Consider the following 72,089-nt stretch of genomic DNA (forward strand, 5'->3'; position numbering starts at 1 on the left):
TTGCCTTCTTTTGGGGACTCCAGCCTCCTTTTGGGAATCCTAATCTTCCATCAAATTGGGTGGACTTCGATCAGATGATATAGAGGAGGAATTCATTACATGCAGCAGATTCACCAGATGCAGGGTTATCACCCTGGGATCATCGCCTTTTTGCGCCCTACACTTACCTCATAGGATTGAGGGTGTGTCTTGTAAGTAGTTAATACAAGCATTTCCTTTGGATACATACCGACTTTCTTTATTTGTTTAAAAAAAAAATAAAAAAAATAGTAAATTGTAATACCTAAAGGATAAATTGTCTTGTCTTCCACTTTACTCCCTTGTATTTATTTTTTTATTTCCACACCCATGCAAAGTAATCAAAGTAATCATATATTTAATTTTACTCACCAGCTCTCTTTTGCCTAACAGATTCGTCTCTCCTACTTGAGCTACGGACACCAGTGACACCAGCCTCTTGAAGAACTTTGTCCCGCACCTCCTTCTCCCAACTGTTGAAATGCACACTCTTTGATGTGGAGTGCATCAATTACATTTTCTTTTTGATAATTGCCCTGCAATCATAATACCTATAAATCAAATAAAAACATATTTTTTGGTTAGAAAATAATAAAAAAAAAACATTGAAAAACTATACTGACTTTATTTGAAAATAAGGATTTCTTACATTTTGCATCTGATACATCCAAAGAATACCAGCGGAGCTATTGGAAATGACTGACAGTGCCTGACCTTTACCACAGATTTTTAGAGTTTTAAAAAGTTATATTATAGAGATGGATAGATTAATAGAAATATATATAGGTTATTGTTGTTTTATATGCATGTAAAATTTAGTTATGTAACAAATAAATATGTTTTTTTTTAAAGTTAGTACAGTGTTTGCTTATCTGGTATACATTGAAATGGACAATAAAGTCAAAATAAAGTTTTATGATTCTGAATCAGCTAGATCAGATAATTGGAAAGTTAAAGGGACATGAAAAGAAAACCAAATATTTTGCATGATTCAGATAGAGGATATCATTTTCAAAACAATTCGCATTTACTTCGATTTTCTAATTTATTTCATTCTCTTGGTATCATTTATTGAAGGAGCAGCAATGCACGAATAATTTCGAACAAAACACCTGGGTGAGCCAATCAAAATTGAAATATATCGGCTAGATTTAGAGTTTTGTCGGTAACGACCCGCGTATCTAACGCTGGCTTTTTTTCCCCCCGCACCTTTTAAATACCGCTGGTATTTAGAGTTCACAGAAGGGCTGCGTTAGGCTCCAAAAAGGGAGCGTATAGCATAATTTACCGCCACTGCAACTCTCAATACCAGCGGTGCTTACAGACGCGGCCAGCTTCAAAAACGTGCTCGTGCATGATTCCCCCATAGAAAACAATGGGGCCGTTTGAGCTGAAAAGAAAACTAACACTTGCAAAAAAGCAGCGTTCAGCTCCTAACGCAGCCCCATTGTTTCCTATGGGGAAACACTTCCTATGTCTGCACCTAACACCCTAACATGTACCTCAAGTCTAAACACCCCTAACCTTACACTTATTAACCCCTAATCTGCCGCCCCCGCTATCGCTGACACCTGCATATTTTTTTTAACCCCTAATCTGCCGCTCTGTACACCGCCGCAATCTACATTTTAGCTATGTACCCCTAATCTGCTGCCCCTAACATCGCCGACCCCTATATTATATTTATTAACCCCTAATCTGCCGCCCCCAACGTCGCCTCCACCTACCTACAATTATTAACCCCTAATCTGCCGACCGGACCTCGCCACTACTCTAATAAATGTATTAACCCCTAAAGCTAAGTCTAACCCTAACCCTAACACCCCCTAAGTTAAATATAATTTAAATCTAACGAAATAAATTAACTCTTATTAAATAAATTATTCCTATTTAAAGCTAAATACTTACCTGTAAAATAAATCCTAATATAGCTACAATATAAATTATAATTATATTGTAGCTATTTTAGGATTAATATTTATTTTACAGGCAACGTTGTATTTATTTTAACCAGGTACAATAGCTATTAAATATTTATTTACTATTTAATAGCTACCTAGTTAAAATAATTACAAAATTACCTGTAAAATAAATCCTAACCTAAGTTACAATTAAATCTAACACTACACTATCAATAAATTAATTAAATAAAATACCTACAATTATCTACAATTAAACCTAACACTACACTATCAATAAATTAATTAAATACGTACAAATAAATACAATTAAATAAACTAACTAAAGTACAAAAAATAAAAAAGAACTAAGTTACAAAAAATAAAAAAATATTTACAAACATTAGAAAAATATTACAACAATTTTAAACTAATTACACCTACTCTAAGCCCCCTAATAAAATAACAAAGCCCCCCAAAATAAAAAAATGCCATACCCTATTCTAAAATTAAAATAGAAAAGCTCTTTTACCTTACCAGCCCTTAAAAGGGCCTTTTGCGGGGCATGCCCCAAAGAATTCTGCTGTTTTGCCTGGAAAAAAAACATACAATACCCCCCACCAACATTACAACCCACCACCCACATACCCCTAATCTAACCCAAACCCCCCCTTATATAAACCTAACACTAAGCCCCTGAAGATCTCCCTACCTTATCTTCACTCACTGATCTGTCCAGGCTCCGATGTCTTGATCCAAGCCCAAGCGGGGGCTGAAGACGTCCATCCTCCTGCTGAAGTCTTGATCCAAGCCCAAGCGGGGGCTGAAGACGTCCCTCCTCCGGCTGAAGTCTTGATCCAAGCGGCGGCTGAAGAATTCCATCATCGGGCAGAAGTCTTCATCCTATCCGGGCAGAAGAGGAGATCCGGACTGGCAAACATCGTCATCCAAGCGGCATCTTCTATCTTCTTCCATCCGATGACGAGCGGCTCCATCTTCAAGACCTCCGGCGCGGATCCATCCTCTTCTTCCGATGTCCTAAAACAGAATCAAGGTTCCTTTAAGGGACGTCATCCAAGATGGCGTCCCTCGAATTCCGATTGGCTGATAGGATTCTATCAGCCAATCGGAATTAAGGTAGGAAAAATTCTGATTGGCTGATGGAATCAGCCAATCAGATTCAAGTTCAATCGGAACAGCCATTAGAATGCGAGCTCAATCTGATTGGCTGATTGGATCAGCCAATCGGATTGAACTTGAATCTGATTGGCTGATTCCATCAGCCAATCAGAATTTTCCTACCTTAATTCCGATTGGCTGATAAAATCCTATCAGTCAATCGGAATTTGAGGGACGCCATCTTGGATGACATCCCTTAAAGGAACCTTCATTCTGTTTTAGGACGTCGGAAGAAGAGGATGGATCCGCGCCGGAGGTCTTGAAGATGGAGCCGCTCGTCATCGGATGGAAGAAGATAGAAGATGCCGCTTGGATGACGATGTTTGCCAGTCCGGATCTCCTCTTCTGCCCGGATAGGATGAAGACTTCTGCCCGATGATGGAATTCTTCAGCTGCCGCTTGGATCAAGACTTCAGCCGGAGGATGGACGTCTTCAGCCCCCGCTTGGGCTTGGATCAAGACTTCAGCCGGAGGATGGACATCTTCAGCCCCCGCTTGGGCTTGGATCAAGACTTCAGCCGGAGGATGGATGTCTTCAGCCCCCGCTTGGGCTTGGATCAAGACATCGGAGCCTGGACGGATCGGTGATACCCGGTGTGGTGAAGATAAGGTAGGGAGATCTTCAGGGGCTTAGTGTTAGGTTTATTTAAGGGGGGTTTGGGTTAGATTAGGGGTATGTGGGTGGTGGGTTGTAATGTTGGTGGGGGGGTATTGTATGTTTTTTTTCCAGGCAAAAGAGCTGAATTCTTTGGTGCATGCCCCGCAAAAGGCCCTTTTAAGGGCTGGTAAGGTAAAAGAGCTTTTCTATTTTAATTTTAGAATAGGGTAGGGCATTTTTTTATTTAGGGGGGGCTTTGTTATTTTATTAGGGGGCTTAGAGTAGGTGTAATTAGTTTAAAATTGTTGTAATATTTTTCTAATGTTTGTAAATATTTTTTTATTTTTTGTAACTTAGTTCTTTTTTATTTTTTGTACTTTAGTTAGTTTATTTCATTGTATTTATTTGTAGGTATTGTATTTAATTAATTTATTCATAGTGTAGTGTTAGGTTTAATTGTAGATAATTGTAGGTATTTTAGTTAATTAATTTATTCATAGTGTAGTGTTAGGTTTAATTGCAACTTAGGTTAGGATTTATTTTACAGGTAATTTTGTAATTATTTTAAGTAGGTAACTATTAAATAGTTATGAACTATTTAATAGCTATTGTACCTGGTTAAAATAAATACAAAGTTGTCTGTAAAATAAATATTAATCCTTAAATAGCTACAATATAATTATAATTTATATTGTAGCTATATTAGGGTTTATTTTACAGGTAAGTATTTAGCTTTAAATAGGAATAATTTATTTAATAAGAGTTAATTTATTTCGTTAGATTTAAATTATATTTAACTTAGGGGGGTGTTAGTGTTAAGGTTAGACTTAGCTTTAGGGGTTAATAAATTTATTAGAGTAGCGGTGAGGTCCGGTCGGCAGATTAGGGGTTAATACTTGAAGTTAGGTGTCGGCGATGTTAGGGAGGGCAGATTAGGGGTAAATACTATTTATTATAGGGTTATTGAGGCGGGAGTGAGGCGGATTAGGGGTTAATACATTTATTATAGTAGCGGTGAGGTCCGGTCGGCAGATTAGGGGTTAATAATTGTAGGTAGGTGGAGGCGACGTTGGGTGCGGCAGATTAGGGGTTAATAAATATAATATAGGGGTCGGCGGTGTTAGGGGCAGCAGATTAGGGGTTCATAGGGATAACGTAGGTGGCGGCGGTGTGCGGTCGGCAGATTAGGGGTTAAATTTTTTTAATAGAGTGGCAGCGATATGGGGGGACCTCGGTTTAGGGGTGCATGGGTAGTTTATGGGTGTTAGTGTACTTTAGAGCACAGTAGTTAAGAGCTTTATGAACCGGCGTTAGCCCAGAAAGCTCTTAACTCCTGGCTTTTTTCTGCGGCTGGAGTTTTGTCGGTAGATTTCTAACGCTCACTTCAGCCAAGACTCTAAATACCGGCGTTAGAAAGATCCCATTGAAAAGATAAGATACACAATTGGTGTAGGGGGATCTGCGGTATGGAAAAGTCGCGGCTGCAAAGTGAGCGTTAGACCCTTTCCTGCCTGACTCTAAATACCAGCGGTAGCCCAAAACCAGCGTTAGGAGCCTCTAATGCTGGTTTTGACGGCTAACACCAAACTCTAAATCTAGCCGTATGTATATGCAGCCACCAATCAACAGCGAGAAAATAGCTTCTCTGCTGCTCCAAAGCTTCCCTAGAAAAACATTTCAACAAATGATAACAAGAGAAGGAAGATAATGAAATAATATGTTATTTTGAAAGTTATTTAATTAAAATTTAATTATCTATATGAATCGTGGAAGAAACATTGGTTCATGTCCTTTTAGGTATATACATTTAATAAGTCTTTTTATGTAATAACTTCCTGAGCATGTGCAGAAGCTCACAGGTTATACATATAGGGCATATTTATCAAGGTCTAGCGGACCTGATCCGACAGTGTGGATCAGGTCCGACAGACCTCACTGAATACGGCGAGCAATATGCTCGACCTATTCAGCATTGCACCAGCAGCTCACAAGAGCCGCTGGTGCAACACCGCCCCCTGCAGACTCGCGGACAATAGGACGCCAGCAGGGGGGTGTCAATCAACCCGATCGTACTCGATCGGGTTGTATTGTTGCGAGTTTCTTTGTGACCGCTGCTTCATAACTGCTGTTTCTAGCGAACCTGCAGGCTCGCCAGAAACACGGGGCATCAAGCTCCATTCGAAACTTGATACAACATATGCCCCATAGTCTGTGATTGGATGATATCTGTCACATATACAGGTGACCATAAACAAAAAATTGGTATAAAAATAATTATATACATTTTAATGAAGTGTTAGAATTGCATTGTATTTTTATTAGCTATAGATACTTCTTAATTATGTTATTTATTAAACAGCATTAGCGGTCCTCTAACAATAAGATATTTATATTATAAGGACAGGTATGTTTGGCTGATGCTGTCATGCACATACTAGAGAGAGTGAGACTGCAGCATGAGCGGTCCTCTAACAATAAGATATTTATATTATAAGGACAGGTATGTTTGGCTGATGCTGTCATGCACATACTAGAGAGAGTGAGACTGCAGCATGAGCGGTCCTCTAACAATAAGATATTTATATTATAAGGACAGGTATGTTTGGCTGATGCTGTCATGCACATACTAGAGAGTGAGACTGCAGCATGAGCGGTCCTTTAACAATAAGATATTTATATTATAAGGACAGGTATGTTTGTCTGATGCAGTCATGCACATACTAGAGAGAGTGAGACTGCAGCATGAGCGGTCCTCTAACAATAAGATATTTATATTATAAGGACAGGTATGTTTGGCTGATGCTGTCATGCACATACTAGAGAGAGTGAGACTGCAGCATGAGCGGTCCTCTAACAATAAGATATTTATATTATAAGGACAGGTATGTTTGTCTGATGCTGTCATGCACATACTAGAGAGTGAAACTGCAGCATGAGCGGTCCTCTAACAATAAGATATTTATATTATAAGGACAGGTATGTTTGGCTGATGCTGTCATGCACATACTAGAGAGTGAGACTGCAGCATGAGCGGTCCTTTAACAATAAGATATTTATATTATAAGGACAGGTATGTTTGGCTGATGCTGTCATGCACATACTAGAGAGAGTGAGACTGCAGCATGAGCGGTCCTTTAACAATAAGATATTTATATTATAAGGACAGGTATGTTTGTCTGATGCAGTCATGCACATACTAGAGAGAGTGAGACTGCAGCATGAGCGGTCCTTTAACAATAAGATATTTATATTATAAGGACAGGTATGTTTGTCTGATGCAGTCATGCACATACTAGAGAGAGTGAGACTGCAGCATGAGCGGTCCTTTAACAATAAGATATTTATATTATAAGGACAGGTATGTTTGTCTGATGCAGTCATGCACATACTAGAAAGTGAGACTGCAGCATGAGCGGTCCTTTAACAATAAGATATTTATATTATAAGGACAGGTATGTTTGGCTGATGCTGTCATGCACATACTAGAGAGAGTGAGACTGCAGCATGAGAAAAACATACCTGGACTTAAAAAAATATTACAACCAACGCTGAATGTGCAGTGGAGAGTAGATCAGGAAACTGCGCGAGAAAAGCATGAGGACGGCGCTGCTCAAAGTGAATTTGATAATAAATTGATAAGTATAATTTTTTTTTATAAATGAATATTTAAAGGCACACTGAAAACAATTTTTTTCTTTCACGATTCAGGTAGAGCATGGAATTTTAATAAAATTTAAAATTTAATACTATTATTTTTTTTTCTTTAGTCAGTCTCCTTGGAGCTTGATTTGAAAAAGAAGGAATGTAATTGTAAAGCTTAAAGGGACATGAAAGCCAATTTTTTTCTTTCTTGATTTAGAAAGAGCATGTCATTTTAAACAACTTTCTAATTTACTTCTATTATCTAATTTGCTTCATTCTCTTGATATCACTTGCTGAAAAGCATATCTAGATATGTTCAGTAGCTGCTGATTGGTTGCTGCACCTAGAGGCCTTGTGTGATTGGCTCACACATGTGCATTGCTATTTCTTCAACAAAGGATATCTAAAGAATTGAGCAAATTAGATAATAGAAGTAAATTGGAAAGTTGTTTAAAATTGCATGCCCTATCTGAATCATGAAAGTTTAATTTTAACTAGACTGTCCCTTTAAGAAATGGAACAATTTTTGGCTCAGCATCTTGGATAGCGATTGCTGATTGGTGGCAACATTTAGCCAACAATCATCAAGCACTACCCAGGTACTGACCCAAGGATGGGCTGGCTCATAGGCTTACATTCATTCTTTTTCCAATAAAGATAGTTACCAAGGGGTTAATTTATCAAGCTCGATACGGGGCTTCATGCCCCTGAGGCTCACCGGAAAAGTTATGAAGCAGCTGTCATTTATCGATGTGCAGCGGACATGATATGCTACATCGTATCATTTCCCCTCGCACATTAATACATTGACCCCCAAGAGAACACAGAAAATTTGATAATAGGAGTAAATTAGAAAGTTGATAAAAAAAACATTGATGCTCTATCGGAATCATGAAAGAAATAATTTGGGTTAATTGTCCCTTTACGTTTGAATCTGACTTTGTGCCCCATAAAGTTGATTAAAGTTTATCCCTTGCCTTTATTTATAAATCATGAGAAGACAAATATATACAATCCAAAAAATGTATATATTTGGTATTGGTTGGGCAAAGTTTCCATCTTAAATTCTGTAAATATTATAAATAAAGGCCTTAAATGGATAATAAATAGTAAACACAAACATTTTATTTCAAGATAGAGATTAAAATTTAAACAATTATATAATTTAATAGTAAGTCATTATTTCTTCATTCACATGGAATCTTTATTTGAAAGCAGGAATGAGCATTTTTTAGGTGCAGAACCTGGGTTGCACTTGCTTATTGGTTTGTTAAATGTTGCCACCAATCTCAAAAGCTCGCCAGGGTACTAAAACAAAAAATGGCCAGGCTCTGTCCTGTCCTTAACTTATCAAACTACAATTTCAAATAAAGATAACAAGAGAAAAAAGATAAATTAATAATAAAATAGGAGTAATTTAGAAAGTTGATTAAAAAATAAATGCTCTAGCAGAATCATGAAATAAATTTTCAGAGTTTACTATCCCTTTAAGCTTGACTTACATTCCTGCTTTTTCAAATAAAGATGCCATGACAAGGAAAAATAATATTAATTGAATGTATTTCTTTAGTTTACACATTTTGGCCTGTGTATTATGTACACACAGGCTAACACAAACTAGAGTTAGTTTTTTACTATAAAAGAAAATTGTTTTTGAAAACTTACCGGTGCTTGACACAGGCGGCTGTCCGCTCCACTGCTCCAACTGCGAAGATGGCATCACGAACAGTGTTCCATGCCGCTTGCTTGGCCGAGGAGGAAACACTGGATGAAAATAAAATGTGCCTGACTTTCAGCACAGCAGACACTAGACACAAATTTTCATCAGCTGTAAAAATTGGCCCTCTGTGCCTTGGTGATGTGGCAGCACGCTCTTCAACAGCACTAGAGTCAGACTCAGAGGAACTTGTAAGTGGCCTCCTCCTCTTACAATGTTTTTTGGCACTGGTTTGCTTACCATGCCTCTCCTTGTCCCTGCCTACCCTCTCCCTAGTACTACCAACTTGGTCCCTAAGCCTATGATGAATCCTCCTATGCCTATCCCTACCTCTATCACTATCCCTATTATTATTACTGGTACTCTCCCTAGCTCCACGGTCCCTATCCCTACGTCCACTATCACTACCTCTAGTACTACTCTCCCTAGCTACACTGTCCCTATCTCTACTGTCCCTATCCCCTCCATGAACAATACCAATTTCTGTACAAGACATTCTCTCTCCAACAACCTGCTCTCTTCAAATCACAAAAAAATATAAGAATCAGATATTAGTTACATGGGTGTGGCTATAGTGTGCAGGAGTGATGCAAGCATAATTGTCAACCAGGCTGCCTGATTGGCTGCACAGTGCACACACACTGCACACTGCACACTCTAAATAATTATAAAGATAGTGTTTAAATGACATATTACATTTATTTATTATTAATATATTACAGTAATTTAAAAGTGGAATACAATACATTTCATTTATGAATAATATTTGAAATGATTAAATAATATCTAATCGATTAGAAAAACAAATCGAATGTATCCGAAATAATCTAACCGAATCGTAAACGAAATTAAAAAAACGTCATAAATTACTATTCGGACCGAAATTAAATTCGGACCGAAATTATGTATCGGTCCGAAATTACGTATCGGTCCGAAATTATGAATCGGTCCGAAATTACGAATCGGTCCGAAATTCGAATGACGGTTTCGAATGAATCCGAAAGAACGAATTAACTAAATTACGAACGTTACCGAAACGAATAAGTACGCATACCAAATTAATTCGATCGAGGGCAGGAAGGAAGGGCAGAAATTTGAGGAATCTACTAGCCCCTAGTATATTAAAATCTGTTAAAAGAGAGAAAGTGACATCCCACAAGAGTAATTGGTTGAGCCTAAAAGAGGGCACATATAAGTGTGGTAAACACAATTGTGGAATGTGCAAACGTGAAGAAAGAACCAAGTTTCACCAATAGTGATCAATCCCGAAATTTTCAAATCCAGTGTCATTGCACCTGTGATTTTACATATGTGGTGTATTTATTAACATGTGGGTGTGACCTAATGTATGTGGGTCGCACCAAAAGGAAGATCAGGCGGAGAGTGTCTGAACACCTTAATAACATCAAAAATAAAATGGATAATCACAGTGTCCCCTTGCATTTCAGAGATGTACATGGTGGGGACTCTAGATCTCTGAAAGTACAGGTCATTGACTGGATACCCCCTACAACACAAAATAGATTATTAACTCTCCGTAAACATTAGACATACTGGATACAGAAATTAAATTGTCTGTGTCCAGGTGGTCTAAACGTGGATTTAGATTTAGCTGCCTTCATGTAGTAGATAGTGGAGATAGGGAGAGTAGGTGTATTAGTTCCATTATATATAAAATAATATAATATATTTGAAATAAATCATTTTTATTAAAATATATTTGTGTATGTTGTTATAATATAATTATTCTAAGAAATACATATTAAATAAACAGAGTAAAAAGGAATAAAATGGCTGTCCCCCCTAATATATCAGTTTAGTGAAAATGTTAGCCCAGAGTATAAGTGAAATAGTATAGAGTATAAGTGAAATATCACTATTATTACAATAATTTGTTCACCCTGAGTATAAGTGAAACATTATAGAATCTGGGCATGGTATCTGTCTGTTTTTTCATATAGTTTTTTCATATAATGTTTTTATATAATTATCTGTTGTAAATATATTAAATATTAATTTTATGTTTATTTTAAGAGTCATTTTTAGTAAAGGGTTTTTATTATATTCAATATGTATTTAATAAAGTTATTTTTTTAACAATATGTATTTTTAAGTAATGTTTTAAAGTTTTGCACGGATCAGAGTGTAACACGTTAACAGGCTAGGAGATTGACAGACATTACGGCACCAATGAAATGAGCCTGGTGGCTATATATTAGCCTGCATCGTAAGACAAGGCATACACTTCACCTCTTGAGAACGACTGCATGCTGGCGGTTGAAACACGTTGAGGCTTACTTTGTACTCCCTGAGGACCCGTAGTGCTCCATAGTGACGTCATCGGCATTTGAGTTCCAATATGACTACTGCAATTAGAGCCACGGGTACGGAAGCCTGCAAGGGTTTGAACCATTTTGTCCTGTGACGATAATCCTGAGGGACTCCTACAGTTTTGTTTTAAGGACTAATATCTACCTTATCTGTTTATGGACGATTCATCCGGGTCATTGAAGTTTTGTAACAAACGCCCTATTAAATATTTTACACTGTAAGTGCAATCTAATAGCGTGGTGTGTTTGTTTTATCAATCCACACTTGAGTGTGTTTGCGCTTTGTGTTTTTCTACAGATTTTGGGACAGTAGCTGTCATGTCACTGGATTTAGTACACAGGATGATGTGAGGGGCACAACCTGCACACACTGACTTTATGTCTAGGGGATCACAGCAGGGAGTAAATGCAAAAAAAGAAGCTTGTTCACAGGTGATCAGCCCTTATATCCCCAAACACAAAGTGTCACTGTCTTCTGAATCCTATTCTATAAGCTATTTTATCAATTCAGACAGAAAATAATAATTACAAAACAAATTACAAAACATCCTCCGGAGCCTGCGCATTCCCCTCACATAACCCTGTGTAGTGCACAGCTACAGAGGGGGGCTATAGTCTTATAGACTATTTATATAATAAGGGTTTATACCTTTAAGCAGTAAGTTGCTTCTCTGATCCCAGGGAAATGTCAATATAAAGCCAGAAAAATGCATACATTTGCCCTTTTGCCTGTATTGATCTGAGATAGAGAAAGGAGCCCTTGTCCTGCAAAATACATTTTACATTGGAAAGATAAAAGGGTTAAGGAGCACTTTGTGTGTTTTTTGTACACTCAGGTGACACCTGATTACTAAATACATTAGCAGCAAAATGTGATTTCTACTGTATAATAATTGGCACCTTTATATAACAGAATATAATGCAAAGCTCTCATTTGTATAAGAATACAATGCTTTGGGAGCCCGGGCTTTTTTTTATTGTTTTAAAAGATAGATAATCCCTTTATTACCCATTCCCCAGTTTTGCATAACCAACACAGTTATAATAATATACTTTTAATCTCTGTGATTATCTTGTATCTAAGCCTCTGCAAACTGCTCCTTTATTTCAGTTCTTTTGACAGACTTGCAGTTTAGCCAATCAGTGCCTGCTCCCAGATAACTTCACGTGCACGAGCACCGTGTTATCTATATGAAAAACATGAACTAACACCCTCTAGTGGTGAAAAACTGTTAAAATGTATTCTGAAAAGAGGTGGCCTTCAAGGTCTAAGAAAGTAGCATATGAACCTCCTAGGTTAAAGTGATGGTAAACTCTCCCCTTTTTAAAATCAGATCTGGAATGTAAGCGCTATTTTAGATGGAGTTTAATTCATTAGCTGTAATGAAGATGCAGTATAACATGCTTTTTAATATAGATATGAAATTCAAATTACTTCATGCTCCTCCGCCCACTTCAAAAGTAAAATTTTCTGTGAGCTAACAGATTGAATTGTTGTCCAATCAGCGCTCTCCCCATCTGGCACTTTTGTTGTAGCTAGTTATAACTAAGTTATAGCGCATCTTCATTGCACATGATGAATAAAACGCCATCTAAAATAGCGCTTACATTCCAGATCTGATTTTAAAAAGGGGAGAGTTTACCATCACTTTAAGCTTTCAACTAAGAATACCAAGAGAACAAAGCAAAATTGGTGATAAAAGTAAATTGGAAAATTATTGAAAATGGCATGCCCTATCTGAATCATGAAAGTTTATTTTGGCCTAGACTGTCGCTTTAAATTTGTTCCTAATGATCCACTTTATCTGCTGGAGTGTATTAAAGGAACAGTCAAGTCAAAAAAAAAATTCATGATTTAAATAGAAATGTAATTTTAAACAACTTTCCAATTTACTTTTATCACCAATTTTGCTTTGTTCTCTTCGTATTCTTAGTTGAAAGCTAATTCTAGGAGGTTCATATGCTAATTTCTTAGACATTGAATACTGCCTCTAATCTGAATGCATTTTAACCACTAGAGGGAATTAGTTTATGTGTTTCAGATAACATTGAGCTCATGTACGTGAAGTTATCCTGGAGCCAGCACTGATTGGCTAAAGTGCATGTTTGTCAAAAGAACTGAAATAAGGGGGCAGTCTGCAGAGGCTTAGATACAAGGTAATCACAGAGGTCAAAAGTGTATTTATATAACTGTATATAACTTTATAATTTTTTGCGCCTGATTATTTTTTTTCCTTAATGGTATAATGTGTGTTATTTTGCCCTGCGTGGCGCAATGTTATGTAATTTGGTTTGCCTGTACCTGCTGCTGGATATAAATAAAATTTATAAAAAAAAAAAAACGGTGTTGGTTATGCAAAACTGGGGAATGGGTAATAAAGGGATTATCTTTCTTTTCAAAGAATACAAATTCTAGTGTTGACTGTCCCTTTAAATTGTTTACAAATATTTCCATTACCCTTATATTGGCATTTGAAATTGTTTGTTTTTGGCCTCCAGGCCAAGTTGTGTTAACACAGCCAGTAGAAAAAAATTACACTCCCAGTGGATTATAGAAGAGATAAGGCAATAAAATTTTAATTTTCCTTTCCTCTCTCCAAGTATTGATGATTGTTTTATGGACAGATATAAGATAAAGAACCATTTATATGTACACAATGTGATAAAGTCATGAGCTCTGATTATACCTACAAGCTCAACCCATTTTATTAGGTTGTGGCTTCAAAACACAAAATCAGCTAATTCATATACACAAATAAGCCTTAAAAAAAGCAAATCTCATACATTTATACTCAGCAGTAAAGTAAGTAATTGGAAACACGTTAAGGGAAAAATCATTTTACAGCATACAGTCCCTTTGCTTCAAATGAGGGACATAATTGTGCAGCACTAATGTATGTTCCTCTCACTCCTTATAGCTGATACATTATTACTATAATAATATTATAAGGCTCCCAGCCTAATGCAGATAACTAGCAGGTGAGAAGTGCTCTGTGCTGGTTCACATCACTAATATCCATAACCTGCGACCACCTGTGTCCCACTTTTTGTGTGCAATAAATAAGACCCTATAATATACGTAGAGGTTGAAACGGCTACTGCATTAGGTGTAATAAGGAATAAACTGCACTTATGTAAATGTCATTCAACTGTATAACAATGACACAGACCATGTCTGGTCATAAATCAAATGAAGATTAATGTGGCAGAGCAGCTGAGTATATAGAGACAAACGCACATGCGGTAGGTTTATATGGAAGTCAGTATAGATAAGTTTTTGTAAATCTATTCTGCCAGTGCTCAAACATTATTTATTTATACAGCTATAATCATCGTCCAGTGAAAATTCCCCCATTGGGCTAATACCGGCATCTGAAGGAGTCTTAAAGGGACACTGTACCCAAATTTTTTCTTTTGTGATTCAGATAGAGCATGCAATTTTAAGCAACTTTCTAATTTACTTCTATTATTAATTTTTCTTCATTCTCTTGATATCTTTATTTGAAAAAGAAGGCATCTAAGCTGAGGAGCCAGCAAATTTGTGGTTCAGAACCATGGACAGCAATTGTTTATTGGTGCTGCCCAATCAGCAAGGACAACCCAGGTTGTTCACCAAAATAGGCTGGCATCTAAACTTAAATTCTTGCTTTTCAAATAAACATACCAAGAGAATGAAGAAAATGTGATAATAGGAGTACATTAGAAAGTTGCTTCAAATTGCATGCTCTATCTGAATCACAAAAGAAAAAATTTGTGTACAGTGTCCCTTTAACTAGAGAAACATAGAAACAGTTTGGACAACAGTGTTATCTGAGCAGAAGCTGTTCCCACTTTTAGCCTTTTTAAATCTTATTAAAGTCAGGATTATTGGTCTTCACTTTCTTTATTTGTGATCATGAAAATGAGGATTCAGAAGATGGTGAAATAGTTTTTTGTGTAGATAAGGGCTGAGCACCTGAGAACCAGCTGCTTCCTGCATTTACTTGTCCTCCTGCTGTGATTCCATAGACATAAAGTCAGTGTGTGCAGGTTGTGTCCATCTCTAGATTCTGTGTAATAAATACAGTGCTGGGAATATGAGAGCAGCTGTGTATACAGCGCAAACCTACAGATTAGCCCTGGTTGCTCTCATTATTCACCAAAAGAATCTACCATCCCATTTAAATGCTTCAGTTCTACACATTCGGTTTTCAGCAGAGGAAAAAAATGGTAGCCATACTTGCAGCTTTATGTTCTTTATAGTAGTGGGTAACCTTATTATTGTGTAATGTGACATGTGCCCAGTATGTGATTCCCTAATAAAATGCTGCCGGTTACTGCAGGACGGTGAGTAAAAAACAATTTACATAATTCACAGATTTATTAAATGCTATTTAGCAAGAGAATGTGATTTATTGTCCTGCAGCGCCACCTGGTGGGTATTGTGTATTTCCCTTATAGGACTTAGAAGCCCTGTGACTTAAAGGGACAGTCAACACCAGGATTGTTGTTGTTTAAAGAGATAGATAATCCCTTTATTACCCATTCCCCAGTTTTGCAAAACCAACACTGTTATATTAATACACTTTTTACTTCTGTGACTAACTTGTATCTAAGCATCTTCTGACCGCCCCTAATCACATGACTTTTAGTTATCTATTGACTTGCATTTTAGCCAATTAGTGCAGTGTCTGCCACTAGCCACGGGCGTGATCACAATGCTATCTATATGGCATACATGAGCTTGCTCTCCCCTGCTGTGAAAAGTAAATAAAATAGAGGCAGTCTTCAAGGGCTTAGAAATTATCATATGTGTCTTCCTAGGTTTGCTTTCAACTAGAATACCAAGAGAACAAAGCAAAATTGTTGATAAAAGTAAATTGGAAAGTTGTTTAAAATGACATGCCCTATTTGAAAAATGAAAGTTTTTTTTGGATTTGACTGTCCCTTTAAGGCAATGTAATGGATATTAAATTGCATTTTGTGTTGTTATTTATTAATTGATTAATTTCCAAGGTACTAGAAAATGTTTGTGAGCAAATTAAATTGATGTAACTGTGAAGATTATATAAAAAAAAGGTTTTCACTTACTGGGTCACAGTTCATTGAGATTATATACAGGCAGAATTGTAAAATAAGTTATATTGAAGATGAAATAATAAATACAGGAGCCCAGGTTTTTTTTTTTTTAAATTAAAAACACGAACTCCTCCTGTGTAACCAATAAGAAGAGGACACGTCACAAGCTCCGCCTCTCAGTTTCCTTTCATGTTTGATTTACCACAAAGGTTACTTTAAGAGTTACTCACACATTATTTATATGTTATCTCTCTATAATTGTTTTATGTACCATATATACAGAGAGCTACTTATAATATTTAGTATAAGGGCAGCATTTATTTAGTTGATGTTTAAATATAATACAGGTGACCTGTTAATGCTGCAAAAATGTAACATTACAATCTTCTGCAGAGAAATAAATGCAGATAACATAAAATAAAATGATATCTGCAATAGGTGTAATGGTCTCCTCTTGTTACACTTCAAGCAAATTGTATAAAACAAAGTGTTCTTGGTTCTAATTAATATTTATTTGTCAATTTCAATGAGTGAATGAGGAACAGATCTTTCCTAATTTCAGTATTGCTTATATTTATGTTTTTAGTAGATACTTCTTTTATATTTCATTATATACAATTCCAGCAAGCAGCGCATTGGTGTAATATTATTCTATTGTTTCTATTCCTGATTAGTTGCAGATCTACTTTATTTAGCTTGTACTAAAGCTAGAATGTTGAAATAAATCAATTCATTTTGAATCTACATATAATTTGCAAACACTGTATTCAATAACGTTGCTATATGAAATGAGGCAATCTCATACTTTATCCGTCACTTTGCCGCACAATGTTTAGAGAATATTATAATACAGCTTCTGAAATAAATATTTGAACAAAAACAATGTCCAGTAGGTGGCGCTGCAGGATAGGAAATAGAAGAACAGTACAAGATGTTCTTTATTTGTTTTAGGCTTTCAGTGATTTGATTGACAGCTCTGTTCATTTCTAAAACCTTTATAGTAAAGTACTGATCTATAGTTATACTTCATTTATAAACTCCAGATATTACAAAAGGATTTCTACAAATGTAGAGCAATGAATCCTTGGATTAAAAGTGGAGCTGTGGGCTAAGACTTAATTACTGGGGTATCTTCTTGAGTAGGTGCTAAGAGCTTGATGACTGTTGTTTAACCCCTTAATGACCGGCCATTTTTCAATTTTCTTACCCTTAATGACAATGGCTATTTTTACATTTCTGCAGTGTTTGTGTTTAGCTGTAATTTTCCTCTTACTCATTTACTGTACCCACACATATTATATACCGTTCTTCTCACCATTAAATGGACTTTCTAAAGATACCATTATTTTCATCATATCTTATAATTTACTATAAAAAAATATAAAATATGAGGAAAAAATTGAAAAAAAACACACTTTTTCTAACTTTTACCCCCAAAATCTGTTACACATCTACAACCACCAAAATACACCCATTCTAAATAGTTTCTAAATTTTGTCCCAAGTTTAGAAATACCCAATGTTTACATGTTCTTTGCTTTTTTTGCAAGTTATAGGGCCATAAATACAAGTAGCACTTTGCTATTTCCAAACCACTTTTTTTCAAAATTAGCGCTAGTTACATTGGAACACTAATATCTTTCAGGAATCCCTGAATATCCCTTGACATGTATATATTTTTTTTTAGTAGACATCCCAAAGTATTGATCTAGACCCATTTTGGTATATTTCATGCCACCATTTCACCGCCAAATGCGATCAAATAAAAAAAATTGTTCACTTTTTCACAATTTTTTTCACTAACTTTAGGTTTCTCGCTGAATTTATTTACAAACAACTTGTACAATTATGGCATAAATGGTTGTAAGTACTTCTCTGGGATCCCCTTTGTTCAGAAATAGCAGACCTATATGGATTTGGCGTTGCTTTTTGGTAATTAGAAGGCCGCTAAATGCCGCTGCACACCACACGTATATTATGCCCAGCCGTGAAGGGGTTAATTAGGGAACTTGTAGGGAGCTTTTAGGTTTAATTTTAGCTTTAGTGTAGTGTAGTAGACAACCCAAATTATTGATATAGGCCCATTTTGGTATATTTAATGCCACCATTTCACCGCCAAATACGATCAAATAAAAAAAAAAACTTAAATTTTTCACAATTTTAGGTTTCTCACTGAAATTATTTACAAACAGCTTGTGCAATTATGGCACAAATGGTTGTAAATGCTTCTCTGGGATCCCCTTTGTTCAGAAATAGCAGACATATATGGCTTTGGTGTTGCTTTTTGGTAATAATAAGGCCGTTAAATACTGCTGCGCACCACACTTGTAATATGCCCAGCAGTTAAGGGGTTAATTAGGTAGCTTGTGGGGTTAATTTTTAGCTTTAGTGTAGATATCAGCCTCCCACCTGACACATCCCACCCCCTGATCCCCCCCTGACCCCCCTCAAACAGCTCTCTTCCCTCCCCACCTCACAATTGTCACCGCCATCTTAAGTACTGGCAGAAAGTCTGCCAGTACTGAAATAAAAATATTTTTTTTATTTATTTTTTATTTTTTTGCATAAAGTCTGCAGTGATAGATCCCCCCTTACCCCACAACCTCCCTGATCCCCCCATACATCTTTCTAACCCTCCCCCTCTGTCTATTTGCCGCCATCTTGGGTACTGGCAGCTGTCTGCCAGTACCCAATTTGCCCCCCAAAATAGTTTTTTTTTTAACTTTTTAAATATAAAATATTTTCTGTAGTGTAGCTGGCCCCCCCTAAATAATCTTCAACCCTCCCCCTCCCAGATCCCTTATTAAACAACCGAGATGCCACTGCATCTAGATCGATCGGTTGTTTTTTTCAATGGGCTGTAAATTTGGCGTGCGCGCACACGCGCGCGCACCAGGCCCCCGCCCCCCCTCGCCGCAACCGCCAGACCGGGAGAATATTGTGAGAAGGAGAAATCGGTAAATTGATAACAACTAGATGTAATTGTATGAAACTGAAGCTCCGATCCACCAACACTGTTGATTAAATACATAGCCAATGCAGATGGGGCCACAGAGTGGCCCTTTCTGCATCAGTATGTAAAATGGGGGATTGTAGTGATGCCTCAATATTGAGGCATCACTACAATCCCTTGTAAGCAGCTGGAAGCGATCATGATCGCTTCCAGCACTTAAGACAACAGAGAACGTACCAGGTACGTCACCTGTCATTAAGGGAAGTTTTTTCACTGACGTACCTGGTACGTCCACTGTCATTAAGGGGTTAATAGGGATTCCTGTAGACTATTAGAGTGTAAGAGCTACAGAAACTGCGGTTGAGAAGTCAGTAGAAATGGTCATTTGGTATCAGACCCGGATAGTTTTTTCCCAGGGTGATATCTTTGTTGGGTTTCAAGATCCCTGACCCTCAAAAGGGCAATGCGGTATTTAACCTCCTCTTTGTTATACTTAGTACCCGAAGCTTTTATTATTGAGCTGGTTTGTTAGCAAAGAAAAAAACAAACACAAAATCAATTTGTCCTACGCACTTCTACAAATGTTTCACTCTGATGCTCTATAAAACTGTATATTTTGCTGGAAAGGTGCCGTTCCGTCACTGTTTATAAAAAAGTGTATTATAGGCCGGAACAGATATCATAATGTGGTTTCTGTGGGTGGTTTGTGGCTGATTACACTTATAACATTTAGTTATGTGTAACTGGTGAATTTGGTGTATCTGGTTTGCTGGTAAGGTGCCGTTCCGTCACTTTTCACGAAAAAGCGTTTAACAGGCCGGAACGGGTATTGGAACGTGGTTTCTGTGGATGGTTTGTGGCCGATTACACTTATAACATTTAGTTATGTGTAATTGGTGAATTTGGTGTATCTGGTTTGCTGGTAAGGTGCCGTTCCGTCACTTTTCACGAAAAAGCGTTTAACAGGCCGGAACGAGTATTGGAACGTGGTTTCTGTGGATGGTTTGTGGCTGATTACACTTATAACATTTAGTTATGTGTAATTGGGGAATTTGGTGTATCTGGTTTGCTGGTAAGGTGCCGTTCCATCACTTTTCACGAAAAAGCGTTTAACAGGCCGGAACTGGTATTGGAACGTGGTTTCTGTGGATGGTTTGTGGCTGATTACACTTATTACATTTAGTCACATGTGACTTGTGAATTTGGTGTATTTGGTTTTCTGGGAAGGTGCTGTTCCGGGCTGTTATGTTTGGTTCCGGACACTATTTTGGTAGTTAAAGGGTTAATTAATTATTATATCACAAATATTCTTGTTCCTAAAATTGTTCTCAAGAGTCTCTAATACATCCCATTATATTTTAAATCAATTTCCTTCATAAAAGGCCTGTTCCGTCCTGTTCCGTTCCGGCTTTTACACCGTTCCCTTATCTGATGTCTTTAGGGTGGCGATTTTACAGTAATAAACATTTTCAGGAACTGTCCAGAGCCTTCAAACCACTTGTAATTATTAGTACATTAATCTCAGGTCAGTTCTTTCTTTCATCAGTTTTTATTTACACACTTAGCTGATTTGTTTATTTACTGAAGGATTTATGTTTGTTAACCCTTTTAATGTATTGCATATATGGTATTTGTACCGTTACTATCTCAATATCTTAATTGAACCTCTACAGCCACATTATATATATTTATATTTATATTTATTTATATAATGGTTTTCACAATTTTCACAATTAATGCACAGACATGTTGCATATCTGGATACACTATAAATTTATTGAAAGACTTCCAGTTTTGTAAATAAAGGAACTAACAGTCAAAACAATATTGTTATATACATCTACTTATTTTTTTAACTATTTGAGACACAAATCTCTGTGTGTATATTACATCTGTATAATCATTATATTCTAGCACCCGGCAACTCTTGTGCTATTAGTCCCAGTAAAGTCACCTACAGACACTGATGTATTTGTCTTAAAGTCACTGTGTGTTACTGTGGCAAACCTAGCCACTTCTGGACTATAACGTGAGAAAGGTTGTCTATAGGCTGTATATTGTGCTAAGTAGATGTGACAGACCCTTCTGTCAGCACTGAAAGAGTTAACTGTGTTCAGCTTTAGCCTCAGCTATGGTGCACTGTCATTAATGTTATTGATACACAGTCCATTGTTTAATCAACCTCAGAGAGCAGACCCTAGATGATAAGGAAAGCCAAGTGTGTGTCTGTGTTTAAATTGTTATCAGCTTGAGCAAGGTATTCTATTGTATCATGTAAAAGGGCGTGTTCCCTCCATCTAATGTACAACATTCTTTCAACCCCCCTTCTGGGGGGGGTCAGACCTGCATAAATACTGGGCATATGAGCCTTAATAAAATTCATTCTGTTTAAAACCTGAAAACTGGCTGGGTTGTGAATTGCTGATTCCCTATGCAGGACATTGTTCCCTGGTGTTAACCCTTGGTATCCGGTTGGTACCGTTACAATTGGTGGCAAGCGACGGGATGAACCTTATCGCCCAGAAGAGCAACTACACAAGCCAGTAACCTCAGGAAGAGGGGGATTACTACAATACTGACTAAGATGGAAGGAGTACCAGGGACCGAAGTGAATGGAGATGGATTATTCTAAGCTAAAGAGACAAACGTAAAAGGAACTGCTAGAAGCCAGGGGAAAGATAGGCAGCAGCAAACCCAAGGCTATATTAATTGCTGAGCTGATGGAGGGAGACAGAGCTCGCAGCGCTACGCCTCCAGCAGCCATGGAGGAGACCCTATACCAGAGGGAAATGAGGACCAGGCTGGAATTTTTACCCCAACCTGTACCACGGGATATGCTATCCGTGGTAATGGCAGATGTGCAGGAGTACGTGATGGCACACAGTCCGCGGAATGCATCCTCCCGAGCAGAATCCATTTTGGACGCACTCAGCAAACCAGTAAGACCCAAAATCCCATACCATGCATTTAAAATGTTTTGTGAGGAGAAGGATGAGATTGATGGGTATTTACAGGATTTTGAGAGACTGTGCGAGTTACATGATTTGGAGCAGTCCGTATGGGTGCCGGTGCTAGCAGGCAAGCTAGCCGGTAGGGCAGCGGAAGCGTATCGCGCTGTACCCAGGGAGGACAGCAAGGATTACGCTAAAGTGAAGAGAGCGATCTTGGAAAGATATGCCATTACCTCAGAGGCATACCGGCGCAAGTTTAGAGGCCTGCGCAAGCCAGAAAGAGATTCCCATGCAGAGTGGGCCCACAAGCTGGATCAAGCATCTCAGGGGTGGATACAGGCCAGCCAAGCTACCACCATGGAAGAATTGCGACAACTGATGCTGTTGGAGCAATTCTTTAACGGCTTGTCCCCAGAAGCCCAAGAATGGGTGAGAGATCGAAAACCCCTCACCTTAACCGAAGCAGCCAGATTAGCAGACCAGCATTTTGATGCCAGGAGGCACCATGGACTACAGCCTAACAACGGACGGGCTAATATACAATGCCACACCTGCAAGCAGTGGGGACATATGGCACGTGAGTGCACCCAAAATCGGAGCAGACAAGCTTGGAACCAGGTCAGACAGAACCTGGCCCCAAGGGCGGCTGCTCACCATTACCAAACGGAGCCAGCCGCTCATGAGGTGTTGAGCACCCAAGCCGAGGAACCCCTGGGAATTCTGCATGAGGTGATGTCGGTCCAGGGACTTCGGGATTTGGGAGCTACTTTAACCCTGATAGCTCCCCATTTGGTGCCGGATACAGCACCCACTGGCGGATCCGTGGCAGTACGAGGGGCAGGGGGAGCAGTATACCGATTGCCCACTGCTAGAGTGGAGTACAGACCCCCAGTCACCCCAGCAGCTGCCAGTTACCAACCCCCGGCGCACCGCTATACCACACGGCCTCCGGCCACGAACTACCCTCAGAGAGCCCGGTTCAATTCGCGGGGCTACTCACAACCTATTCGGTGCTTTGGATGTAAGCAACTAGGGCACAAAAGACCAGAGTGTCCCCTAAACGCAGCAAATCAAGCACAGTCCTGGAGAAGACCCGCTGGCGGAATCCCACATAATCCTCAGCCTGTGGCCCGCTACGTAGAGGCGCCAGAATGCTGGGGCAGCCTACATGAAGCAGACCCCGTGCAAGCTGCCCACCGGAATAACCGGCAACGGGTTAAAGTGAATGGGAAGGAGGTCAGTTGTCTACGGGATACTGGTGCTACCATGACCTTGCTTCAAGAGAACTTGGTGCCTGAGAAACAGCACACTGGAGACACTGTGGCTGTGAGGGTAGCAGGGGGCACTGTGTTCCGCCTACCTGTTGCCAGGGTACATTTGGATTGGGGAGTGGGCGCTAGACTTGTGAATGTGGGGGTCAAGAAGGACTTACCTGCTGATGTTCTCCTTGGAAATGACTTGGCCCCCCTTGTTTCTGCCTATGCTCCCATGGATCCCGCTGATGTTAACCCTGTGACTACCCAAGCCCAGTCCCTCCGGGAAGAGACGCTTCCATGTTTGGGGTGGGGGCAGTACTGAGCCAAGTTGGAGCAGATGGCGGAGAACACCCCGTAGCTTACTTGAGCCGAAAGTTGTTGCCCCGGACATCCCCAAGCCGATCCGTTGGGATCAGACTGTGTATGCCGGCTTGGTTCTGGGGGAGCATTGTGGCAAACCTAGCCACTTCTGGACTATAACGTGAGAAAGGTTGTCTATAGGCTGTATATTGTGCTATGTAGATGTGACAGACCCTTCTGTCAGCACTGAAAGAGTTAACTGTGTTCAGCTTTAGCCTCAGCTATGGTGCACTGTCATTAATGTTATTGATACACAGTCCATTGTTTAATCAACCTCAGAGAGCAGACCCTAGATGATAAGGAAAGCCAAGTGTGTGTCTGTGTTTAAATTGTTATCAGCTTGAGCAAGGTATTCTATTGTATCATGTAAAAGGGCGTGTTCCCTCCATCTAATGTACAACATTCTTTCAACCCCCCTTCTGGGGGGGGGTCAGACCTGCATAAATACTGGGCATATGAGCCTTAATAAAATTCATTCTGTTTAAAACCTGAAAACTGGCTGGGTTGTGAATTGCTGATTCCCTATGCAGGACATTGTTCCCTGGTGTTAACCCTTGGTATCCGGTTGGTACCGTTACAATTTTACTATATGACAAATAAACATGTGCTTAGTTGTACATCGTACTTTTAGGTCTGATTTTCCAAATTATATAGAAAGTGAATTCACCTAAACAGCGAGATGCACTGAGCAGCCTTCACATTCCTGACACATTAACTCATCTTATGGCTGTTTATTTGACAAACTTCTGTGCTTTACAGACAGGGAACCTGCAGAGTGGGACATATAATACCTGTGTGTGTGAGGGAGACACCACCAGATCAATAAGTAACAAAATAATATAAATTTACTGCAGCTCAAGAAACACAAACACAGAAGTATTTGTCAGAGCTGAGAGGCAAAGGCAGCTGAGTTACAGTAACCAATAAGAATGTAGCTCTAGCAGGCGCTAGCCAATCATAGACAGTCCGGTCTCTATATAAACAGCTGAGCTTCCTTTACCAGATATTCACTATCAGCGTTGAACAGAGAATTGTGATGGCAGAGACCGCACCAGCTGCACCTCCTGCTGAAAGCGCCGCTCCTGCCAAGAAGCAGCCGAAGAAGAAGGCGGCTGTATCTGGGGGAGCCAAGAAAAGCCGCCCAGTAAAGTCCGGTCCCAGCGTGTCCGAGCTGATTTTCAATGCTGTATCCGCTTCTAAAGAGCGCAGCGGGGTCTCCCTGGCAGCTCTCAAGAAGGCTCTGGCTGCGGGAGGTTACGATGTGGAGAAGAACAACAGCCGCCTCAAGGTGGCGCTCAAAGCCTTGGTGAGTAAGGAGCGGCTCGTCCAGCTGAAAGGCAGCGGCGCCTCCGGCTCGTTCAAGCTGAACAAGAAGCAGCTGCAGAGCCAGGAGAAAGCGGCCAAGAAAAAGGCGCCAGCAGCAAAGGCCAAACCTAAGAAAGCAGCAAAGCCAAAGGGGACAGCGGCCAAGTCCCCCAAGAAGGCTCCATCTGTGCCAAAGAAAAGCCCCAAAAAGGTCAAGAAACCTGCGGGCAAAGCCAAGGCCGCTCCTGCAAAAAGCCAGAAGAAGCCTAAAGCCGCCAAGCCCAAGAAGGTAGCAAAAAGCCCCGCTAAGAAAGCTGCCAAGAGTCCGGCTAAAGGGCCGCTAAACCCAGAGTGACCAAAGCCAAGAAGGCGGCTGCTAAAAAGTGATCCATCTCACTGCTTATTCCTCACACCCAAAGGTTCTTTTAAGAGCCACCAATTCGTTCAAACAGAGCTGTGATCTTTCCATTCACTGTAATGTAATCAAAGTGAATTTACTAATTATTTTAAACAATCAGCAATGAAAATTAGCATCAGTTTAATAACTAATAGCATCCAAACACTTTTCTATTACACAACAGAAAATATTCTATTCAGTGACAAATACAGTGTATCTCTCTCAGACACATAGGTATTATATGTCCTATTCTGCTGGTCCCCGGTCTGTAAAGCACAGAACTTCTGTAATTGGTTAGTGAGAATTATGTAACAATATTGTATGTGATCTCTGACATCCTTAGGGTAAATACGTTCTGTAGTTAAAAGTGCATATGCTGTAAACATAAATCTATCTCCATGTATTTTATATCAAACAAATGCTCATATACGTAATGTTATGGTTTCATCTCTAGTAGTTTTAGTGTCTAATTGTTTTTCTTGGATAAGATCTGATAGAGTTTACGTTTATGAATATAAATTTACTTATAGACTGCAAACAATACAGTTTAGGTATCTATACAATAAGAACAGATAAAGGGGCTAGAGGAGACCACAGCAAGAAGACAATGTGAGTTTCTGTGCATTGTGTTATGGGATGGCGCCTTCTATAACATAATTCTGGGTCACATTCAGTAATGAGTTTCCTATCTGCTGTCATTGATACCAAATAAACCGTTTATGATATTCTATGGGTGTTTATATTGTTGTTCTTTTAAATGGTCACATTACGGCTTTTCCTTCCAAAGTTAAAAACTATAATAAGTAGCATATTTGTTTGGAGAAAAGACTAAAGTATATTGAAATTTATCTGGGGGGTTTTAAATTAAAAAAAAAAGCCAGATACAGTTGACTTATGATTATTAGAAAACAATGTATTTTTAAATAATTTAGCAACATGAAATAAAACAATTTGCACATAAAGAGATAGAATATACATATTATACATCTGACCCATCATTTCTCTGCACTTTGATTAGAAAAATAGCGATGTAAAAACAAAAGTGTACAGGGAAAATATTTGAACATAACAATATCCAGTAGGTGGCGCTGCAGGATAGGAAATGGAATTAAAGTAAAAACAAAAATATTTCTATTTTCCTGGAAAAATTTCTAATAACTAACTTTCAATGTTAGAATTTACAGAGGCTTTTTATTTAACAAAATGTAATTGTATGTAACCATGTAAGTTATAAACTACTGATCCATAGTAACTTTTTTCTGTTTAAATATAAATAATGCATGGATACAAATATAACTGCAAATAGAAGTGTCAGTATTAATAAGGAGACATTTTAATATGGTTAGGGATTATGATATAGTAATAAATAAAAATAAGGTTTGTTAATAAAACTAGTTAGTAGAGAGAACCTACAAAGTAAAATAAATAATGAAGACAATCACGAGCCCGGACTTTCCCCCCAAAACTTACAAAGGCTCCTGTTGCCAATCACAAAATAACAGGGTTTAATAAATGAATATGAACTTAACAAGCTCCAGACCCAAATCTTGTTCTCTTCCTTTCCATATAGTGACAGCTGTTTCCTTTTAGATTTATTAAAAACTAAACGATGCACTAAATAATTTTGAAACAAACATTGATACATTGTACTTTTGTTATATTATATAACTTGTCTTTATTAAGAACACATTTATGCTTTGTTCTGTAATCTATGTGCTCATCTTTAAAATGGGAATTTAACTTTTATGACTTCTGTAAATATTGTAATGTTCTTATAAATAAGGCTGCACATTCATTTTCTTTCTGTTGGTTCCTTACTTCATCAGTAACAATTCCCCTCACATTCTGCCATTCAGCAGATATTACTTAGACACTGTGTATTGTAATGTAAATTATAGCTGGTTAGCTCTGGGAAGGGAAGTGCTGAAATAGGCATTACATTATTTACTTGATACTTAATTTTCTTTAGGGACAGAGAATTTCTTTGCTTGAAAATAATAATAATAAAAATCTTAGCTTGTTTATTAGAAGCTGAGCTGTGTCGCATTTCTTTGTCTTAATTCCCAGCTCACTTTATTTCCCTAACATCATCATCATTATTATTCATGAATTACTCAATATTTAATTCTATTGTGAAGATGAATTCTAAAGAGAAGGTTAAAACTATTTGAAAGAATCTCTGGAGCCCGCGCTTTTTCCATCACACAATGGCGTCTGTTATTACAGAGGCTGCCTGGAGTCTTATACGATATTTATACATAAGGATTCATACATTTGAGTCGCCAATTGCTTTCATTTTTGTTTCCCCAGACATTTCAATTGATTTTTACTGTGATTTAATTATAGACACATTTATTTTTCAATAATTATTATAAATGTGATAATACATTAGATAGAACAATGGGAGCCCATTAAAAACCCACTAACGAGCCAATCAAAGGAGGATACAGTAAGTCAGCCAATCATTTTGAAGTGTTACAAACTCCGCCCACTAGTTCCCATTCAGGTTCTCACAAACACAATATAAAGAGCGTTGCCTCCTTGCTGAGGTTATTCATCTACTTTTAGGAAGAAACCTGAACATGTCCGGACGCGGTAAAGGCGGGAAGGGATTAGGTAAAGGAGGCGCCAAGAGGCACCGTAAAGTGCTCCGCGATAACATCCAGGGCATCACTAAGCCGGCTATCCGGCGCTTGGCACGGAGGGGAGGTGTTAAGCGAATCTCCGGCCTCATCTACGAGGAGACCCGCGGAGTGCTCAAGGTCTTCCTGGAAAATGTCATCCGAGACGCCGTCACCTACACCGAGCACGCCAAGAGGAAGACCGTGACCGCTATGGATGTGGTGTATGCTCTGAAACGCCAGGGCCGCACTCTCTACGGCTTCGGGGGTTAAACGCAATCTCTTCCCAATCACACAACAACCCAAAGGCTCTTTTAAGAGCCGCCCACGTATTCACTATCAGAGCTAAAGCTTTTATGTGTTCAGTATTAGCGCTGAATAAGCTAAAGGGAATTAGTGGCATTGTTACTCTTGAAGAAAATTGTAGGAACCAAAATGTTTTTGGTTTTAATTGGTCACAAGGTCTACTATGTTTATTATATATGTATGATATATATATATAAATATACTATTCCAGCAAGTAGCGTATTGGTGTAATATCGTATTTGTTCCTCTTTCGGATTAATTACTTTATATAGCTTGTGCTGAGGCTAGAATGTTGCAACATATACATAATAAACGTATAAATTGGAAACACTGTATTAGTTTTGCAATATGAAATGATACAATCTAATACTTTATCTGTCACTTTGTTACGTGATTTAGTAATGATGCAGCGTCTGAAATAAATCTTTGAACAAAAATCAATGTCCAGTAGGTGGCGCTGCAGGATAAGAAATATAACACAATGTTCTTGATATTTGTTTTAGGCTTTCAGTTAATTTAATTGACCGTACTTTTCATTGACAGATCTGTACATTTCTAAAACCTCTATAGTAAAGTACTGATCCATAGTTATACTTCATTTACAAACTCCAGATATTAACAAGGAGTTCTACAAATCTATAGAAATTTGATTAAAAGTGGAGCTGTGGGATGCGATGTAATTACTGGGGTATCTTCTTGAGTGGATGCTAAGAGCTTGATTACTCTATTGTTTAATAGGAATTCCTGTAGACTATAAGGTTGTAAGAGCTACAGAAACTGCAGTTGAGAAGACAATACAAATTGTAATTTGCTCTCAGACCCCCCCGGACATTCTTTTTGCAGGGTGATTTCTTTGTTGGGTTTCCAGATCCCTGACACCATGGGGTATTTCACCTACTCTCTTATATGTTGTGTAAAACTTGAAACAACATAATACAAATTATTGTCCAATCAATTTATCCTCATTTTCTCTATCTAAAATATATATTTGGTTTATCTAAATTACATCATATTATGGAATCACACATTGGACACAGGTTGCATTAAACAGTAAAAAAACAAATAAAGGACTCTGTTGCTGAAAAACCACCTGATGTGTAGAACTGAAGTACAACATGAGAAGAGAGAGGCTTATGGTGAGTGAGGTCATCAGTCAGGACTTATTTATCTCCAGGTTAGTGCTGTATACACAGTAGCTGTCATGATGTCACTGTATTTAGTACACAGGATGTTGTAAGGGGCACAATCTGACTTTATGTCTAGGGCATCACTGCAGGGAGTGAATGCAAGAAAAGGTAGGCTATCAATGAACAGAAAATAAAGCTTCAGTCAGCTTCCAGTCTAACTATATCGTGCTTCAAACAAAAAATACACTTTATTCCCATTACTTGAAATAGGAGCAAACGTTTAAACCCATCAACCTATTCATGTGACACCACTCGCTTATTAACTATTAATATACCATTAGATTTGAAATCTGGATATGTAGCGTTTGATCTTCTATGGTTTTATTACATTTATTCACATATCAAAAAAAGGAAAGTGCTACAGTGAAAATGTGAAGTAATATGAAATAAAATATTCCATTAAATACCAAATGTTCTTGTATACTAGCGTGAAAAACCAGATCCCTTACCTATTAGAATTTAGAACAGAAAACTAAAATAATAATGAGGGGGGACCACACAGATGCTAAATGTTAGAAGCTGCTAAATACATTTCTGTTTTATTTCTCACTATACTAATATCAGAAGGAAATGTTACAATGTCTGTACTTTAAATCATTATTACATTAGATAATTATGCATGGGATATGTTAGGATTTTAAATAAATAACAAATGGTGTAATTCAGGGATCGATGCTGCTAATTTGGAGTCCAATTGACGATTTTATTACAATGATTTATTGATAAATTGATGCCAATTGTTTTTATTGCTGCGTGTGTAGAGTATTTATAGCATCTCATTACTTCTCTATAAAACGACAAAAATAACGTTCGCTTTGCTAAATGCTTTTCAGTGGCAAATATCTGCTCAGTTATTTATTGTTTATAAGCTACACTTACACTGGGTTTATGTAAGAACATGAGTTGTAGAATATTAACCCAAATATCACTAAATGGTTATGCGGGATCTGATTACAGTTTACCGGTGCTACATTTAGCATTACAATTTATACCTTAATATTTATTTTACAGGCATCACATTGTTTCATCAGCTGAAGAATTTCAGACTCAGCTTCTACTGAGCTACACATTTGAACCTACAGACTCTCTCTGAATTGCTACAAATTTTGTTATTTCATGTTCCCTAAATTGTAGCTACAATGTGTATTTTTTAAACTACAGTTACTCGCTACATTGTGACTATTAAACGTTTAATGTACCGATATTTTCTTATGTTGCCTTATTTATCAGCAACATACTGTACTTTGACTAATAATATTGTAGGTATTCATATATCTTATATTTTGTGTAAAAATAAGGGAGGGGGGTTAATAGCGAGAGCCTTGCATAACCCACTGTACTTTTATAGTGCAATGTTTAAAACAAAGAGAGATCGGTTCTGCGAAACGCTAATGTGGGGGCTTTTAGAAGATCCTTTGGGTGGTTTATAAATATACAAATCTGTGACTTCTAGTTATTTTTTTCGCATGCTAAGAGAAAGATCTCATTGCGGGAATTAAACCAGATTAATGTCTGTAAGAAGAAAATAAAATAGTGAGTACAGCTCGTTATTGATAATTTGGTGGCTCTTAAAAGAGCCTTTGGGTCAGTAGTTATTCCGGGCGTGCAGTGGGTCTAAGCCCTCTCCCCGCGGGCCAGCTGGATGTCCTTGGGCATGATGGTGACTCTCTTGGCGTGGATAGCACACAGGTTGGTGTCCTCGAAGAGCCCCACTAGATAAGCCTCGCTGGCCTCCTGCAGCGCCATGACCGCAGAGCTCTGGAAGCGCAGATCGGTCTTGAAGTCCTGGGCGATCTCTCGGACCAGGCGCTGGAAGGGCAGTTTGCGGATGAGCAGCTCGGTGGATTTCTGATAGCGGCGGATCTCTCTGAGAGCCACAGTCCCGGGCCGGTAGCGGTGAGGCTTCTTGACTCCGCCGGTGGCCGGGGCACTCTTCCTGGCAGCCTTGGTGGCCAACTGCTTGCGGGGAGCCTTCCCTCCGGTGGATTTGCGGGCGGTCTGCTTGGTGCGGGCCATAGCGAGCTCTGTACTCGTCTGATGCTAGAAATGGTCTGTAAGTGCCAGAGAGCGGCTATTTATACACTGTACTGAGTGCTGATTGGCTGCAGTCCCTCCTCACTGATTGGCTGCAGTCCCTCCTTACTGATTGGCTGCAGTCCCTCCTCACTGATTGGCTGCAGTCCCTCCTTACTGATTGGCTGCAGTCCCTCCTCACTGATTGGCTGCAGTCCCTCCTCACTGATTGGCTAATGTGATCTTGAGCACATTTTAAAAAGCCCGCCTGTTTTATGTATTTTATTTCTATTATTTGTCTTAATAACTTTATGATAATAAAACTGAGCCTGATACACAAACAGCAGATGTTAAACGATTAAATATAAAGCCCCCCAGCAGCTGATGTGGTACCGCTATGTCTGTGTGTTATGTGATCGTGTAATAGGATCTAATAACAATCTGTACACAGACAGGTTACACGGAGCTGCACATAAACACATCACATATTACTCTAAAGCTTTAGCGATCGCTACATATTTTATAATGAGGGGAAATAAACTTAATAAAATGTTGCCGTTTCTCTGTAGATAAAAGATATAAAGAAAAGTGACAAATAAAATGCTACAGCTCCTCTATTGATGTCACATAAGTAAATCTTAGCTATAATTATCAGCTACACAAACGATGTAACAAATATTTCAGTCTATAGCAAATGTAACCTTTATATTTACTAGACACCTTGTTCCTTATTAGATTATAACTAATAAATGTAACCTTTATATTTACTAGACACCTTGTTCCTCATTATATTATAACTAATAAATGTAACCTTTATATTTACTAGACACCTTGTTCCTCATTAGATTATAACTAATAAATGTAACCTTTATATTTACTAGACACCTTGTTCCTTATTAGATTATAACTAATAAATGTAACCTTTATATTTACTAGACACCTTGTTCCTTATTAGATTATAACTAATAAATGTAACCTTTATATTTACTAGACACCTTGTTCCTTATTAGATTATAACTAATAAATGTAACCTTTATATTTACTAGACACCTTGTTCCTTATTAGATTATAACTAATAAATGTAACCATTATATTTACTAGACACCTTGTTCCTTATTAGATTATAACTAACAAATGTATCCTTTATATTTACTAGACACCTTGTTCCTCATTAGATTATAACTAACAAATGTATCCTTTATATTTACTAGACACCTTGTTCCTCATTAGATTATAACTAATAAATGTAACCTTTATATTTACTAGACACCTTGTTCCTTATTAGATTATAACTAATAAATGTAACCATTATATTTACTAGACACCTTGTTCCTCATTAGATTATAACTAATAAATGTAACCTTTATATTTACTAGACACCTTGTTCCTCATCAGATTATAACTAATAAATGTAACCTTTATATTTACTAGACACCTTGTTCCTCATTAGATTATAACTAATAAATGTAACCTTTATATTTACTAGACACCTTGTTCCTCATCAGATTATAACTAATAAATGTAACCTTTATATTTACTAGACACCTTGTTCCTCATTAGATTATAACTAACAAATGTATCCTTTATATTTACTAGACACCTTGTTCCTCATTAGATTATAACTAATAAATGTAACCATTATATTTACTAGACACCTTGTTCCTTATTAGATTATAACTAATAAATGTAACCATTATATTTACTAGACACCTTGTTCCTTATTAGATTATAACTAATAAATGTAACCTTTATATTTACTAGACACCTTGTTCCTCATTAGATTATAACTAATAAATGTAACCTTTATATTTACTAGACACCTTGTTCCTCATTAGATTATAACTAATAAATGTAACCTTTATATTTACTAGACACCTTGTTCCTCATCAGATTATAACTAATAAATGTAACCTTTATATTTACTAGACACCTTGTTCCTTATTAGATTATAACTAATAAATGTAACCTTTATATTTACTAGACACCTTGTTCCTCATTAGATTATAACTAATAAATGTAACCTTTATTTTTACTAGACACCTTGTTCCTTATTAGATTATAACTAATAAATGTAAGCGGGTTATATACAGCTGTGATCACCTGACTAATTGCTAAATATTCTGCCTTACTCAGTTGCTATAGAAATAGATTTACTTGATAAAGTGTCTCATGGGGTTAACCCATAAAGCTCAGATTGTAATTACAGTTTACTCAGTTACAAATATAAGGAGATAAAGAAAATGACAAAGTGTTTGGTTCTATGAACATCATAATCATTAGAGCTGAATGTTTCTGGATTGTGTAAAAAAAAAACTATTTATAATTTCCCAGATAAAAAATGTTTAAGTGGTGAAATTACATTTAGTTTAATTGACAAACTACAGGGAGTACAGAATTATTAGGCAAATGAGTATTTTGACCACACCATCCTCTTTATGCATGTTGTCTTACTCCAAGCTGTATAGGCTCGAAAGCCTACTACCAATTAAGCATATTAGGTGATGTGCATCTCTGTAATGAGAAGGGGTGTGGTCTAATGACATCAACACCCTATATCAGGTGTGCATAATTATTAGGCAACTTCCTTTCCTTTGGCAAAATGGGTCAAAAGAAGGACTTGACAGGCTCAGAAAAGTCAAAAATAGTGAGATATCTTGCAGAGGGATGCAGCACTCTTAAAATTGCAAAGCTTCTGAAGCGTGATCATCGAACAATCAAGCGTTTCATTCAAAATAGTCAACAGGGTCGCAAGAAGCGTGTGGAAAAACCAAGGTGCAAAATAACTGCCCATGAACTGAGAAAAGTCAAGCGTGCAGCTGCCAAGATGCCACTTGCCACCAGTTTGGCCATATTTCAGAGCTGCAACATCACTGGAGTGCCCAAAAGCACAAGGTGTGCAATACTCAGAGACATGGCCAAGGTAAGAAAGGCTGAAAGACGACCACCACTGAACAAGACACACAAGCTGAAACGTCAAGACTGGTCCAAGAAATATCTCAAGACTGATTTTTCTAAGGTTTTATGGACTGATGAAATGAGAGTGAGTCTTGATGGGCCAGATGGATGGGCCCGTGGCTGGATTGGTAAAGGGCAGAGAGCTCCAGTCTGACTCAGACACCAGCAAAGTGGAGGTGGAGTACTGGTTTGTGCTGGTATCATCAAAGATGAGCTTGTGGGGCCTTTTCGGGTTGAGGATGGAGTCAAGCTCAACTCCCAGTCCTACTGCCAGTTTCTGGAAGACACCTTCTTCAAGCAGTGGTACAGGAAGAAGTCTGCATCCTTCAAGAAAAACATGATTTTCATGCAGGACAATGCTCCATCACACGCGTCCAAGTACTCCACAGCGTGGCTGGCAAGAAAGGGTATAAAAGAAGAAAATCTAATGACATGGCCTCCTTGTTCACCTGATCTGAACCCCTTTGAGAACCTGTGGTCCATCATCAAATGTGAGATTTACAAGGAGGGAAAACAGTACACCTCTCTGAACAGTGTCTTGGAGGCTGTGGTTGCTGCTGCATGCAATGTTGATGGTGAACAGATCAAAACACTGACAGAATCCATGGATGGCAGGCTTTTGAGTGTCCTTGCAAAGAAAGGTGGCTATATTGGTCACTGATTTGTTTTTGTTTTGTTTTTGAATGTCAGAAATGTATATTTGTGAATGTTGAGATGTTATATTGGTTTCACTGGTAAAAATAAATAATTGAAATGGGTATATATTTGTTTTTTGTTAAGTTGCCTAATAATTATGCACAGTAATAGTCACCTGCACACACAGATATCCCCCTAAAATAGCTATAACTAAAAACAAACTAAAAACTACTTCCAAAACTATTCAGCTTTGATATTAATGAGTTTTTTGGGTTCATTGAGAACATGGTTGTTGTTCAATAATAAAATTAATCCTCAAAAATACAACTTGCCTAATAATTCTGCACTCCCTGTATTATTGTAAAGCAAGAAAACTCTGAGTCTATAAAGCGAATACTCAGTGAGCGCTGTGATTGGCTGCTACTCTCTGCATCCTTCTTACTGATTGGCTATTATGACCGTTTATATTTATTTTAAAAGCCCGCCTGTTTCACACCGTGTTATTCACAGTCTCTGCCTATAACATTTTTATAACATTTAATAACTGATTTAATAATTTATACAAATGTACTCAGTGCTGCACGGACCGGTGAGATCTGTTTCACTGTTTGTTAGGGGGGAAGCTCCAAATGAAACTATTTCTACCTAAGATGTCTGATGAATTATACTGATTGCATCTAGTGGTAACTTTGTGCAGCTGATCTGACTAAAATAAGCAACAATGTTTTAGATTAGTCTCTCCTGAAATGTACTTATTAGATGTTGTTAATTACATAAATATTCCCCCAGTGGTAAAAGGCAGTGAAATACATTGTATACATTTCTCATGTGTGTAAAAGAGTAAAGTTTAATTTAAGCACTGGTTGTTATTGCATTTTTATAATATAATTTAGTTTGTACAGAGCTATTTTCACATTAATTAAATATTTACACAGATATTGTATTTATCGTGTTGGTGTAAAACTTAGTAATTCAGCTCATTTTGAAGGTGTTGGGCGGCTCTGAAAAGAGCCTTTGGGTTGTGCTAAGAGATCTGGGTGTTCGGTTCTCACTTGGCCTTGGCCGGTTTGCTGCTCTCGGTTTTCTTGGGCAGCAGCACAGCCTGGATGTTGGGCAGAACACCGCCCTGAGCGATGGTGACCCCACCCAGCAGCTTGTTCAGCTCCTCGTCGTTCCTCACAGCGAGCTGCAGGTGCCTGGGGATGATGCGGGTCTTCTTGTTATCCCTGGCAGCGTTACCGGCCAACTCCAGGATCTCAGCGGTGAGGTACTCGAGCACTGCAGCCAGATAGACGGGAGCACCGGCTCCCACCCGCTCAGCGTAGTTCCCCTTCCGGAGCAGCCTGTGCACACGGCCGACTGGGAACTGCAGACCAGCCCTAGATGAGCGAGTCTTGGCCTTAGCACGGACTTTACCGCCTTGTTTGCCTCTTCCTGACATGATTAGAAAGTTTTATTTGTAGCAGAGAAACAGTAACTAAATCCCCTCACTACTCTGTCATTTATACCCATGGAGTACAAAGAGCTCACTGTGATTGGTCAGTTTTAGAGGCAACCAATGAAGTTCAAAATTTATTATACACCACTCATAAACTACTTTAGATATCACATGACATTATCAGCTAATCAGAGATCAGCACACAGACCCGCCCCTATTGATCCCTGACAATAAATAAAGCTGTTGGCGGCGCTGTCAGTTATTAGTTCTCTGTGTTGTGAAGAGCTAATTTCTTAGCAATGCCTGAACCCGTTAAGCCAGCGCCCAAGAAGGGCTCCAAGAAAGCGGTGACGAAGACTCAGAAGAAGGACGGCAAGAAGCGGAAGAGAAGCAGGAAGGAAAGCTACGCCATCTACGTGTACAAGGTGCTGAAGCAAGTGCACCCGGACACCGGCATCTCCTCCAAGGCCATGGGCATCATGAACTCCTTTGTCAATGACATTTTTGAGTGCATCGCAGGGGAAGCCTCCCGCCTGGCTCACTACAACAAGCGCTCCACCATCACTTCCCGGGAGATCCAAACTGCTGTCCGCCTGCTGCTGCCAGGAGAGCTGGCTAAGCACGCCGTGTCTGAGGGCACCAAGGCCGTCACCAAGTACACCAGCGCCAAGTAAACCCCTGTACTGTCCTATACACCCAAAGGCTCTTTTAAGAGCCACCCATTTATTCACTAACAGAGCTAAAACTTATACTGTAAGCAAAAATCACTCTTCATGTATTAGATATAAAGGTGGTTATCATTTTCAAACGGTTGTAATTATTGTGTTTATTTGATTTTTTTGGATAAGATCCATTTATGAATATAAGGCAATTTGTATTATAGTTAACTATAAATTAAAAACGGATGAAGGGGCTGTGTATGGCGCGTTATATAAAATAAGTCTGGCTAACGTATTTGGCTTCAAATAGGCTTTCATTGATTCCAAATTAAAGTGGTTTTTTTTATTCTTTCTGTGTGTATATATATATACTGTGTATATATATATATATATATATGTGTGTTATCGTCAGCCTTCTCAAAATTTAAAAACTAGTAAATACCATATTTGTTAGTTTGTAGAAAAGACTAAATTATACTAACATTTCAGAAGATTTTAAAAAAGGAAAAAAAATCCAGATACAGTTAATTTTTTATTGTTTGAAAACAATGTATTTTTAAATAATTTAACAACATGTGAAATAGTACAATTTGCACATCAAGTGAGAGAATCACTTATACTTTTGACCCATCACGTCTCTGTATTCTGATTTGAAAAATCTTGATATAAAAGTGAACATAAAAATTTCCAATAGGTGGCGCTGCAGGATAAGAAATGGAATTACAGTACAAAAAACACTTTTTAATTTCATGGGATAATTTCCAATAACTAACTTTCAATGTTAGAAATAGCAGGTGTTTTTTTTTTGTTTTTTTTATTTCAACAAATTTAATGTTATGTAAGTTATCCATAGTAACTAAAAATAATATATATATATATATCACGAGCCCCCGGACTTTTAACCCAAAACTTACAAAGGCTCCTGTTGCCAAACATCAAGTAACAGAGTTTAAAGGGACAGTACACTGTAAAATTGTTTTTCCATAAATGTATTTTAAATGACTTGTTATACCAACTGCAGAGTATAAAATATTTGAGAAATTGCATTTTCGGGTTTATTTGTGTATATGAAGTAGCTGGTTTTGTGCTTTGAAACCACAGCCTATTACAATGGGTTGAGCTTCAGGTAATATCAGATCTCATTATGTTATCACTTTCATGTACACAGACTTGCTTCCTTATCTTATATATGTCTGCAACACCAAAGCTCAATACATATAGAGAACAATGGAAAATTATCATTTTATTTCTTAACTATCATGCCCCCACTGAGGGTGTAATCTCTTCTGCTGGCTGTGTTTACTTAGGATTGTCAATAGCATATACGCCAGTATCAAAACTTTCAGTATAGGTTGGGAAACCACAAGCTAAATCAGCTATTTCAAATCCTGAAATATGAGTAAAGGAGCTACTTGTAACAAATTTAATACACTCTAGCAGGTGAAAAGGATCATTTGGAATAATTTAAAGGGGAGAAAGTTTTTGGGTGAACTGTCCCTTTAACAATGATCAGAAGCTAAAACAAGCTCCAGTCCCAAACCACGTTCTCTTCCTTTCAATATAGTGACAATTGTCTCCTATTGAGATCATTTAAAAACTAAAAGATGCACTAAATACGCAATTAATACACAATAGGCAAATCTTTATAGCCAATTTACTTAATATTTGATAACTATAATAATTATGCAGCTTTTGTTTTATAGGTCTTGTATATTTATACAATTACTTAACTGTTTTGCTTTTATTCTAGCAGGGGACATTAACACAGCTAAAACTTGTGTATGAAATATAATGTACAGTAATGTTATGATTTCATCTCTAGTAGTTTTAGTGTCTAATTGTTTTTCTTGGATAAGATCTGATAGAGTTTACGTTTATGAATATAAATTTACTTATAGACTGCAAACAATACAGTTTAGGTATCTATACAATAAGAACAGATAAAGGGGCTAGAGGAGACCACAGCAAGAAGACAATGTGAGTTTCTGTGCATTGTGTTATGGGATGGCGCCTTCTATAACATAATTCTGGGTCACATTCAGTAATGAGTTTCCTATCTGCTGTCATTGATACCAAATAAACCGTTTATGATATTCTATGGGTGTTTATATTGTTGTTCTTTTAAATGGTCACATTACGGTTTTCCTTACAAATTTAAAAACTATAATAAGTAGCATATTTGTTTGGAGAAAAAACTAAAGTATATTGAAATTTATCGGGGTTTTAGATGAAAAAAAAAGAAAACCAGATACAGTTGACTTATGATTATTAGAAAACATTTATTATTTTTAAATAATTTAGCATTGAAATAAAACAATTTGCACATAAAGTGAGAGAATCGCTTATACATCTGACCCATCACTTCTCTGCACTTTGATTAGAAAAATAGCGATGTAAAACCAAAAGTGTACAGGGAAAATATTTGAACATAACAATATCCAGTAGGTGGCGCTGCAGGATAAGAAATGGAATTACAGTACAAAGAAAAATATTTCTAGTTTCCTGGAATAATTTCTAATAACTAACTTTCAATGTTAGAATTGACAGAGATTTTTATTTAACAAATGTAATTGTATGTAACCATGTAAGTTATAAACTACTGATCCATAGTAACCTTTTTTCCTGTTTAAATATAAATAATGCATGGATACAAATAGAAATGTCAGTATTTATAAGGACACATTTTAATATAAAAAAAAAAATAAGGTTTGTTAATAAGACTTGTTAGTAGAGAGAACCTACAAAGTAAAGTGAAATAAATGATGAAGAAAATAACGAGCCCGGACTTTCCCCCAAAAACTTACAAAGGCTCCTGTTGCCAACCACAAAATAACAGGGTTTAATCAATGAATATGAACTTAACAAGCTCCAGACCCAAATCTTGTTCTCTTCCTTTCCATATAGTGACAGCTGTTTCCTTTTGATATTTATTAAACACTAAACTATGCACTAAATAATTTTGAAACAAACATTGATACATTGTACTTTTGTGGTATTATTTAACTTTTCTTTATTAAGAACACATTTATGCTTTGTTCTGTAATCTATGTGCTCATCTTTAAAATGGGAATTTAACTTTTATGACCTTCTGTAAATATTGTAATGTTCTTATAAATAAGGCTGCACATTCATTTTATTTCTGTCTGTTCCTTACTTCATCAGTAACAATTTCCCTCACATTCTGCCATTCAGCAGATATTACTTAGACACTGTGTATTGTAATGTAAATTATAGCTGGTTAGCTCTGGGAAGGGAAGTGCTGAAATAGGCTTTACATTATTTACTTGATATTTATTTTTCTTTAGGGACAGAGAATTGCTTTGCTTGAAAATAACAATAATAAAAATTTTAGCTTGTTTATCAGAAGCTGAGCTGTGTCGCATTTCTTTGTCTTCATTTTAAGCTCACTTTATTTCCCTAACATCATCATCATTATTATTCATGAATTACTCAATATTTAATTCTATTGTGAAGATGAATTCTAAAGAGAAGGTTAAAACTATTTGAAAGAATCTCTGGAGCCCGCGCTTTTTCCATCACACAATGGCGTCTGTTATTACAGAGGCTGCCTGGAGTCTTATACGATATTTATACATAAGGATTCATACATTTGAGTCGCCAATTGCTTTCATTTTTGTTTTCACAAGAAATTTCAATTGATTTTACTGTGATTTAATTATCGACACATTTATTTTTCAATAATGATTATAAATGTGATAATACATTGGATAGAACAATGGGAGCCCGGCCTTTTTTATTTTTTAAGAAATAGAAAAAACAACAACCCACTAACGGTTATTGTAGCCAATCAAAGGAGGATACACTAAGTCAGCCAATCATTTTGAAGTGTTACAAACTCCGCCCACTAGTTCCCATTCAGGTTCTCAGAAACACAATATAATGAGCATTGCCTCCTTGCTGAGGTTATTCATCTACTTCTAGAAGAAACGTGAACCAGTGGCGGCTGGTGAATTTTTAGGATGGGGGTGCACAAGACCCTGCCCCTATTAGAAAGCCACGCCCATTTAAAAACACACCCCTTTTAAAAAACAATGCCTCTTTTAACAAGCCACACCAATTTTTAAAAGCCACACCCCTTTGTGAAAGTCACGCCCCTCAAATGGCCCCACCCATTTGAACCAGCAGTGTTTTTGGTCATCGTCTTCTTGAAATATCCAGCCCCGGCCTGGGGGTAACATCAACTGAAGTTTGTGACTGATTCCTCAACATTATTCTCAAGTATCTGCTGATATTGAGTGGGATCCATGAGACCCTCAACAATATTCTCAGTAGTACAGGTCTTTGGAGGTGGTCTGTGGGCTGTTTTTGACCGTTCTCACCATCCTTTGCCTCTGGCCCTCTCCGATATTTTACTTGGCCTGCCACTTCTGGCCTTTACAAGAACTGTGCCTGTGGTCTTCCATATCCTCACCATGCATTGCTCACTATGTTCCTCACAGTGGACACAGACATCTTAAATCTATGCAATTGCAATAGCTTTTGTAGCCTTCCTCTGTCTAAACCATGATGTTGAACAATCTTTGTTTTTAGGTCATTTGAGAGTTGTTTTGAGGCCCCCATGCTGCCACTCTTCAGAGGAGAGTCATAGAGAACAACTTGCAATTGGCCACCTTAAAACCCTTTCTCATGATTGGATACACCTGTCTATGAAGTTTAAGGCTTAACAGGCTCACCAAACCAATTTTGTCTTCCAATTAATCAGTGCTAGGTAGTTACAGGTATTCAAATCAACAAAATAACAAGGGTGCCCAAATGTTTGCACCTGACAAATTTTGTATTGATGCATTTTGCACATTTTCTGTTAATCCAATAAACCTCATTGCACTACTGAATTTTTACTGTGTCCTTCATTTATTTGATAGATCAAAAGGAAATTACTGATCCAAACAACCATTTATTTATAACTGAAAATCATGGAAATTGTCAGGGGTGCCTGAACTTTTGCATACAACTGTATATGATTTCATGCAGTCAAACTGTATTAAAGTCATGTACTCAGATATGAAATATATTTTTATGAAATGTAACATCAATTATATATAAATACTATGCTCCAATACAGTTCCCAGGCAGGATATCTAAAAACATATACAAAGGGAACATTTGTTAAAGTTTAATCTTCAAAAGATTCTTTACTTCATCTCTTAATGAGATTAGATCTCTACAAACAAGATAACCATGTTACCTCTCTGGGGTGACAGAGAAACAATTCTGTACTTTAGTTCAGATATGCTCAGATTAGAATCTTCAGGAAAGTAAGTAATTATCACTTGTATGATATACAAATGATGGGACTAACAATACTTTTGAAGGTCTGAATCCACATATACGCCAGGAAAGGTTTTCTAGCTCAGAATCGATGCAAGCATATAGAAGACAAAATTTCATATGAAATGACTTGTAACTAATTTTCATATAGTTTTATATACTCCTATACTTTATTAAGGAATGACTTCAAATATGGAATATATTTATATTAACGTGGGATAATAAGGAAATATAAATATCGTTACAATAAATTAATCACTACTGAATTCTAATCAAATGCAATGTAATATCAGAATATGAAATGATTAATCAATTGAATTCAAATAGTTAATAGTATAGCTGACTTATTATTAGTATCATACTAAGTATTAAATTACAATTCCTTGAAGTCTCCCAATATTTAATGAATCATCGCATTCATCATGTCCTCGAAGTGAAAGCTCAAATGCGCCGGAAAATAGAATACAATTCATAATTTTGGAAAGAACATAACGATTTGTGGTTACTTGATCATTGTGTTTTTTAACATTCATATATATCTATATGTACGATCGTCTGGGGTTGCTGTGTTCCTTGTTCAGAGAGGAATTGCCTGGTATTTCGGCGCTGGACTGACCGTAATAGGCGGGATCAGACTGATATACTACAGGAAATTTCTTCTCTGTGAAAAGCATTACTGGGCTAAAAAGCTGCACCCAGGTGGTAAATCGCCATAGAACAGGCTAACAATGGTATTGAGCCAGTTGTTCGTTCCTGTGAGTGCACTTCTCTCTGTATATATATATATATATATATATATATATATATATATATATATATATATATATATATATATATTTATAATATTTAATATTATGACCAGGTCTAATATTTAAATTAATATACATGAATCGATACTCTTCAGTATACCCATGTTCACGTGCGACAGTGCACAAATGGAGGAGCCTACACTACCTGCCCATGTCTAGTCTTAAAATATACATGCTCAGTTAAATTATATAATAACATATATATTAACCAAATGATTAATTAAAGCTGTGAAATAATAAGTATATTGAATGTACATTTATGAAAACATATATATTCCTGGATTTAAAGAACCTTGCACTTTATAGAGAAATAAAACCACATTTCAATTACTGTTGCCCCAGCCCCCAGTGTTCGATATTAGGCAATACAGCCAAAGGCCGTGGCAACATGAAGATAAATACACCAACATTTTACTTTCTAGTACAAAAGAAGATTATTTCTATTACACTAGTGCTTAATAATTTACTTCAAAGGTAAACATTAAAACAATGTTGATAACTCAAGTACAAGTTTTGTAAATCAAGTCAATCCGCCTGTCTTTTTTTGAGGCAAATAACTCAATAACATCTTCGTTGAATTTAGGCATGTCATTTATCAATTGTTTTTCAATTGTCAGCATGGCTAGAGCGGTCAGTCTTTCCTCAGTCATGGTGCTCCTTAGAAATGTCTTAACTCGTTTTAAAGTTGAGAAACATCTCTCAGCCTCAGCAGTTGTGACGGGAATAGTTGAAATAATTTGCAACAGTTTGTAGGTCTCCGAGAAAGTACTGTCCAAGATATTTTCTATTACAAACTGTAGAAGACTAATGGCACCATTCATATTTCTGAAATCTGGTCTTCTGTAAATTACTCCTAGTTAAGTTTTCAGGCGATCTTTCTGTAATGTGTGATAAACAGCTGATGTTTGGTCAAGATGCCGATTTGGAAAAATTTTCTCGTAATCCGCAAATTTTTCCGCTTGGAGGAGAGAAACAGCCTAGTAGTGAGTTATTAAAGAAAATCTATCTTTTACTTGATTTGTGATAACATTGCATATCTCTTTAGCTGCCACAGTCTGAGCGATGTGAATATTTTCTCTATTCCTTTTCCTAGATGTTTCCTCTGTTTCTGATATCGTCATGGTCACTGTGTCCATTCTATTCCTTTCGTTTTCCATTGTCTGCTTGAAAGTGTTAATATGTTTTCGAATAAGTGCCGCATCTGTTAGTCTTTTCTGAAGTTGGTTGTATAACACATCTACATGTGGCATAATATTGTGAAAAACTGTAAGCCAAAACACGAATACTGAGTCTTGTAACATATTCCGAATAGTCCCTGCTTGATTTATAGCTATTTCTTTTTTCGATGTTGACTCTATTTTTTCCATGCATTCAGTTCCCTGTTTTCAAAAACTGTATTGACGGTTCAACTCTTGAAATTCCACCTGGTGGCTGAACCATGAGGTATCCTTCTTCTAACAGTTTCATCTAGAATAGCTATCCTTTATGGCGAGTTACTAAAAAAGTTAGTAATGCCACTTAGGTTTGAAAAAAATACTCAAACTTGTTGATTTTGACTGCTTGCTTGGCTGACAATTAAATTGAGCTGATGTGCGTAGCAATGCACAAAATGTGCATTCTTGTAGGTACGTTTAATTATAGCCTGAACACCTGCATGCTGACCACTCATCACGCTTGCACCGTCGTAACTCTGTGATATCAGTTTCTCTGGGTTGTCTAGAACTTTTTCCAAAGTAGCTTGAATACACGTAGCTATTGATTCTGCATCATGTCCAGCTGGATTAGTGAATTCCCAGAATCTCTCAACCGGTTGTCCGTTGCCTATAATGTATCTAAAAACAACAACCAATTGGAAGGTAGATGAAACATCAGTAGTTTCATCTTCTATCACTGCTACAAAACTTGCATTTGAGATTTCCTTCTTTATTTGGTTCTGGCAAACAGTAAGCATACAGTCTAATAAATCATTTTGAATTTCTTTTGACGTTCCTTTAAAAACAGTGGCACTAGCGAGATGTTCTTTTAGAAATGCATCAAGCTCTGCTGAGAAGTTTATAAGACCTCTGAAAATGCTTGGATTTAATGAATCATCGCGTTCGTCATGTCCTCGAAGTGCAAGCTCAAATGCGCCGCAAAGTAAAATACAATTAATTATTTTGGAAAGAACATAGCGATTTTTCGTTACTTGCTCATTATGTTTTTTAATATTCAAACGATATGCACTGTCAAGTTGTTGCCGAATATCAACCCTTCCTAGCAAATTAAACTCTAATGTGGAGTTTAAATGTGATTGGGAGCAATTATGTTTATTTGTTTTTTGATAAATCGGCGACACCATAACTAACCCAGCTTGAATCCCCACTTTGTTTTGCAAACAGGAGACAATAAAAACAAAAGAGCCTGTTAGATAATTCACAGCCACAAATCCATGGATATTTATCATATACCTCGGGTTTGAATTCTCTTTTGTAATCTCTAGTTTTACATTTTGTCACCTGGGTAAGGTTAAGCATAGGTGTTGGCCTGAGCATTTTAATTTCAATTTTTCTTTCAATGGGCAACGTTGAAAAATGTAATTGCTTTAGCTCAGACACACTAATTTTACTAAGTACCATCTTAACTGTTAGTTTACACACAAAGAACAGTCCTTTGCTCTTATAAAATATATATCTTGTAGGTAATTAGCTCTGCAGCTGTTATAAAATATACAACTAGAACGAATAGGTAAGTAGCTGTGCGATTGTTATTTAATATATAACTTGTATGTAAGTAGCTCTACAGCTGTTAGAAAATATACAACTAGAAGTAATAGTTAAATAGTGTTGCGGTTGTTATCTAATATATAACTTGTAGGTAGGTAGCTCTGCAGCTGTTAGAAACTATACAACTGAACTTGAAGTAATAGTTTGATAGTTTTGCGGTTGTTATCTAATATTAGACATGTGCACGGCTAAAAAATTTGGTTCGTTTTCGGTTCGGATCGATTTGGACTTTTCGAATTTCGTTTCGGATCGAATCGGATTCGGCAAAATTTGAATAAATTCGTTTCGGATTTATTCGGATCCGAATAAATTCGTTTCGGATTTATTCGGATTCGGCTGAATTCGGTTCTATTCGGTTCCGAAATTCGGTATGTTTTAGTACACTAAGTCACTAACACCCATAAACTACCTATGAACCACTAAACCGAGGCCCCCCCACATCGCAAACCCTATAATAACATTATTTAACCCCTAATCTGCCGATCGGATATCGCTGCAACCTACATTATAGCTATTAACCCCTAATCTGCTGTCCCTAACACCGCCGACCCCTACATTATAGTTATTAACCCCTAATCTGCCCCCCCCCAACGTCGCCACAATCTAACTACAAGTATTAACCCCTAATCTGCCGGCCCGATATCGCCGCCACCTACATTATAGCTATTAACCCCTAATCTGCTGTCCCTAACACCGCCGACCCCTACATTATAGTTATTAACCCCTAATCTGCCCCCCAACGTCGCCGCAATCTAACTACAAGTATTAACCCCTAATCTGCCGACCCGATATCGCCGCCGCCTACATTATAGCTATTAACCCCTAATCTGGTGTCCCTAACACCGCCGACCCCTACATTATAGTTATTAACCCCTAATCTGCCCCCACAACGTCGCCGCAATCTAACTACAAGTATTAACCCCTAATCTGCCGACCCGATATCGCCGCCGCCTACATTATAGCTATTAACCCCTAATCTGGTGTCCCTAACACCGCCGACCCCTACATTATAGTTATTAACCCCTAATCTGCCCCCCCCAACGTCGCAGCAATCTAACTACAAGTATTAACCCCTAATCTGCCGACCCGATATCGCCGCCGCCTACATTATAGCTATTAACCCCTAATCTGGTGTCTCTAACACCGCCGACCCCTACATTATAGTTATTAACCCCTAATCTGCCCCCCCAACGTCGCCGCAATCTAACTACAAGTATTAACCCCTAATCTGCCGACCCGATATCGCCGCCTACATTATAGCTATTAACCCCTAATCTGGTGTCCCTAACACCGCCGACCCCTACATTATAGTTATTAACCCCTAATCTGCCCCCCCCAACGTCGCCGCAATCTAACTACAAGTATTAACCCCTAATCTGCTGACCGCAAATCGCCGCCACTATAATAAATGTATTAACCCCTAAACATCGCCGCCACCTACCTACAATTATTAACCCCTAATCTCCCGCCCCCACCTACAAGTACCTACAATTATCTACAATTAAATAAACTAAAGTACAAAAAACCCCCACTAAATTACAAAAAAAACAAACACTAAATTACAAAAAATAAAAAATATTACAAGAATTTTAAACTAATTACACCTAATCTAAGCCCCCTAATAAAATAACAAAGCCCCCAAAATAAAAAAAAATGCCCTACCCTATACTAAATTACAAAAGTTAACAGCTCTATTACCTTACCAGCCCTGAACAGGGCCCTTTGCGGGGCATGCCCCAAAGAAAACAGCTCTTTTGCCTGTAAAAAAAAAACACAATCCCCCCCCACATTACAACCCACCACCCACATACCCCTACTCTAACCCAAACCCCCCTTAAATAAACCTAACACTACCCCCCTGAAGATCTCCCTACCTTGAGTCGTGTTCACCCAGCAGGGCCGAAGTCTTCATCCGATGGGGCAGAAGAGGACATCCAGACCGGCAGAAGTCTTCATCCAAGCGGGGCAAGAAGAGGTCTTCCATCCATCATACAAGTACCAAAATACAAACAAACACTAAATTACCAAAAATAATAAAATATTACAATAATTTTAAACTAATTACACCTAATCTAAGCCCCCTACTAGCTATTAATATAGCTACAATATAACTAATAGTTACATTGTAGCTATTTTAGGATTTATATTTATTTTACAGGCAACTTTGTATTTATTTTAACTAGGTACAATAGTTATTAAATAGTTAATAACTATTTAATAACTACCTAGCTAAAATAAATACAAATTTACCTGTAAAATAAATCATAACCTAAGTTACAATTACACCTAACACTACACTATCATTAAATTAACTAAATAAATGAATCCTATATAAAACTAAAGACTTACCTGTAAAATAAACCCTAATATAGCTGCAATATAACTAATAGTTACATTATAGCTATTTTAGCATTTATATTTATTGTACAGGCAACTTTGTATTTATTTTAACTAGGTTCAATAGCTATTAAATAGATATTGACTATTTAATAGCTACCTAGTTAAAATAATTACAAAATTACCTGTAAAATAAATCCTAATCTAAGTTACAATTAAACCTAACACTACACTATCATTAAATAAATTAACTACAAGTACCTACAATTAAATACAATTAAATAAACTAAACTAAAGTACAAAAACCCCCCCACTAAATTACAAAAAATAAAAAAATATTACAAGAATTTTAAACTAATTACACCTAATCTAAGCCCCCTAATAAAATAACAAAGCCCCCAAAATAAAAAAATGCCCTACCCTATACTAAATTACAAAAGTTCGGAACAGCCAATAGAATGTGAGGTCAATCTGATTGGCTGATTGGATCAGCCAATCGGATTGAACTTGAATCTGATTGGCTGATTGAATCAACCAATCAGATTTTTCCTACCTTAATTCCGATTGGCTGATAGAATCCTATCAGCCAATCGGAATTCAAGGGACGCCATCTTGGATGACGTCACTTAAAGGTACAGTCACTTAGTCGTCGGATCAAGAAAGAAGAGGATGCTCTGCGTGGGATGTCTTCAGGATGCTGCCGCTCCGCTCCGGATGGATGAACAGAGAAGATGCCGCCTGGATCAAGACTTCTGATGGATGGAAGACCTCTTCTTGCCCCGCTTGGATGAAGACTTCTGCCGGTCTGGATGTCCTCTTCTGCCCGATCGGATGAAGACTTCGGCCCGCTGGGTGAAGACACGGTAGAGAGATCTTCAGGGGGGTAGTGTTAGGTTTATTTAAGAGGGGTTTGGGTTAGAGTAGGGGTATGTGGGTGGTGGGTTGTAATGTGTGGGGGGGTATTGTGTTTTTTTTTACAGGCAAAAGAGCTGTTTTCTTTGGGGCATGCCCCCGCAAAAGGCCCTTTTAAGGGCTGGTAAGGTAATAGAGCTGATTACTTTTGTAATTTAGTATAGGGTAGGGCATTTTTTTATTTTGGGGGGCTTTGTTATTTTATTAGGGGGCTTAGATTAGGTTAATTAGTTTAAAATTCTTGTAATTTTTTTTATTTTTTGTAATTTAGTGTTTGTTTTTTTGTACTTTAGTTTAGTTTATTTCATTGTATTTAATTGTAGGTACTTGTAGTTAATTTATTTAATGATAGTGTAGTGTTAGGTTTAATTATAACTTAGGTTAGGATTTATTTTACAGGTAATTTTGTAATTATTTTAACTAGGTAGCTATTAAACAGCAAATATCTATTTAATAGCTATTGTACCTAGTTAAAATAAATACGAAGTTGCCTGTAAAATAAATATAAATGCTAAAATAGCTACAATGTAACTATTAGTTATATTGTAGCTATATTAGGGTTTATTTTACAGGTAAGTCTTTAGTTTTATATAGGATTCATTTATTTAGTTAATTTAATGATAGTGTAGTGTTAGGTGTAATTGTAACTTAGGTTATGATTTATTTTACAGGTAAATTTGTATTTATTTTAGCTAGGTAGTTATTAAATAGTTATTAACTATTTAATAACTATTGTACCTAGTTAAAATAAATACAAAGTTGCCTGTAAAATAAATATAAATCCTAAAATAGCTACAATGTAACTATTAGTTATATTGTAGCTATATTAATAGCTAGTAGGGGGCTTAGATTAGGTGTAATTAGTTTAAAATTATTGTAATATTTTATTATTTTTGGTAATTTAGTGTTTGCTTGTATTTTGGTACTTGTATGATGGATGGAAGACCTCTTCTTGCCCAGCTTGGATGAAGACTTCTGCCGGTCTGGATGTCCTCTTCTGCCCCATCGGATGAAGACTTCGGCCCGGCTGGGTGAACACGACTCAAGGTAGGGAGATCTTCAGGGGGGTAGTGTTAGGTTTATTTAAGGGGGGTTTGGGTTAGAGTAGGGGTATGTGGGTGGTGGGTTGTAATGTGGGGGGGGGATTGTGGTTTTTTTTTACAGGCAAAAGAGCTGTTTTCTTTGGGGCATGCCCCGCAAAGGGCCCTGTTCAGGGATGGTAAGGTAATAGAGCTGTTAACTTTTGTAATTTAGTATAGGGTAGGGCATTTTTTTTATTTTGGGGGGCTTTGTTATTTTATTAGGGGGCTTAGATTAGGTGTAATTAGTTTAAAATTCTTGTAATATTTTTTTATTTTTTGTAATTTAGTGGGGGGGTTTTTTTGTAATTTAGTGGGGGGGTTTTGTACTTTAGTTTATTTAATTGTAGATAATTGTAGGTACTTGTAGTTAATTTATTTAATGATAGTGTAGTGTTAGGTTTAATTGTAACTTAGGTTAGGATTTATTTTACAGGTAATTTTGTAATTATTTTAACTAGGTAGCTATTAATTAGTCAATAACTATTTAATAGCTATTGTACCTAGTTAAAATAAATACAAAGTTGCCTGTAAAATAAATATAAATGCTAAAATAGCTACAATGTAACTATTAGTTATATTGCAGCTATATTAGGGTTTATTTTACAGGTAAGTATTTAGTTTTAAATATGATTCATTTATTTAATTAATTAAATGATAGTGTAGTGTTAGGTGTAATTGTAACTTAGGTTAGGATTTATTTTACAGGTAAATTTGTATTTATTTTAGCTAGGTAGTTATTAAATAGTTATTAACTATTTAATAACTATTGTACCTAGTTAAAATAAATACAAAGTTGCCTGTAAAATAAAAATAAATCCTAAAATAGCTACAATGTAACTATTAGTTATATTGCAGCTATCTTAGGGTTTATTTTACAGGTAAGTCTTTAGTTTTAAATAGGATTCATTTATTTAACTATAGTAAACTTATCTCGTTTTATTTAAATTATATTTACGTTAGGGGGTGTTAGTGTTAGGGTTAGACTTAGGTTTAGGGGTTAATAACCTTATTATAGTAGCGGCGATGTTGGGGGCAGGAGATTAGGGGTTAATAATTGAAGGTAGGTGGCGGCGATGTTAGGGAGGGCAGATTAGGGGTTAATAAAATGTATTATAGTGTTTGCGAGGCGGGAGTGCGGCGGTTTAGGGGTTAATACATTTATTATAGTGGCGGCGATTTGCGGTCGGCAGATTAGGGGTTAATACTTGTAGTTAGATTTGCAGCGACGTTGGGGGGGGCAGATTAGGGGTTAATAACTATAATGTAGGGGTCGGCGGTGTTAGGGACACCAGATTAGGGGTTAATAGCTATAATGTAGGCGGCGGCGATATCGGGTCGGCAGATTAGGGGTTAATACTTGTAGTTAGATTGCGGCGACGTTGGGGGGGCAGATTAGGGGTTAATAACTATAATGTAGGGGTCGGCGGTGTTAGGGGTTAATAGCTATAATGTAGGCGGCGATATCGGGTCGGCAGATTAGGGGTTAATACTTGTAGTTAGATTGCGGCAACGTTGGGGGTGCAGATTAGGGGTTAATAACTATAATGTAGGGGTCAGCGGTGTTAGGGACAGCAGATTAGGGGTTAATAGCTATAATGTAGGTGGCGGCGATATTCGGTCGGCAAATTAGGGGTTAATAAAATAATGCAGGTGTCAGCGATAGCGGGGGCGGCAGATTAGGGGTTAATAAGTGTTAGATTAGGGGTGTTTATAGACTCGGGGTACATGTTAGGGTGTTAGGTGCAGACTTAGTGTTTCCCCATAGGAAACAATGGGGCTGCGGTGTTAGTTTTTTTCCAGCCGAAACTTCCATTGTTTCCTATGGGGAAATGCCGAATTTTACCGAGCTAATTCGGATTTATTCGGAGATACGGCAGCTATTTCGGATTCATTCGGTAGATTCGGAAGTATTTTAATTCGGAAATCTGAATCGATCCGAATCTCCGAATTTACCGAATTTTCCAAATTTCCGAATAAATCCGAAACGAACCGCACATGTCTATCTAATATATAACTTGTAGGTAGGTAGCTCTGCAGCTGTTAGAAAATATACAACTTGAAGTAATAGTTTAATAGTTTGGTGGTTGTTATCTAATATATAACTTGTAGGTAGGTAGCTCTGCAGCTGTTAGAAAATATACAACTAGAAGTAATAGTTTAATAGTTTTGCGGTTGTTATCTAATATATAACTTGTAGGTAGGTAGCTCTGCAGCTGTTAGAAAATATACAACTTGAAGTAATAGTTAAATAGTTTTGCGGTTGTTATCTAATATATAACTTGTAGGTAGGTAGCTCTGCAGCTGTTAGAAAATATACAACTGAACTTGAAGTAATAGTTTGATAGTTTTGCGGTTGTTATCTAATATATAACTTGTAGGTAGGTAGCTCTGCAGCTGTTAGAAAATATACAACTTGAAGTAATAGTTAAATAGTTTTGCGGTTATTATCTAATATATAACTTGTAGGTAAGTAGCTCTGCAGCTGTTAGAAAATATACAACACTAGTAGGCAAGGCAAGTAGTTTTGCAGTGCCGGATGTTATAAAATATATTGCAGCTGTTAGAAAATATCAACTAGAACTAATAGGTAATATCTTATAATAATTATAATAATATAGCTCACTACAGATAAAATATAAAATGTTAAATATGCAGGTTTACTGCCTAATTTTAGTATCAGCAGCAGCACAGCAGTTAACTGCTTTTTTTTTTTTTTTTAAACTTTTACCTTTTTTTGCAAAACTTCTAATTGCAATCTGCTAATTAATTAATCTGCTAAAATACTTAAATGTATTAATGGTAAGCAACCATGACAGCCGTCAACGGTCAACAACTAGTATCAGCAGCAGCACAGCAGTTAACTGTTTTGGTTTTTTTTAAAAACTTTTACCTTTTTTTGCAAAACTTCTAATTGCAATCTGCTAATTAATTAATCTGCTAAAATACTTAAATGTATTAATGGTAAGCAACCGTGACAGCCGTCAATGGTCAACAACTAGTATCAGCAGCAGCACAGCAGTTAACTGCTTTTTTTTTTTTTTAAACTTTTACCTTTTTTTTGCAAAACTTATAATTGCAATCTGCTAATTAATTAATCTGTTAAAATACTTAAATGTATTAATGGTAAGCAACTGTGACAGCCGTCAACGGTCAACAACTTGTATCAGCAGCAGCATAGCAGTTAACTGCTTTTTAAAAAAAAACAAAAAACTTTTACCTTTTTTTTGCAAAACTTCTAATTGCAATCTGCTAATTAATTAATCTGCTAAAATACTTAAATATATTAATGGTAAGCAACCGTGACAGCCGTCAACGGTCAACAACTAATATCAGCAGCACAGCAGTTAACTGCTTTTTTTTTTTAACTTTTACATTTTTTTGCAAAACTTCTAATTGCAATCTGCTAATTAATTAATCTGCTAAAATACTTAAATGTATTAATGGTAAGCAACTGTGACAGCCATCAACAGTCAACAACTAGTATCAGCAGCAGCACAGCACTTAACTGCTTTTTTTTTTTAACTTTTACCTTTTTTTGCAAAACTTCTAATTGCAATCCGCTAATTAATTAATCTGCTAAAATACTTAAATGTATTAATGGTAAGCAACCGTGACAGACGTCAACAGTCAACAACTAGTATAAGCAGCAGCACAGCAGTTAACTGCTTTTTTTTTTTTTTTAAACTTTTACCTTTTTTTGCAAAACTTCTAATTGCAATCTGCTAATTAATTAATCTTCTAAAATACTTAAATGTGTTAATGGTAAGCAACCTTGACAGCCGTCAATGGTCAACAACTAGTATCAGCAGCAGCACAGCAGTTAACTGCTTTTATTTAAAAAACAAAAAACTTTTACCTTTTTTTGCAAAACTTCTAATTGCAATCTGATAATTAATTAATCTGCTAAAATACTTAAATTTATTAATGGTAAGGAACAGTGACAGCCGTCAACGGTCAACAACTAGTATCAGCAGCAGCACAGTAGTTAACTGCTTTTTTTTTAAACTTTTTTTTTTTGCAAAACTTCTAATTGCAATCTGATAAAATCTGCTAAAAAATATAATTTTATTATTCCCAAATTACTCCACTAAAGAACTCCCTACCTAAGTACTCTAATCTGATTGTATCTGTTTTTTTTTAAATAAAGATAAAAATGAACTTTTTTTTCTCACACACTGTCCACTGACACTGTCTAATCTGTCTGTTCTCTCTCTGTCTCAACTTGTCAAGAAGTGTAAAAGTTTAACTAAACTAATAAGCTGCAGGCCTGCAGCAAAATATTTTTTTTAGGCCAGAACAAAATCTTCCTCGGACCTCCCTACCCTTCCCTATCTAATCTAACTCTGAGAGTCACAGACTCTGTCAAGCAGCAGTAACCAGGAGGACCTAGCAGTAGAATTGTCTTATTCAGGTTTTTTTTAAACACACAACAAGAAGAGAGGCAAGTTGCACACAGAGTTCTTAAACAAGGCTCCTATCGGCTCAACGGCTATCTCCTCAATGCGATTTTCGTGCCATTGAGGGGGAGGAACCTTGTGGGGGCCGTCACGTGTACGCAACAGCATATCAGAGGCGAGCTCAGGCAGACTGTGGGAGGAGGCAGAGCACAGGCTGAAGTCAATTGCACACTTCAGCCTGTGCGATTAAGGCTCTATTAGAAATGCCGGGCTGGGAGGAGCTACGCCTGCACAGTGATGCATAGAGATCACTGTGCAGGATAGGGGCTCTCTCTATCGCACGTGCGAACAGGTTTAGGATAGGAGGTCAGGTGACGATGTGTGCGCACAGTAGAGACAGTGGCCGCAGTGCCTGGTCGGGTCAGGAGAGCTCAGAGGAGGAGTGAGAAGTGACTGACACAGTGTGGGTCTGGTGACATCAGCTGAGCAATCCTACTCTCTGCAGCACTTACTCTGCTCTGGCTCTGCTCTGTCGTCCGGCGTCCGCCCGGTCCTAGCTTCCTCCTGCTTACAGTTAAATACATAAAAAAATACATACACAGCCTGGTAACTTTACCTACACTACAGATGGACTAGTAGTAATGAAATGATTATGTATATTATATTATTAACACAATTATAATAATAATAAAAAATAAAATTATATTTATTTTTTTTTGCTCATTTTTTTTTTTGCTCAATTTTTTTCCTCCTTGTCCCTGGGGGTTCACGTGCGACAGTGCACAAATGGAGGAGCCTCCACTGATTGTGATTCTCTCCCACATATGCTGACTTCTATAAAGCAGTATAGCATTGTGGTTCCTTCCCAAAAATTGTCAGCTGTAATCTGTTCTAATGATGTTCTTATTGTACGTAATTCCTAATGGTTTATTCTGAGTGAATCGTGATATTAAAGGGACAGTAAAATCCCTATTTTATGTTTCCTGATTCATAGAGAGAATGTAATGTGTTTTTCCCCCATCATATGAATGCACATGTATGAGTGAATGCTAAAAGTAAAGTATGTGCATCCATTAATGATCATGTGTTAAGCCTATGTAGATATGCTGTTCATGCAAGCATATGAGTTGAATAAATGAAATGCTATAATAGATGTAAATGAGAGGTGTTTCCAATAGTCTACTGTTTGTGAATACTGAAATGTTCCAATTATTTTTCTGTCCATTTAAATCTGATGTAATTATTCCAAATGTTTGTTACTAGTGATGGTGATTTGTAGTTGATGTAATGTGAATGTATCAAACAATTTGATGTTGTTGTGAATTTCACATAAGTAAAAGCCATAAGTCCGTAGGGAAATAGTCATTTCGTGATCTATTTGTCATAGCGGAACTAACGCATGAGTTAGTTTCACAATTGTAACGCTGGTATTTAGAGTTTTCTTGTCTACGCTTTTTGCGTGCGTTAGGTAAATCTGTCTTCGCGTGCATGAGCACGTCTTCCCCATAAAAGTCAATCTAGGAGAAAAATGTGTGTGTAAATAAAACCCAAGACTGGTTTTGAGCGTAAAGTGAGTGACGTCATGGTCTTGTGTGAAAAAGTAGCTAAATCGTGTTTATTTCCTAATACAAATGTGATTTGTTTATGTAATGTGGTGTATATTGTTTGTATGTATCGATTAGGGTATGTATGTGATAATATTATTATTTAGATGTAGCTATATGAGTGTCTGTTCCCTTCTGTCAATGTAAGTCAATGGAAAAAGGATATTAGTGGGGGGGTTTTCAAACACCCGAGATCTCGTAACTTTGATCCTTTCTATTGTGCCATGAAAATATGAAAAATAAATATAGTGTAGTGTTTGTATGAGTGTAAGTGTACTTTGTGTAATATTTTTTGTGTGATTCGTGGATGTTTTTTTTTGCGTTAGATGTTAACTACTGGGTCTGTGTTGTCGGTAATGATTTCAGCGTTAAACAATTTTTGAGTTGCGTTAAGGAAACTCTAAATACCAGCGGGCGGTAAAAATCAGCATTAGGACCCCTTAACGCTGCTTTTTAACCCTAACGCAAAACTCTAAATATAGGCGTATGATAATATATACAATGTGTAACATGTTGTTGTTTCGCATATTATGTTTACTGCAAAAGAAAAATTTATAAAAATATTTCAACTTATTGTGGTGGAAGGTCCTGATAGTTAAGGGGATAATTGTGCTGGGAGTCCTATTGGTTAAAAGATATTAAAAATGTGAGATTGTATTATGAAATGTGTAATTATGTGTAGTTATACTTACATTATACTTTCATTATTTATTTTGGCCTCTTTTCTTATAATTTAACTCTGCAAATTGTTGTTTTTTCTAAATTCTACTGAGTCTCTATGAAGTAAAGGGCACTGCCATGTTTGAAACTAAGTTTTCTGTTTCTCTTCATCTTCTCCTGAGAACAGTTACAGTCAGATATAAAGCAGGCAATAAGATAGACTGTGTAAAGAAGGCTGTGTTGAACAATAGAGGATTGTTAATTATCTAACAAGGTTTCTACATATCCTTGGTAGATTGGAGAGAAGTGTTCATCTGGGGATAGATCGTGCTCAGTAGACCATTCTATGGGTTGGTAAGTAACCATCCAGGCTGCAGCATCTTTTTGCCCATAATGTTCCTTTCAGAGAAGTAAACTTTCCTGCAGTATATCAATCTCCATCCACAAGGACAGTTTAGCCCCAAAATACCAGGCAATTCTCTTTTTTTCAGCTAACCGCAGACGTACGTTTCAGCCTATATGGACATCATCATCAGAGGTGCAGCTATATCCCTCTAGGCACAGCAGGCAAGGGGTCCACTTCTAGTTGCCGCATCACCCTTAAGGGGTCATTTGTATATGGTAGATTTGAGAAAAGTGCTCAGCTGGGGGTGGACTACGGTTGCTACCTGAGCCATGTTTTCCTGGACACTTATGAGTTAATCATGCTGCAGTGTGCGCAGGGAAGAATATGTATAGTGCATATGAATAGTGCTGTCCAGAAACACAATACGTGTTCCTTCCTGCACACCCTGCAGCATGATTAACTCATAAGTTTCCAGGAAAACATGGCTGAGGTGGCAACCCTAGGGTGGACAGTGCTCAAACAGCATTGTTTGTAAACTCTGTTTTATTGCTTAATTTATATCTGTCCTTAATTATGCTCAGCAGTAAGGAGACATCAATAGAAAAATAAAGTTCAAACATGGTGTCACCCATTATTTTATAAAAATTAATATTTATAGAAACTAAACACAGCTTCAATATTTAAAGGGACATAAAACCCCAACATTTTCTGTTATGATTCAGGTAGAGAATACAATTTTAAACAACATTCCAATTTACTTCTATTATTTAATTTGCTTCATTCTTTCGTATCCTTTGTTGAAGAAATAGCAATGCACATGGATGAGCTAATCACACAAGGCATCAATGCACAGTCACCAATCAGCAGCTACTGAGCCTATTTAGATATGCTTTTCAACAAAGGATATCAGAGAATGAAGCAAATTATATAATATAAATCAATTGGAAAATTGTTTAAAATTGCATGCGCTTTTTAACCCCTTAATGACCACAATATACCCTGTATGTCACTGGTCGTCAAGGGTTTTTTCAGGACATAATAGCACAAGTCTAGCAAGAACACGCTATTAATGCCCTCCCTCCAGAAGGCTTTGTGGAATAGAGCAGTCTCAACATTGGTGGCAAGACCACGGTATAAAACAATCAAGTCCCAAAAAAAGGCCAGCGACATACAGGGTATGTCGCTGGTCCTTAAGGGGTTAAATTAAGAAAGAATAAAAAATGTGGGCTTCATGTCCCTTTAAACAACTAATATGTGTGTAATACATACATCTACTTATTATTCTAATGCTAATCTTTGCTTTGAATATATCATGTCTAGCATGCGTTTCCTGTTTAACCCTTTCCCTGCTGCACCATTTCCACACCTCTGGGCAAGAAGTGTCTTTAGTTGTCTGGCAATCATTGTATCTACACGTAGATTTTAACTTTTTTTCTTTAAGGTACCCACACAATTTATACCTCACTTTTTTAGCACGCCAAGTATATTTTTAAAGATGACTTTAGTTTGCAGAAATATTATAATATAGGAGAGAAGAAAGGAGAGACAGGGAAGAAAGGTGAGACAGAAGAGAACAGGAGGAGAGAATAGAGATATTTTTGGTGTCACACATTTAAACACTACATCTGAAGCACAGCATATACTCTGATGTCTTAAAGGGGAAGACATGCACAGATCACATTTATTTCAGTGTTGCAAATTTTACTTGTAACTCATCACTTCTAGGAATAAAGGGGTTAAACAACTATATGACCTGCTGAAAGGTAATCAAAGAAGAAGGATAGGATCCAGCTTTATGCAAATAAAATCCATCTTTATTGGCAAAGTTAAAACGCCAGAAGTGGCTCAGTGAACAGCATACAAAGATAGTAAGCAAAAACTGGTGTGTGAGCGTGACACCACGGCTTACATGTTTCGGCGCTCAGCCGTAATCATAACCATAGGTGTCATGCAGGTGAATGCAGGTTTAAAAGACTGTGTTACAATTGTGATTGGTTAAAAACAATGAATACAAAACACGCCCACACCTCAGGTAAAGAGTAATTTGTTTAACCCTTAATGCCCAAGTCACGTTACAGCAAAGGATACACACTAAGGTATATATATGATAAATCCTTATAAATATAAACAAGTTTCTAAAATGGAAAACCCATAAAGATAATATAAGAACATGGAGGAAAAATTACCCTATCTATCACCAATTTATATCTGCGCTAGATTATTGTGTGAAAGGTAGACAGGGAGCACTTGCCCAGAACTGCAGCACGCATAAAAGAAAAGGGAATTCCAATTGAGAAATAAACATAGTACAAACCTTAGTCTAGGGCACTGGTTTTCAAACTTGTCCTCAGACCTCACTAACAGGCCAGGTTTTCAGGAATACCTTGGATGAGAGAAAATAACCAGGTTTATTAATCAGCTGATTAATTCATCTGTGCTCTAGTTCAGATATCCTCAAAATGTGGCCTGTTAGGGAGGCCTGGGGGCAGGTTTGAAAACCAGTGGTTTAGGGTAACCAGATATGAGGGGAATAAAAGGGACGCTCCATTGACAACACATGCAAAACAAAGGATAAATAACTATGGCACAGTCTACTTCAGAATTGTTATGGTTTAAAAAGATAGAAATCCCTTTCAGGGATAGGCAAGGTGTCCGTACACGGACACTGGTGTCCGTGACTAGCCCTTGTAGTGTCCGCCACAACTTTAGTATATCTTTTCTTTCTGATTAAATAATAGGAATAAAAAAAAAATGTAATGTGAATAAAGTTAGTGGCTTGTCAAGAGACTGCTAGCGATATTGAGTGATAAGTTATGGAATAAATAAAGCCTGAGTGAAATACTGGATGTGTATCTGCATCTGTATAATAACACCCAGCTTTATACAAAGACACAGTAGTGACACTGGCACATGTGTATAGCCAGAAAAGGGCTGGTTATAGGGTCAGTGGTATCTGCATCAGTATAATAACACCCAGCGCTATATAATGACACAGTAGTGACACTGGCACATGCGTATAGCCAGACAAGGGCTGGTTATAGGGTCAGTGATATCTGCATCAGTATAATAACACCCAGCTCTATAGAAAGACACAGTAGTGACACTGGCACATGGGTATAGCCAGAGGAGGGCTGGTTATAGGATCAGTGGTATCTGCATCAGTATAATAACACCCAGCACTATATAATGACACAGTAGTGACACTGGCACATGGGTATAGCCAGAGGAGGGCTGGTTATAGGATCAGTGGTATCTGCATCAGTATAATAACACCCAGCACTATATAATGACACAGTAGTGACACTGGCACATGGGTATAGCCAGAGGAGGGCTGGTTATAGGATCAGTGGTATCTGCATCAGTATAATAACACCCAGCACTATATAATGACACAGTAGTGACACTGGCACATGGGTATAGCCAGAGGAGGGCTGGTTATAGGATCAGTGGTATCTGCATCAGTATAATAACACCCAGCACTATATAATGACACAGTAGTGACACTGGCTCATGGGTATAGCCAGAGGAGGGCTGGTTATAGGGTCAGTGGTGTCTGCATCAGTATAATAACACCAAGCACTATAAAATAATGTTTTTAATTTCGAATGTACCTTGGTGTCCTTCACTAAGGTCTGTACTTTGCAAATGTCCGCCACAGCCTTTGTCTGTGCCTATCCCTGCCCCCTTTATTACCCATTCCCCAGTTTTGCATAACCAACACAGTTATATTAATACACTTTTACTTTTGTGATTACCTTGTATCTAAGCCTCTGCAAACTGCCCCTTTCAGTTCTTTTGACAGACATGCATTTTAGCCAATCAGTGATGAATCATAAATAACTCCCCAGGAGTGAGCACATTATCTATATGGCACACATGAACTAGCACTGTCTAGCTGTGAAAACTGTCAAAATGCACTGAGATAAGAAGTGCCCTTCAATGGCTTAGAAATTAGCATATGAGTCTACCTAGGTTTAGCTTTCAACAAAGAATACCAAGCGAAGAACGCAAATTTGATGATAAAAGTAAATTGGAAAGTTGTTAAAACTTGCATGTCCTATCTAAATCACAAAAGTTTCATTTTGACTAGACTGTCCCTTTAAATGGACATGAGAGTCAAAACTAAAGCTTCATGGTTCAAATAGACCATGTTGTTTTATGTTGTGTTTCAATTAATTTACTTTGTTATATTGGTATCGTTTGTTAAAAAGCACAACTAAGTAGGCTCAGAAGCAGCACTGCACTACTGGGAGCTAGCTGGTAATTGGTGGCTACCCACATTTCTCTCTTGTCATTGGCTCATCAGATGTGTTCAGCTAGCTCCCAGTAGTGCATTGCTGCACTGGAGCTGATATTATCTATGTGTTTAACTCCTTATATACAAGCAACTGTGCAATAACACCATGATTTAACACATTGCAGCATTTTCTTTTTGCACTTTTTTCTTTCTTTTAAGTAAGAGGAAAACATTTTGTTATTGGTGCAATCAGTATTACTCATCTGCTGTTTTTTTATCGGTCGTGGGTAAGTGAAAATTTCCACACTATATATATTGTATAAAAACTTCCCTATATAAATCATTAGTACACAGCAGGCTCAAACCCATAACTGCAGTAAGTGCCCTACACGGTTAACTCCTTGACTGCTGCTGCTACATTGGACTAAATATGGGTACAAGGTTAACCTCTTGGATGCTGCAATGTTGTATACAATGCCACATGCAGCTTTAACTGTTTGGCTACTACAGCATTTTGTGCTAAATGATTGTGGGCAACCAGCAAGGTAAACCGTGTGACACTAAATGAATACTATGATGAGACGTTTAACCCGATGGAAGCTGCACTGCTTGTGGTTGACCTTCAATAATTATCCCTCTGCATATGTGAGTATCCTATATATTTAACCAATAGGACACTGCAGTATAAGATACTATTGTTTATGTACTATATATTTAACCAATAGGACACTGCAGTATAAGATACTATTGCTTATGTACTATATATTTAACCAATAGGACACTGCAGTTTAATATACTATTGTTTATGTACTATATATTTAACCAATAGGACACTGCAGTATAAGATACTATTGTTTATGTACTATATATTTAACCAATAGGACACTTCAATATAAGATACTATTGTGTATGTACTATATATTTAACCAATAGGACACTTCAGTATAAGATACTATTGTGTATGTACTATATATTTAACCAATAGGACACTGCAGTATAAGATACTATTGCTTATGTACTATATAGTTAACCAATAGGACACTGCAGTATAAGATACTATTGCTTATGTACTATATAGTTAACCAATAGGACACTGCAGTATAAGATACTATTGCTTATGTACTATATATTTAACCAATAGGACACTGCAGTATAAGATACTATTGTGTATGTACTATATATTTAACCTATAGGACGCTGCAGTATAAGATACTATTGTTTATGTACTATATATTTAACCAATAGGACACTGCAGTATAAGATACTATTGTTTATGTACTATATATTTAACCAATAGGACACTGCAGTATAAGATACTATTGTTTATGTACTATATATTTAACGGTAACCAATAGGACACTGCAGTATAAGATACTATTGCTTATGTACTATATATTTAACCAATAGGACACTGCAGTATAAGATACTATTGCTTATGTACTATATATTTAACCAATAGGACACTGCAGTATAAGATACTATTGTGTATGTACTATATATTTAACCGATAGGACAGTGCAGTATAAGATACTATTGTGTATGTACTATATATTTAACCAATAGGACACTGCAGTATAAGATACTATTGTTTATGTACTATATATTTAACCAATAGGACACTGCAGTATAAGATACTATTGTTTATGTACTATATATTTAACGGTAACCAATAGGACACTGCAGTATAAGATACTATTGTGTATGTACTATATATTTAACCAATAGGACACTGCAGTATAAGATACTATTGTTTATGTACTATATATTTAACCAATAGGACACTGCAGTATAAGATACTATTGTGTATGTACTATATATTTAACCAATAGGACACTGCAGTATAAGATACTATTGTGTATGTACTATATATTTACCAATAGGACACTGCAGTATAAGATACTATTGCTTATGTACTATATATTTAACCAATAGGACACTGCAGTATAAGATACTATTGTTTATGTACTATATATTTAACCAATAGGACACTGCAGTATAAGATACTATTGTGTATGTACTATATATTTAACCAATAGGCCACTGCAGTATAAGATACTATTGCTTATGTACTATATATTTAACCAATAGGACACTTCAGTATAAGATACTATTGCTTATGTACTATATATTTAACCAATAGGACACTGCAGTATAAGATACTATTGTTTATGTACTATATAGTTAACCAATAGGACACTGCAGTATAAGATACTATTGTTTATGTACTATATATTTAACCAATAGGACACTGCAGTATAAGATACTATTGTTTATGTACTATATATTTAAACTAAACATACTAAATCAATAGCACATCTGAGCCACTCACTTCCCATGTGATAATTGTGCCATTACCCCATCCTCTCATTATTTCGACCATGGCCAATCCTCTGCACTCCCAGGCTCTACACAGGACACTACTGCCGGATCCGCACACCATATCTGGGTTTTGACTGCGGTCCCTGCAGCAAAGGGAAAGCAACAATGGTCCTGGTAGCTGGAGTATGTGGGAGCCAGAGTGTGCATATACACTGTAGGGCTGGCTGGCTACACAGTAGAACACAAGTGGCGCTATGAGTGCTTACATATGGTTGCCACCTCAGCCATGTTTTCCTGGACACTTATGAGTTGCACATGCTGCAGGGTGAGCAGAGGGGATCATGTATTGCGTCTCTGGACATCACATGAATACTGCTGATGAACAGCACAATACAGATTCCTTCTGGCACACCCAACAGCATGTGTAACTCATAAGTGTCCAGGAAACTTTAGCCAAGGTGGCAACCTTAGGTTAGCACCCCAGGTCTGGACAACCGTGGTCACCCCACATCACCCGCACCTCCTTGCACAGAAACCAAAGTCTATACCTGGACTTAGAGAATCCCAACTTGAACCAAATTCTGACTCTGGGTTCCAATACACTCCAGAGATCTCACACAGGAACAGAAGTGGCATTTACTTGACACAAGGCATGCTGGCCTGGAGATTGTAGTTCTGTGTATATAATGCCATGCTGTCTAATGCTAAAAGTCTAAGAGCTGTATATTTTATCGGCTGTGTATATAACTCTGTGCTATATAATGTACTAGGTGAGTGTATGATTACTACTCATGTAAAAAAAACAAAAAAACAGGACGATTTGGCGTGATTCAAAAAGTTATGGAGACACTGGGACAGTGCATGAAAAAGTTGGACAATCCCATTAAAAACAAGATGTCTGGTCATCCTACCTTAGTTTAGCAGCCCTCCTGCCCCTCTTAGAGATTAATTGATTTCCTGTACAATAGCTGCATGCAGTGCCTGCCTCAAGTTATAGGCTGTCAGCACCGCATTCGGGCAGAGAGAAGGAAAGAGGGGCAAGATATCAGATGCAGAACTGTCTGAGAAACAGTCTGCAGTGCTAGCAGGAAGCTGGGTCATTATACCCACAGCAATTCTCTATCGTGGCTGCTGACACACACACCAAAAAAATCAAACAGTACACATTTTTTATTAACAATTGGCCCTGATTTAGTCCATAAATAGTGACCAGGAGGGAAGAAGCACCCTACCCCAGACCAGTCCCTCTCTGTTTTTGGATATGGTGATTTTTTATTAAAATGACCACCTTAACTGTAAGTTGAGCACTACACACACCACTACTGTAAGACAGAAGGCAATACATATATTTTTTTAATGTAAAGCTTATTAACAATATTTATTTAATTTTAACTTAAAGTACTTTTTAAATAAGTCTCTGTGCATTTGTTAGCACCGCCCACTTCCTGTACAGCTCCGAGTCCCAGCCCCTTTGCAGGGCTGCTACCAGAAGCTATGGAGCCTGCTAGCAAAGGAGAATATATAGGTAATAAACTGCATAAAATGCACATTTTTTTACCATACTGTGCAGTTGATGTACGAGCAAATAAGATATGTTTTATTAAAATGATTGTTGCAACTGTTTTATATCACTTTAATTGACACACACACATATATATATATATATATATATATATATATATATATATATATATATATATATATATATATATATATATATATATATATATATATATATATATATATATAGGCTAGATTAGGGTTGACACCTCAGCCATGCTTTCCTGGACACTTATGAGTTACACATGTTGCAGGGAGGAACATGAACAGTGCTTTCTAGGGTCACTATTCGTGTGCTGTTTAGGTGTGCAATGCATGTTGTCTTCTGCACACCCTGCAGCATGTGTAACTCATAAGTGTCCAGGAAAACATGGCTGAGGGGGGAACCCTAGTCTAGATATGTGCACTCAGATCCTTTGTGAGGATCGGAATGAAGAAGTAGGCGGCCGCTCATGCTGTTCGGCTCTTTTCAGGGCTTAGCAGGGTTTAAAGGGACATGAAACACAAAATTTTATTTCATGAGTCAGAGAAAGAATACAATGTTAAATAACTTTCCAATTCACTTATTATCCAATTTGCTTTATTCTCTTGGTATCCTTTGTTGTAGAAGCAGCAATGCACTACTGGGAGGACGCTGAATGCAACGGGAGAGCCATATATAGAGGCATATATGAGCAGCCACCAATCAGCAGCCTCTGAATCTACCTAGGTATCCCTTTTTTACGTACGATTTCAAGAGATTAAAAAAATTAGAAGTAAACTGGAAAGTTGTTTAAAAGTAAATTTTCTATATGAATCATGAAAAGGACAGAAATTTTGTTTTATGTCCCTTTAAGATATCAGACTTTTTGTGTGCTGGTAATGTAATTGTTTTCTAGGCCCGCCTTTGAGCTAGCTTTATGGGGCCAGTGCTTATGGTCTCCTAAGGACACCGCTGCTGCCTACAGAGTTTTTGGCAGTGGATCCCCAGCAGTGACCTCCCAAACCCCACACCCCACTGATTCAGAGAACTGAATTAAAATCTTCTATCACTGCAGCAGCAAAATTACTATTTACCTCATAAAATGGCACCTACTTGTTAAACGCTCATTTAGTGTTTCAGCAGAAGTAAAACATAAACAAAAACGTGTGTGTGTATATATATATATATATATATATATATATTTTGTTCTTGATTACTACAGCCCAATGACAGAAGGTTAGCAGGTTAAACATACTGAGGTAATAACACTGACTAATTTCAGGATGTGTAAACAATCCAGGTATAGGAACAGCACTTTTTAACCCTTTTCCTGTCGGGGTTAACGTGTCTACATCGGAACAACTGTTCCGATATAAACAAATTTAAATCTTGCGATCGTGCAAGTGATCACAATATTTCAATGATGGGATCGCATCAGGGGGGCGTCCCTATGATGCTAGGCACGCCCTCCAGATCGCAATCCCATCAGGGAAGCGCCAGTGGCTTCGGGAAAGCCAAGCCGTTAGGACGTCGTATTTCGTCCTTCAACGCTAAAGCACTAGCAAAATTTGGACAAAATACAACGTCCTAACGGCGTTAAAGGGTTAAACGGAGTGCCCGGAGGAGACTTACCAAGTCTCAAATCATATTTAAAGCAACAAGTCCTCCAGCACTTTCAATAATAAAATACCTTTATTAATATTACAACATGAGTCAACAATATCTGAAACGTTTCGGGCCTAGCCCAGCCCTTCCTCATGCATAATTTCAGGATGTGTAACATCATATAAACCAGGATGCTTTGTGGTGTCCAGCTATACAGATGCAGAATTGTTAATAATTGACTTTGTTCTTGATGCAAAAGTATTCTTCTTATGCTAATTATATGCTTCAGTGGGGATAAGGCAGCCGATGAAGAGCATGATGATTTTACCTGCATTACATTAATATAACCAGACAAAAAGAAAATCAAATTCATTTCAATCCCAAATGACTAATTCTTAAACCACAATTGAAATCACTAGAGTCAGACTCAATTTAAATCATGGTTTTCTACATAAAGGTTTAATTTTTAGAATAAGCTTTCAGATTTTTTTTTCCCAGTTGTATTATGAAATTATTGGGAGGTGAATTATCTCTAGTTTAATAAGTCAATTGTTCATATTTGATCAACTTTTCAACAAAGAAAAATAATAATTGTCTTAATAACAATTAAAATAAATATAATAATAAAGTTTAAAATTAATTATGTTTCATTTTTATTTTTACTGCTTGCCCCTCCCTCCTCACACTTAGGTCCTTGTGCAGATCTGTCCCAATCCAAACAAAATTCTATTCATTGTGCGTCTTGAAATTTAGTAAGGGGTTGATTCTATTTACATAGAATTGCAGGGGAACTATGGGATTAAAGGGACTGTAAGAAGAAGAAGTCAAAATTAAACTTCCGTGATTCAGATAGAACATGCCATTTTAAACTGCTTTACATTGTACTTCTATTATCTAATTTGTTCTCTTTGAATCCTTATTTTAAAAGCATAACTAGGTAGGCTCAAGAGCAATAATGCACTACTGGGAGCTTGCTGCTAATTGGTGGCTGCGCTTATATGCATCTTGTTATTGACTGATGCAATATGTCCAGCTAGCTCCCAATAGTGCTTTGCTGCTCCTTCAACAAATTATACCAAGAGAATTAATCAAATTTGATAATAGAAGTAAATTGGAAAATTGTCTACAATTCTATGCTGAGATCTGAGATGAGGAGGCAGTGTGCAGAAGCTTAGATACAAGGTAGTTACAGAGGTAAAAAGTATATTTCTTTAAGTGTTGGTTTTGCAAAACTGGGGAATGGTAAATAAAGGGATTATCTATCTTTTTAAACAATAACATTTTTAAACCATTTGAATCTGTGCATGAAAACTATGAGCTGTCCCTTTAAGGCTGTGTGTTTTTGTGCCTGCTGTTTGTTTGTCCTGTAAGCCTGCGAGTATTGTGTGTGTGTGTGTGTGTGTGTGTGTGTGTGTGTGTGTGTGCAAGCCCATTTAAGACTGTTTCCGCATGGTGTAAGCTGTTCCTTTAAGGTTGTGTGACTCTGCGTGCGACTGTACCCTGAAGACACTGTGCATATGGTGTGAGCTCTCCCTTTAAGACTGCATGCACCACCTGTCTTTGTGCATGCTGTGATCTGTCCCTTTAATACTGTATTTAGTAAAAAAAAAAAAAAAAAGGGATTTGCATTTTAAAAACTAAAAAAACTTTATGAATAAAAAAAACGCAAAATCCTAAGGACAAGTGTTTAAAGCTATTTAAAGGCTGAATGAGTTGTGTGCATGAGTGTACGTGTCTGACCCTTTAAGGCTGAGTGCATTGCTTTGAGAGAGTGCAAGGTTGTGTGTGTGCACATACGATGATCTGTCCCTTTTTAAAGGTTGTGTGCATTGTGTGTATGCCTACCCCTTTAAGACTGAGTGTTCCTTTGGTGGTTGTGCGCCTGTACTATTAAGATTGCATGTGTGTGGCCCCTTTAAGTCTGTGTTGTGTCTGCCGGTTCCTTTAAAGGCTGTGTGTGTTGTGTGTCTGCACCTATCCCTTTAAGACTGAGTGTTGCTTGGGTGCTTGTGCGCCTTTACCATTAAGATTGCATGCATGTGTCTTGTTATCCCTATAAGTCTGTGTGTGTTGTGCCTGTCCCTTTAAAGGCTGTATGCATTATTTGTGTATGCCTACCCCTTTAAGACTGAGTGTTCTTTGGGTGGTTGTGTGCCTATACCATTAAGATTGCATGCGTGTGGTGTGTTGCCCCTTTAAGTCTGTGTGTGTTGCGTATGTGTGCCTGTCCCTTTAAAGGCTGTGCACATTGTGTGTGTGCCTTTCCCTTTAAGACTGAGTGTTCCTTGGGTGCTTGTGCGTCTGTACCATTACGATTGCATGCGTGTGGTTTGTAGTCCCTTTAAGTCTGTGTGCGTTATGTGTGCTTTTCCCTTTAAAAGCTGTGTGTATGCATACCCCTTTAAGACCGAGTGTTTCTTGTGTGGTTAAGTGCCTGTACTATTAAGATTACATACGTGTGGTGTGCTGTCCCTTTAAGTCTGTGTGCTTGTCCCTTTAAAAGCTGTGTGCATTGTGTGTCTGTGCCTATCCCTTTAAGACTAAGTGTTCCGTGGGTGCTTGTACACCTGTACCATTAAGATTGCATGCGCGTGGTGTGTTGCCCCTTTAAGTATATGTACGTTGTGTGTGTGTGTGCATGTTCCTTTTAAAGGCTGTGTGCATTATGTGTGTCTGCGCCTATCCCTTTAAGACTGAGTGTTCCTTGGGTGCTTGTGCACCTGTGCCATTAAGAGTGCATGTGTGGTGTGTTGCCCCTTTAAGTCTGTGTGCATTGTATAAGTGCCTGTCCCTTTAAAGGCTGTGTGCATTGTGTTGCATCAATCCTTTTAAGTCGGAGTGTTCCTTGCTTGGTTGTTTGCCTGTGCCATTAAGATTGCATTCGTGTGGTGTGTTGCCCCTTTAAGTCTGTATGTGTTGTGTGTGTGTGCCTGTCCCTTTAAAGGCTGGGTGCAAAATGTGTGTGCGCCTATCCCTTTAAGACTAAGTGTTTCTTGTGTGCCTGTACCATACTTGCATGCATGTGGTGTGCTGTCCCATTAAAAGGTACATGAACCCCCCAAATTTTTTTTTCATGATTAAGAAAGAGCATGCAATTTTAAACAATTTTCCAATTTACTTCCATTATCTTATTTTCTTCATTCTTTTCATATCCTTTGTTCAAAAGCATATCTAAATATGCTCAGTAGCTGCTGATTTGCTCACCCATGTGCATTGATATTTATTCGACAAAGGAAATCTGAAGAATGAAGCAAATTAAATAATAGAAATAAATTGGAATGTTGTTTAAAATTGTATTCTCTATCTGAAACATGTTAGAAAAAATGTTTGTTTCATGTCCCTTTAAGTCTGTGTGCATTGTGTGTGCCTGCCCCTTTAAGACTTAGTGTGCAAGGTTCACATACTGTGATCTGTCCCTTTAAGACTGTGTGTGACATGAGTTGTGTATTTAAAGGCTGTGTGTGCATGTCCCTTTAAGACTGTTCCCTTTTGCTTTTGGAGATATAACCAGTCAGGCATTATTGTTGGTCAGCCCATACTAATTTTTAAAGTTAAATATTGCTGTATATCCAAGAAAATAACTTACATTTAATTAAATGTTGTTAAATCTGCTAGAAAAAAAAACATAATAAAAATGAACTGTTTCGTCAAAAATTCACTTTTCATCATGTAGTGTTGTTACATACAAATAAAGCATGTTTAAAAAAGAAAAGAAAAACACACCTTTATTCTGATTGGTTGCTGTATGCCACATGATCATTCATAAAGCCACGAGGTTGCTTCTGGAAGACTGAAATTGCGCCAAAAAACTTGTGAGATGTTTGTGCTGTTAAGCAGGTGACATTTGCATTACTTTGTTGTGTTAAATATGTGATTTATATCTTATATTCAGCAGTGATATTTCTATTAATGTGTTTGCCTGCAGATGAGTGTGTATATGAGCCAAGTGCTTAAATTGTCTGCTTATTATTATGCTTTCAATGTGACCTAGTAAACTGTTTAGCTGCAATGCAGAAACATATAAATGCATTATCTTCATTACTGTGCTTCTCCATTAATACTGTAAGCATTTTGTTGTTAAACTTTTACAAAAGATTTCTTGATGTTCTAAACGTTTAGTTGTGTAGCATTGATTTGATCTATAGCTCTGATTACAAATAAGAGACAGTTCTCTTGATTTCAGTGGATAAAAAGTTCCTAAGTAAATGAGACAGCTCTGCAGTGTAAAAAACAAACTGCTTTGTACTGAATGAATGGAATGTGTAGCTTGTTTGTGGGTAAGCACATAATTAGGCTAGGAAGGAACTGAAACGTTTGCAATGGCAGATTATTTTTCTGTAAATGTCTCTAGAAGTATCCAATAGAAATAGCCAACATTTTAAATAAATGGGTGTATTACTCACTTGCACAAGGAAGGTTTTTTAAATATTATATATATATTTTTTTTAAAGGAAAAAACTTGCCTGCTAGTATATTACTCTTTAAATTCATTCAGTGGGCTTTGTGTTGTTTGAGCATGTTTTGTATACAGTATTGTGTATATGCTTCTATTTAAATGCATTTATGCACATTTCTGTTTTTACCTTTCTATTTAAAGGGACAGTAAAATTGTTTTTTGCTTAATGTATTTCCAATGACTTGTTATACCAGCTGCAGAGTATATAAAGTGTATGGGGAATTGCATTTTTAGGTTTATTTATAAGGTTTTAAACTTGGTTGACCTTGCAGGTAC

General features: G+C 37.2%; 4 protein-coding genes and 1 pseudogene across 4 annotated transcripts; 3 read left to right on the top strand and 2 right to left on the bottom strand.

Annotated features, from left to right (window-relative positions):
* Positions 1-24,983: 24,983 nt before the first annotated feature.
* LOC128655626 (histone H1A-like) lies at positions 24,984-26,389 on the top strand (annotated as a pseudogene).
* A 1,851-nt stretch (positions 26,390-28,240) lies between these two features.
* On the top strand, positions 28,241-28,555 carry LOC128657133 (histone H4). Its single transcript, XM_053711382.1, has one exon. The coding sequence runs from the start codon at positions 28,244-28,246 to the stop codon at positions 28,553-28,555; it is 312 nt and encodes a 103-aa protein (XP_053567357.1). The 5' UTR covers positions 28,241-28,243.
* A 2,834-nt stretch (positions 28,556-31,389) lies between these two features.
* On the bottom strand, positions 31,390-31,791 carry LOC128657134 (histone H3-like). The gene has a single exon (XM_053711383.1). It carries the CDS (start codon positions 31,789-31,791, stop codon positions 31,390-31,392), a length of 402 nt encoding a protein of 133 aa, XP_053567358.1.
* A 4,636-nt stretch (positions 31,792-36,427) lies between these two features.
* On the bottom strand, positions 36,428-36,820 carry LOC128657135 (histone H2A type 1). The gene has a single exon (XM_053711384.1). It carries the CDS (start codon positions 36,818-36,820, stop codon positions 36,428-36,430), a length of 393 nt encoding a protein of 130 aa, XP_053567359.1.
* Positions 36,821-37,116: 296 nt separating this feature from the next.
* On the top strand, positions 37,117-37,491 carry LOC128655627 (histone H2B type 1-J-like). The gene has a single exon (XM_053709215.1). The coding sequence runs from the start codon at positions 37,117-37,119 to the stop codon at positions 37,489-37,491; it is 375 nt and encodes a 124-aa protein (XP_053565190.1).
* The last annotated feature ends 34,598 nt before the right edge of the window (positions 37,492-72,089 follow it).

The sequence above is a fragment of the Bombina bombina genome, chromosome 4 (genome assembly GCF_027579735.1).
Source record: "Bombina bombina isolate aBomBom1 chromosome 4, aBomBom1.pri, whole genome shotgun sequence".
Lineage (NCBI taxonomy): Eukaryota > Metazoa > Chordata > Amphibia > Anura > Bombinatoridae > Bombina > Bombina bombina.

Excerpts from the sequence above, each read along its gene's own strand:
- LOC128657135 (XM_053711384.1), bottom strand. The coding sequence starts at position 36,820 with ATGTCAGGAAGAGGCAAACAAGGCGGTAAAGTCCGTGCTAAGGCCAAG.
- LOC128657134 (XM_053711383.1), bottom strand. The coding sequence starts at position 31,791 with ATGGCCCGCACCAAGCAGACCGCCCGCAAATCCACCGGAGGGAAGGCT.
- LOC128655627 (XM_053709215.1), top strand. The coding sequence starts at position 37,117 with ATGCCTGAACCCGTTAAGCCAGCGCCCAAGAAGGGCTCCAAGAAAGCG.
- LOC128657133 (XM_053711382.1), top strand. The coding sequence starts at position 28,244 with ATGTCCGGACGCGGTAAAGGCGGGAAGGGATTAGGTAAAGGAGGCGCC.